At 40.5% G+C, this 68,770-nt stretch overlaps 2 protein-coding genes across 2 annotated transcripts; both read left to right on the top strand.

Moving 5' to 3' along the window:
- Positions 1-13,818: 13,818 nt before the first annotated feature.
- Positions 13,819-36,236, top strand: LOC109412434 (acyl-CoA Delta-9 desaturase). The gene is made up of 5 exons (XM_029867072.2): positions 13,819-14,322; positions 26,202-26,443; positions 26,513-26,849; positions 34,051-34,236; positions 34,307-36,236. The coding sequence occupies exons 1-5, from the start codon at positions 14,294-14,296 to the stop codon at positions 34,623-34,625; spliced, it is 1,113 nt and encodes a 370-aa protein (XP_029722932.1). The 5' UTR covers positions 13,819-14,293; the 3' UTR covers positions 34,626-36,236.
- An 8,047-nt stretch (positions 36,237-44,283) lies between these two features.
- On the top strand, positions 44,284-55,949 carry LOC109412435 (probable enoyl-CoA hydratase). Its single transcript, XM_019686074.3, has 2 exons — positions 44,284-44,553; positions 54,979-55,949. The coding sequence occupies exons 1-2, from the start codon at positions 44,457-44,459 to the stop codon at positions 55,875-55,877; spliced, it is 996 nt and encodes a 331-aa protein (XP_019541619.3). The 5' UTR covers positions 44,284-44,456; the 3' UTR covers positions 55,878-55,949.
- Positions 55,950-68,770: the final 12,821 nt, after the last annotated feature.

The raw sequence follows: 68,770 nt of genomic DNA, 5'->3' as shown, positions 1-68,770 counted from the left end.
AGAATTATCCGATAGCCAACTTTGAGCTGTTATATCTCCGGATTCAATGAACCGAATGCAATGAAATTTTGTCCATTTATGACTCATATAATGAGCTCTGAAAAACGTTTGAAACAACTTGAAGTTATTAACGAGAGAAAAAGTTATAGCGATTTCATTAATTTTATGATTTTTTAGTAAATTGGTCTATTTTTAATATGCATCCCATTACTTTTTCAATGAATTGCCGCCTATGTTGTTATTTTTTTTTTTAAAAACATATCTGTATTCAAGAGAATCAGAGGGAATTTAAATGAACTATAATTAGCATCTTGAATTTTTAAACGATGTTGAAATTTAAGAAAATTTGGTGTTTTATAAGAAAAATATTCAAATTGTTATAATTTTCTTCCGTGTTAAGAATTTTAAGTTATGTCAAAAGTTTTCCGAAGCTCATTATATAAGTCATAAATGGTCAAAATTTCATTACATTCGGTTCATTAAATTCGGAGATATAGCAGCTCAAAGTTGGCTATCGGATAATTTTACCTTTTTTTAGAATCTTTATAACTTCGTCCAGAATCGTTCGACTTTTTCCGAATTTTGTTCACTGATACACAAATAGTTGATCAACTTACAGTGAAAATTTGAGAATATTTGATGCACTTATCGAAAAGTTACAGCTATTTGAAAATTTTTTGAGAAGGGAAAATTTTGCCTGTCCCGATCATTTTGTCTATCCCCTGTATATTATTTAGACCTTCCTTTAGAGGTTATACGCTGCTACAATGCAATGACGAAGTGCATGCAACGTGCCTGTTTGGGTCACAATGTCATCAGCCATTCTGTATTACGTTATGCGTTGAAACATGTAAATTTCCTCAAAGTATCATCACCCCATAAAAGCCACGTACACAGTTTTCCCCTTTCACGACTGCGACGAAGAACACGCGATATCAGCTGACGCAAAGACACGCTACCCCATTCCAGCTCTGCAGGGCTCGTCCCGGCTCGGTGGGGATTATGTGATTATATGGAGATATCTATTCGTCCACTCGTTTGTGGGTGGTTGGGTGGGATGATGGCGCGTCGCTTTTTTCCCATCTTGTTATCGATTTTCCTCTATGGCTACGTACACATTCATGCTGTGTACGTTCGTGGGAAAGCTGCACCAACACCAGTAACGAGAATTTCAATAATCGAAGTGAGATAACCTCTCAAGTGCAGTCTGGTACAGCAGCTGTTAGAGTCTTCCTCTTCTTCGGTCTAATTGTACGCTTTTAGTGGAACTTGGTCTGTCGTTAGTTTGAACTAAGTGCTCCTCTAAGCATTGCTAACTTAAGGAATCACACAAATTTTGATCTCATTGAGTGCACTCTTTATTCGTTCAGTCTGTTTATTGGACACCTACTAGAATTGGGTTTTTAAATTAAGAAAAATGTATCGATTTTTTGATTTTATACGAAAGAGCACCTTTTTCTGAGCCACTATGATTTTTTTTTCAGTTATGAAATTCAAATAACTCAACGTACATATCGTCCCCTTAATGCTAGAACTAGGTAACTCGAAATTTGACGTTTTTGAGTTGAATATACCATTATATCGAGCTTTTTGAGCTCTATAACATATCCGGAGACCAATGAAATACGATTATAAATGACGAAAATATTCACCAGTTTCAAAACTAGGTATCTCAGTGTAGAATACAAGAACTGAGTGCTATAACTAGGTAATTGAGAAAATCATATCTATTTCCAACCGCACAGGTTAAAAGCCTTCGGACGCTTGGACGTGGAAATGTTGCTAGTCATTCTTTTGTTAGTAGGTTGAAAATCTACTACTGTTTTTCATTTTAGGCCTAAAAACTTGTATTGGTTTAGCTAAAAACTGTGATTGTTTGTAGAACATTATTTTATGAACATTTGAAGGTGTCATGAGGTGATATAGCAGGCATCCTAGCAAAATCAGTTATTACACGTTAATTTCAATATGTGAATCCTTTTAAATTTGCATACTACAACAAGAAAACTGAAAAGAATGATATCAATAGTGGTAAAACCTAGGTATCTCAGAACATCTCCTCCATTATTTATGCTGCATTTTGAGTGCTATAACTAGGTAACTCGACCATTTTTAAACCATTTATTGTTTTTATCAAAGATTTAAACCAAAATAGTTCAAAACTTTTTTTTTTGTAGCAGAAAGAGTAGAAGCTGAATAAGCAATCAAAGCCAAAAAATAATTATTTTAAAGGCTCCATGCCTTTGGAACAACTGCATGAAAAATTGTAAAATTTTCACAGTCGTTTTTCTCGAAACTATGATTTTCGAGTTACCTAGTTCTAGCATTAAGGGGACGATATGTACAGATGGGTAAATTATTGGTTAAATTGGGAAAAAATCCACAGCTCAGGTGAGATTTGAACTCACGACCCTTATTCGCTAGACAAGTGCTTTACCAACTAAGCTACCGAGCCAATTAATGACCCGGCAACTTAGTTGTCATAAGGTTCAATTCTAATCTCATCGATCTATATCATCTTCCCCTGAACCGCAAATATAACCATCTCTGTTGTACATAGGTATGTACGAAGAGCGAAAGCGATTTGTTTATTGTTTGAAACTGTTTGCCTATCGTACAGGCAACGCTTCCTCAACCACTTGTAGAGGAAGAACAATGCTACCTGGAAGGCGATCAAACGCGTCGTTCGCATTCTATTTGATACGACGGGTAACTACGTAGAGGTAGATGCTCGAAAACGACTCACTTGAAGTGCAAAGATGAATAGATCGATGATATAGATCGATGAGATTAGAATTGAACCTTATGACAACTAAGTTGCCGGGTCATTAATTGGCTAATTGGCTCGGTAGCTTAGTTGGTAAAGCACTTGTCTTGTAACCTTGTAGCTCAGGGATTGGGGTGGTAAGGGATCTTCAGGGTCGTTGAGCGTGATTTTGGGGCTTATCTTTACCGTCAAGTGGAGGTGCTGAGGTGAACAGGAGCACTGATATAATTACGATGGCGAACAAAGGGAACACACACAAAAAGGAACAAGAAATGGAACAAAATGAAACCGTACCAGACTCAAATACAAAATTCAACAAAATGGAGGAGTACTGGGACGTCGAGGCTTGGCGGTTCCTTTCGAACCCGGAAAGACGAATAAACTACAAAAAGTAGTGGAAATGCTATTAAACAGAAATATACTCTTTAAAAGGACAGGCAATCTATTTACAATTACTATATACAATTTTATTGTGACGTCACATTGCTTTAGGGTTTTGTGGTTTTACTTGCGGTTTTTAGTGGAGGTTGTGGGCATATTGGGAACTGCTGCTGGTGGTTGCTGGTTGAACGGAGCTACGGGGATGGACGAGCGGGTGATCAGGCCGCTCATCTGATGACTGGTGATGGGCTGGTTTGGGAACCGATGTCGGGCTCATTGGCGTCCTCCGACTTGGTTCGCTCGATGAGATGGCGGTTTGAGGTGTCCGCCGGCCTATTGCGTGTATTGGCGGGTGCAATGGCGGGTTTATGCTGCACTTCACTGGGGGAGGGGGGGGGGGGGGTGCGCTGTCGTGGTTTTGACCTTTTTCTGGCGAAGAAAGGTCACAAATAAAAAGAAAAGGCCCAAATGTTTGGACCTCACCATCACGGATTAGAATTTCGCACTGTCCTCAGCACAAACCTCAACATTCTTCTTGTTCACAATTTTAACCACTTAATTACCCTTTCTTGTTGTTTTATATGCGTTGTTCTTTGTACACTGGTTGTTTGCTTGTTTGTTTGTTTCGCATTTTAACGATTAGGAACTACAACAATTTTAACAAATTTTAGAATAAGGTAACAATTAACATATTTTTCAACACACTGACCCATTGTCTTCGTTGCCGTACTAACACCTTTTTAACGTACTAACAATTAACTATTTAACTTGCATGGCTAAACGATTAAACCACTAACAAAAGAGAAAAAAGACTGATTAACAACACTTCCACTAACAATGAGGTTTTAACAATTAACACTAACCTCGACATTTTTCTAACAAAAACTACACACGCGCGCACTACTAAACGTCCCGGTATTCGCAACAAAAAGAGAATGTCTGCTTTGAAGCCTGGGGTTTTTATAGGATACGGTACAATTGTTTAGCATAATTTTTTTATAATAAACATTTATGTTTCTCGTTTTTTCGTCCCACCCTAATGCATAACTGTGGTGTGCTCCATCTGTCGGCGGGTACAAAAAGGGCGAGGTAATCTTTTGCCCCGATTCTCAAACTGCTCGACATCAAGCAACACTCACAAAATGACAGAAAATATATAGCCACTCATTCGCTCACAAATCCAACTGCGAGTATCTGACCCGAAGTATATTGGGGAATTTTTACAAAGGGCGTAGGAAGGGAAATCTGGGAAAGGGAATTGGAAAAATTCTAAAATTGTGGTGGAGCCACAAGCTTAACTTGGAACCAACGGTTACAGTCTAGCGAATAAGGGTCGTGAGTTCAAATCTCACCTGAGCTGTGGTTTTTTTTTTCCAATTTAACCAATAATTTACCCATCTGTACATATGTACGTTGAGTTATTTGAATTTCATAATTTGACCACACGGATTGGTATTACCGAAAATTTGCACTTCAAGTGAGTCGTTTTTTTTCAGATTATTAGAACTTTATTTTGATACCTAAAATCAATTTCAAAGAGATTTTTTGAAATCACCTTTTGACAGCTGGGCAACTGTTTGAGAGCTCCGCCAGTACAAAATGCGACGAGGGGTAATTCGACAAATTGCGCCCATACAAACTTCAAATTGATTTTTAAATAGGTTCCCGGGCACCAAAATTCATGAAAATTTGGATTTCGGCTCAGTTTTGCATGCAAATTCAAAATATCTCAACACCGCTAAAGAAGCCAATTGTTGCGTAAATTAGAATCGGATATCTTTGATTGAATCTTTATAATAATAATGTGCATTGCGAGCACGTTTTATACAAATATTAGTCCTGTTCAACGACGCAAGTTGAACTTGTTCGAAGTTGCTGCATCTTGCTCTTGCCCATTAGTCAACAAAAGAAATCCTGGGACAATTTTTGGCAGATATCCTTTAAAATATCTACCACAATTCTCATAGGAATTTCTTACGTATGCCTTCAGATGAATATCCTCAATCCTCGAGCATTCGCGCTGTGCTGACGGTGGTAGGCAACCGCGCGAGAGCCGGAAGGTTAAAGTGATTTCTGGTAACATAAGGCAATCCATGACGACATATCGCGATGAGGGTGACAGCTGAAATTAAAAACACAGTGTATGTATAGCTTACCGACTTTTCGAACCCTCTAAGCAGAATACCCTCTTCCAATGAGTGTAAACAGTTTCGTACCTTTTAATTCCGCCCTATGTTGCTTATCATTTGACAGATACGCGTATTTCGACTACCACTTGTAATCTTCCTCAGTGTCAGTTATCCACTCTGATAACTGACACTAAGGAAGATTACAAGTGGTAGTCGAAATACGCGTATCTGTCAAAGGATAAGCAACATAGGGCGGAATTAAAAGGTACGAAACTGATTACACTCATTCGAAAAATTCCTTTGTGTTAAACCGTCACCCCGATCGACGAATGTCAAAAATACATGGTAAACAAAGAAAATCAGCTGATCGTATCTGTCTCATGGATTGTCTTATTCCTGATATGTATTTAGAAGTTTTTCAAAGTACCTCCATATATTCTAGATATCATGGGAATGTTTTCTTGCATGCTCACTGGACAGAAAACCCCATGCTCCCTAGCGTCTGTCTAACACAACTCAACGCACGCATTTGTCCGTTGGGCGTGTTGGGATCTCGCTACTACTGATGCTTGAAGGAATGCCAGGTGAAAGGTACATAATGTCAAAATAAAATGTCCTCATACTCAATATGCTTCCTAGAAGTTCCTGCAAGAATTCCTCCTGGAGAGCTTCATCAGAAATTCTTCCAAGATTCATTTTAGGAATTGCTGCAGGAATTATTTTAGAAAATATTTTGAGAGTTTAGCCAAGACTTCCTTCAGCAATTACTCCAGACTTCACTTTAGAAATTCCTCCGTAATTTGTTGCACGAATTGCCCCAAAACGTTTTACAGAGATCCCTTCAAAAGATTTTCTAAAAACTCTCCCAGAATTAGTCCTAGCAATCCCTTTAGTTATTACACAGTTCAAAATTGTTACATCGAGTTTGCTGTAACAAATTGACCTCCATCGTTTTGAACACAATTCTCCATTGAATTGTAAAATTACAGGTTGCTTGCAGTAGTAATCCTACATTATAGAGATCTGCGGAAGCGGCCATTGTGAGCCAATCGTGAAGAGAGAAATGTCAAAGTGTGAGCCAAACGAACATGTTTATTGTTTGTAGGAATGCGTCGTTCGAACGGTATTGGAATCAGAACTAAACAAATTATAATTATTTACTTTTGATATCGATGAATTGATGGCATATTAAATTGTAGTAAAAAAGATAATAATTAATTATTTATGCTTTCAAGTACTCATGTTCATGTAGAATCTTTTGTATCTTCTCTTCTCGTAAAACCTTTCATTGCTGCTGCTTGATTCACTTCTACTGATATGATTTGCGCTGCTCTTTGCAATGCATTTCATATTTTTTCGATTGCGTGCTATTTTTTCCAAAATTTTGTAAAATAAAGCTCGACCATTAATTAGCAATCGTAAACAAAACAACTTGCACCACACAAAAACCCGCACAAAGTTTGAACATCTAGCTTTGTGGCAAGTGTTGGAAGCAATTGTAAACAAAACAAACAGCGTTGCCGATTCGTCATATAAAACTTCCGCTCATCTCTATTGACGGTTTCCCCCTTATCGAACGCGACGATTTGAATCCGTCGCGGCTAACACCGTCGCTAGAGTCGTCGCAGCCAATCAGCAAGCGAGAGTCTGACGTTTCTCCGATCTCACTAACACAAACAGCAGCAGAGGTGGTGCTTGATTCGTTGCGATGATTCAGAAATGCCGATTGGAAGTTGGCAGCGCGTTTTGTTATGAAAGCAAAAAACAATATATAGAGGATTTCTAGTCTGCAGTATTGAGCTTGCTTACAATTTCGCGTGCAAGAGATTCTTTTATGTAAAATCGAATCAAATAAAATGGAAATTTAAGCGTTCTAATATTTACGTGATGTGTAGTTTTCAGAATTTCTTTCTGTGTAATGCATGAAAATCTTTGGGAGTTTCTGCAGCTAAAACCGCTGCTTGAATTCCTTCATGAATTTTGTCAAAAAGTTCCTTTTGGAATTTTTCTAGAAGTCCGTTGGAACAGAGCTTCGTCCAGGAATGAACCGATGCACGGGTTCATTACCCCTTGAAAGTACAAGACGTACTACTTTTTTTTAAACGGCTGATACCCAAAGATCAAGCAAACAAGAGAATTGAATCCAATTTTTCTTCCAATATCTAGGAGTGACATCCCCCTAACCCCTCCCTCCTTTCTGGGTATTGAGAAAAGCGTTGCCACGAGAGTTATTTTTGGCAGTTTTATAGAATCTCACACATATTTCCGTTCTGAAACTTGTATTGTAAAATGCATTTGACCAAAAAATGATCGCTTTGTACTATGAACATGCTGTCGCTACGGAACCGATGCCAGATGTTCAGGATTTCGGTTTTACGTGGCCATTTTAACCCGTGTCGGCCAGAGTCTGCACTAATGAACTCAAAATGTCGCCGTTCAGCGGATACTTGGCGGAAGTAAATTTTTATTTTTACAGTATACTCGAACACATGTCTAGTTTGTAAAAGTGGACAGAGAACATCGGAATGGTACCTGTGGTAGGAGTTACTCCGGTGAGTCACTGGGGGGTCAGATTCATATACAAAGGACAGTCTTCCGTACACAGCTTGTTTTCCATTATGATTCACAATCAAATTCACTCTATTTCCATTTAAACTTACACTACTACCATAGAACATATTTAGAAACAGTTTGAGACCGTTGAACTACAGGATGTGATCACAGGCCAATCTCCGGAAGAACCTGCTACATAATGTATACTGGGGTTCACATGCATAATCCATTTCTTGCGGCCTCAAGTATTCACATTAGAAGTATGGATTCTTAGAAGAATTTGTTCTATATACCGTAATCCGGGGTAACATTGATCAGAATTTTCGATCTTTCTTGAATAATTCTCTTGTTAAAGCAAATGTTACGTGTTTTATATTTTTAAAACAAGTACTGGCCCTCTGAGTATGTGTTAAGCTACTCGAAAAAGTATTGCAAAACTTTAAATCATGTTTAAAAAGGCTTTTTAATCTAATTTTTGATTTTTTTGATTTGGGGTAACATTGATCATGTCAGTGATCAATGTCCGTTTGTGCTGAAATTACCCTTACTTACTAAATTTGGGGTTGCTGATTACGAATATGTTGTCCATATTCTTACAAGTTATGTACTTTTTCAGTTATTTAAAGATTGAAATCCTCAAAACTGCGAATAACGCCTAAAGGTAGGCAAATGCTTAAGAAATTTAATGCCTTCATTTAAAAAATAGTATATTTTATTGAAAAAGAGCACTTTTATAGAAATTTCATTTATTTAATCCAACTTCAGGATATCATATTGAAGTAATACAGTGATTTCGAACCTCACATTGTTTCTAGTATTCATGCCAAGCATGAATGTTTGACAATGTATCGCATTGCGTAACGAAACACAGTTATGGAAAAACAGATTTATTTCAATGTTTATGTAATTCAATTTTCATGAATTACATGTCATTTAATAGCTAAATAATAGCAGATTACGATATACCATTCGATAGCAGAAACTGATTCAATATAAAATGCTTGTTTGAACTTTCCAAGAGGTCGGTCAAGCCGATCAATGTTACCCCGCTGATCAATGATACCCCGTGTTACGGTACTTAACTCTTTACTCTGGAATGTTCACTTCTGTGATTAATAATCCACCTAAAAGTTCTATATGAATTCACTTTTTTCATACATGAAGGTCTTCTGCAAAGTTGCAAAAAATGTTTTGTTGGAATGTTTGCCGTAAAATATATTACCTTATATTTTTTACTTGAGGAGTTATGTGTCATTTTTTTATGGATGGATAGGTTTTTTTGTTATAACTGCTTCTATGGATTTCTGGGAATTTTAGTGTGTATGTCATACTACTTTATTCATACTGGAATAATGCTCCTCTAGGTATTCTTCCAAGAAAGACTTTAGGAATTCTTCCAGCAATTCCTCTTCATGTTCTTACCGGAAGCATTTATCAGATTCCTTTGAGAAATTATTTTAAAATTTTGTCCTGAAATGTTGCTGGGGTTGATCCAGGAATTCGTGGTGGGAATCCTCTAAAAAGTTTTGCTGGGATTCCTCAAGTTCTCCAGCAATTCCAGGAGGACTCCTTAAGACCAATAACTGCTAAGACCAAGAAATACCATCTGGAAATGTTTGTGAAGTCTAAGCCAGAATGCTCAATGAATTCCTGGCACTAGCTCCTGAAAGAATCTCAGCAAAAATTTCTGAAAGTATGTCGAGATGTCCTCTAGGAAGAATCATTAAAAAAAACCGTAAAGGAATTATCGGAACAAATTCTGCAGAAATCCTTGGAGAAATCCATGGAAGAATCTCAGCAGAAATTTATAGCAGAGTCTCATTAGGCATTCCTGGAGGAATTCCAAGAGGATTTCTTAAAAGACTTCTACAGCAATTCCTCTATGCCTGCGGGGGTTCCTCCAAAATTTTCTTCTCCAAATATTGCTCTTGAGAGTCACCTAGAAATGCCCAGAGAATTCTCTGCAGGTATTACATGGGAAACCCAGAAAAATCCTGGAAAGTTCTTACCAGAGATATATAGAAAACAAATCCAGTAGCAGTCATGAAGCAATACCAACAATAGTTCATAAATGAACGTCAAGAGGATTCCTAGTAGGAATCCTAAATTTCTCAAGGAATCCATGAATAAATGACAGCAGGAATAAAAGGAATCCTAACAAGAAATCCCTAGTGGAAATGCAAGAATTTTTGAATGAATCCTTGCAGAAATTTCTGAAAAATCTCATGAGGAATTTCTGGACGATTCCGTGGAGAAATTTCTTCAGATATCTCGAAAAAAATTTCTGAAGGAATCTCAGCAGGCATTCCTAGAAGATTCTGAGAAAAAATTACTGAAAATATCCTTGAAAAAAATCGCTGGAGGTATTATTGCGAATATGTTAGGAAAAGTCCAGAGAGTATTGATGAAATTCTTGATGAAAACCTGAACGAATCGCAAGAGCAATTCCTGGAGGAACTTCAAGTGGATATCCTGAATGAATCCCAGGATAATTTTGCGAAGGAACTCTTGGGAGTATTTCTTCAGCAATCCCAGAAGGAATTCTCAAGAGAATCTCGTCAGGCACTCCTGGAGACCTTCCTAGATGAATCTCTAGAGAAATCCTCTTGGGATTCCTCCACAAACGTCAGATGGAGTAGGACAGATCGATGAAGTACTAGATTTGTAGTAATGAGCTGAATTTTAGTATGGTGAGAAGGTCAATTCTCCTTTTCTGCAATGAAATGGTGCAAAAAGCGTGGGTATTATGATTCCTTGCCTAATTTGATGCTGTTTGAGCAAAACTTTAGACATTAGTGTTATTGTTTCTCCATTTCTTGCAACATAAACAACAAAGTTATATAAAGCTTTACTCAAACATCATCAAATTCATTTGCATTTGCATCAGAGATTTCTTCAAGGATTCCTTCAGAAATTTATTTTATAATATCAGCAGATATTTCTACTAGATTTCATCCAGCAATTCTTGGAGGTATTTCTCGAACATGTTGAGCGGGACTTTCTCCATTAATTGCTCTTGAAAGTTATCCAAGAATTCCTGGAGGATTTCTAGCAAAATTTATCTGAGAAATCCCAGTAAAACTGCCTGAGGGATTCCAACAGAAATTTCTGAATGAAGCAAGATTTTCTAAAGAAATCTTAATTTGATTCCTAAATGGAAAATTTGAAACAAAATTTATTGAATAATCCTCGAAAGAATCACAGCAGGATTTTTTTTTGGAGGAATCTCAGGTGTAATCACTAGCGTTGGCAGGTTTTTCATTTTTCCTACTCACTCTTCTAAACAATTAAGAGACAGAGAAAGATGACAAAGTGGACACTTGCTCCCTCTTTCATCCCACTCTTTCTCATGCTTATAAAGGATGATGGGTTGGGAAAAAGAGGAAGCTGACGAAGCTAGAGGCATCCCTGCAGTTTTGTGTGCTTGTTTACGTTCAGGATTGTTTACACTGCAGTTGTTCAACTTCGTGTAAACACTTTAATTTTACAACTCTCATTTCAACATGTTAACTAACCTTTTCAATTGACGTCTGAAATCTACTGGTTTTTCGGGCCTTTGGCAGTTCTTTTATGGAGATGGCACCAAAGATGGGAACACTCACTTGCAAAAAGTTACACTCACTACACTGAAATAAATTTTGTTTTGGAAACTACCGATTCCATTGAAAATTACTAACCGTACCTATGATTCTCAACCGACAACAAAATCTGTTAAGGTAACTGAAATATGCTTGAAATTACAATGCATTGTAGTAAATTCAACTAAAAGGGTAGTCGCCTCAACAATAAAACATTGTTAATTTTTCTTGGACACGCATTTTACAACATAGTATGGTTAAAAATACAATGCTCAGTTGTTAAATTAAGATTATTTTTGGTAATGTTAACAGCTCTGCCTTTTTAGTGGAATTAACTGGAAATTGCTGTCGGTTGAGAATCATAGGTACGGTTAGTAATTTTACTATGGAATCGGTAGTTTTCACAACAAAATTTATTTCAGTGTAGCTATTTTCTCAGCTCAGAAGTGTGCAATCAAAAATCAATGTATGGACGACTTTTGCCTTGTGGTTTTATCTAAAAGTTTGCCGAATAGAATAGGGGTCGCACACGCATACCAAAGTCGTGACAGAGCTGCGAAGGTGAGTGCTCCCATCCCTGGATGGCACATCCATGTTAGCAGCTGTTGTTCAAGCTTTGTAAGCAAATGCATACACAGACCTGTCACATGAAAAGGCCAATTGTATAGTTTGAAATGCCATCGATTGTGGATACAGTGAATTATGTTAAGATTAAATTAAAAGATTCACTGAAATTAAAATTAAAGAAAATGTCTGAAAGATCTGTTGGCAATCCGCTTGGAATTTCAACCGGAATTTCTCCTAATAATTTTTTTTTAAATTTCTCTTAAGAACTCGTAGGAAATAAACTCAATTTACCCCCAGTGATTCCCCCAAATGTTTCATCACACTTTCATCACTGTTTCGAAGTGATTCAACATATACAGTGACCGACACAAAAAAAAGATCCATCATATAGTTATTACGGTTTTAAATAAAAACTATATGAAAAATGGCAAAATATACCTTTCAATGAATGCCCTTCATCCATTTTACATTATATTAGTAATCTGTGTTGCAAAACGTTTGGTTTTTGAAGAAATCTGCGATTTCTGATAAGATTGGAAAAAATGGGTATGACACAAAAAAGGTAAGTGGACCTTAATTAAATTCACATTAATTCTGAAACTTCAACATTTCGCCAAATGTTTCCAAATTTTGCTTCTTGGTGTATGGTACTGTTATGTTTTTGACATATGAAATTTATTTTGGCATGAGTTTTATCAATTTAAGGGTGATATGAGGCGAATATATTTTACATGATGAGTATCATGGGTCAAATTTTCCCTAAACTACAAAAACTATGTTTAAGCATGAATGAAAGCTATTATTCTACTATATAACAATAATTCAGCTTGCAGACATTCAGGTATTTACTTTTTTCAACCATTTTTATGAGTGTTGGTCGACTAATGCAAAGAAATTCATGTGTCGTGACCAATACTAAGGATTCTTTGATAACTCAAAACACTCTAACGTTTGTTTATCGCATTGATCACATCCATCTGCGTGTGATAAAGCTTGCTGGAGGTGTATTCTATCATGTTCCTTTGTTTTCTACGTCATGAAGTGTTTTCAAAAATCTGTTGTACTCGTCTTGTCCGACAAAAATCCCTCATGACGAAGAAAACAAAGCTTCTGCAAATACCCAGACCAGAGTCACAATATTATCTAGAATAGGGCAAAAAATCTTCGATAAAATCCCCTCATCAAAATAAACAAAATATTGTTTCGTAATTTCTTTCTGAAATCTTTTTAGCTCCCTAAATAATCATGACTATGCATTGCCGTTTATCATGTAACGTCAAAATCTTATGAACAGTATGGGCCATCATATAGTGCAGTACATCTGTCACCCCTACTTGAACAGGTCGAGGGACACGTGGAATTTACTCGGACGAGTGATGTCCACGCGTGGTACCGGAGCCGGATGAAGAACGGTGAAACACTCTCGTTTTCTGTTGAACCTTGTGCTAGTGTTCGTGTTAGATGGAGGTGCTTTTGCTCTTTTTTGCGCCCATATTATAGATTACACCCTACTTGGAAGAGTATTCGACACAAAGAAAGTTTCACTTCATGTAAACCAACCAACTTTATTAATTTCATCACAACGATTTTTTCTTCTATCCTCATGTTTTGGAACACTGGGCCCCCAAAACAGCTGTAGGAATTCCCAGCTGGATCCTATAGGGGCGGGGGTCAATTAAATCGCATTGTTTACAATGGAGCTCCCGTCTGGAAATCGATTCTCCACTCTCCGTGGAATTTATTCATAAATGCGAGATATCCTTCTCTCGAAACGGAAGCGGAGTAGATTCTCATTCAACTCTCGCTCCTCTTTCCTTCGAAAGCAACGAGAAATTGCATTGAATCAAGGCTGGTTAGCAGCAGCACATCGATTCCATTTCGCAATCGTTGTGGTGGCTAGAAGCCAACACTATACCGAGCGCACAGCAGCGAAGTAGTAGGTATCCAAAGCAGCTCATCGTCCCTGACGGACGGAGTATAGAAACCCAAAAAACTCTCGGATTACATAAAGCGGACATCCGTTCGGTATTCGTCTCGGTGTGCTAAAATTGGGATCATCTAGTTCAGCTTCTTGGCCTGCTCTGCTGCCACCCATCACAACCAGTGCCATCAGTGAAGAATGTCGAGTGACGTCTTTCGTTGAAACCTCAGTACATATACTTTCTGGCGAATCGCAGGAATCGTCTAAAACAGTAATCGCTGAAACGAGAGAAAAAAGTACCGAAAGTGAATCGCGCGTTTGTGAACGAAATTTGTGCTTCCCCAGCTTCACAAACCCCACAACACAAACGACTAGACCGGATTTGGTTTAGAAAAAAATGGTGGCTTTCTCGACAATTTTGAACAGGTAAAACATCTTTTTACATAATGGGAAAATTTTGCACCAGAAGAGCCCCCCTCATTTTCGACCGCAGTGCAGTGCAGAGTGCGGGTGCGAAAATTGATTTTCCCATCGAAATGTCAATCCTTTGTGCTGCAAGGCCGAGTTTCCCCACCCACAATTAAATGGTGTCGCATCGGTCGCATCGCACCATTTGCACATTGATTAGGCCCTATCATTTTCATCTTCATGTGACGAGATCAATAACGAATACCGTATTCCGTCACCCCTGAGTATGCACATCCTTTAACATCTGATTATTCGTCCTTCAAATTGTCAGACCTCGTCCATCAAAGAAAATGGCTGATTGCGTTTCATCTTATGGCATATGCCACCTGTTTCACCTTGGCGTCTAACACCCCGTTCCTGACCCGCGTCTTTGTCGCATGATAATAACGACACTGTCCTTGTTTTCCAACGGGACGATTTTCTCTATCCAGCCAGAGGCCTTAACATACGCTCTCCTCCTTAGCCCCCAGCACTTCTCACACCCCTTCCAGTCAGTGGGGAGAAACCCATCTGTTGCTTCTGAATTATGCATGCGTATCATCGTGATGGTAGTCTTCCATTGGTATGTAGAAGTAGATGATGCTTTGATTAACAAAGGAAAACGGGAACAAGGATGAAATTGATATGTACGTATAACTTTTTTTACCACTGACGAGTTTGTATTACATATGATGCCGTTACAGGCTCAATAATTCCATAGTTCAGCGATGAACCAGACTAGGGTTGCTAGTCTCTTCGATAAGTATAGTATTAATAATGATATGTTCTATGGTGAATAGGCAGTACCATATATCATAGGACGATAGGGTCCTTGCGCTGCCTCAATTTTTGTTTAACCTTTTGGAGCCGATTTGTTTCGCCGCTATCGACGCAACCTCGCTGGTGTCGAACACGCTTGTTATGCTCGGTTTCATCGTCGGGGTCATATATGACCCCTCCGGCTCCAAAGGGTTAAACAAAAACAGGGTTCAAGATTACTTTTTTGGGTTTTAAGTATTCTAATTCTCGTTTAGCTAAGCACCTAGTTTATTCTTGTGCCTCGCCGATTGCCTCATGGCTAATTTAGTTTCAACTACTCATTTTTTAATTAGCTTCCGTATAATGTGAAAAAATAATCCTCAAAATAATAATAATAATGAATAATTGTCCCTCGGATTCTGTTTTCGTCTGGTCCACGTCTATTTTGGGCACAACCTGAATTCGATTCCCGGCACACCTCCTACGTGGCGCTATGGTGTATTACGATTTGGCCGTAGGTGTTTCTTCGATAAGTCGGTCCAATTCTTCTCAATCTAAATCAAATCATGGATTCAAAGTACGATTAAGCAGAAAGCTTTTAAATTGAGATCGTTATAGCTTTAAAATAACGACCAAAATGTTTAATAGGACAGATCGGTGAAGTATTAGATTTGTAGTAATGACCTGAATTTGTGTATGGTGAGAAGGTCGATTCTCCGTTTCTGCAATGAAATGGTGCAAAAAGCGTGGGTATTATGATTCCTTGCCTAATTTGATGCTTTGAGCAAAACTTTGGGCAACAATGTTGTTGTTTTCTCCCTTTCTTGCAACATAAACAACATAGTAATCCAAAGTTTTGCTCAAACAGCATCAATTTAGGCAAGGAATCATAATACCCACGCTTTTTGCAGCATTTCATTGCAGAAACGGAGAATTAACCTTCTCATTATACAAAAATTCAGCTCATTACTACAAATCTAGTACTACACCGAACGTGCCCCATTATGATTTTTGCCCACCTGGTCATAATACACCACCACAATGCAACGAAGTAATCTTTCTCTGTGATTGTGAAATACTATGTTTGTCGCATTCACGCACACATTTGCTTTCATCATCCCTTAGACGAAGACAACGTGTCGTTAACATTTTATCGACAGAAAACAAAGATTTATTTATTGCTGCATTCTTCAGCAGTAAAACTTAACTTAGAAGTGCCACAGAGCTTTTGTTGGGTATGAATTGAAAGTCAATTCAATAAGTGAATCTGAACGGTGATGAAGAAAAATTCGGCTAGTTGCTACTTTGGTGCGGTTGCCTTCGTCGTAACATAACGAAGAAAACTTTGAACTCATAAATGATGAGAAATTGAGACATGAAATTTCGCGCAATTATTCGGTTTTCAGTGCTATAGGAGCTACATCTGTTTGCTTCCATCTTATGAGCCATTGGCAAAGGTCGGTTGGAATCAGGGATGCCAGATGATTTTTTGAAAAATCTGTATCCTATTCAAAATTTGGTCGAAAAATCTGTATCCCGTACAAAAATAAAATAGTTCCTGTAGCTTAAAAATCTGTATCTATATAAATAAAAATGGAATGGTGTTTGTATGTCACGAATAGGCTCGGGAACGGGCCAACCAATCTGCACCATTCTTTCAGTGTTTCATTCGTACAGGGCTCCGACGTGTTCGTACGAAAAAATAATTGGAAAAATCGACCGGGAACACACCGAAAACGAGAAAGTTTGAAATTCCATTTTGCGGGCCATTTTCCGGTAGAGCTGCATGTAAAAAAACACAGTAGGCAGGCAGAACAACGTTTGCCGGGACAGCCAGTTTCATATAAAATGAAATCTTTACGGATGCTGAAAAATCTGTATATATGGCATCCCTGGTTGGAATACCTGTTATGACTGACTATTATCCGTCCTGTATGACCACAATTAGCGCAAATGACGTAGTAAACTTCTACTCTAGCTTTTGTAAAGCTTTCATTGGTTCTAGTTCAAACAATCAAATGTTTCGCTTTTTTATGTCGTATCCTGCTCATACCCTTGAACTCTAGTCTTGGGTATGTATTTTTCAAACCTGCATATTAGCAAAAACATAAATTATAGAACACTTAATACAGATTTTTTGCAGTTAAGTGAACTGTTCATAACTGTATGGAGTACAGTTAAGTTAACTGTTCATAACTGTTCGGAGTGTATGGAGTGAGTTTTTTCGCATCCTCCAGATTCGTGAACACGAATCAAAACAAACAAGTGAATTTTCGGGATTTTTGTTTGTTCCAGAAAAGCATAACCGTCATAACAATCTAAAAATGCGTTTTTTATTAAACCGCAAAAAGTTCACAAGTTCACGAATTACAATCGTGCATGCTTTACTTGTTCGTGAATAAAAAGTGCGAGTATTCCCAAGCCAATGTTGTTCACGAGTAGGTTCTGCTTCTGTCCAGCTGAAATGTTCACAAATTTCCATTCCTGCAATGGACTTATCCACCGATGAACCAAATTCATCGCGGTCCGGGAATTTTGACACTAGAGCGGGGCCGTTTCCAATCAGAATTGGACGATTCCGATTGGAACAGACCCCGCTCTAGTGTCAAAATTCTCGGACCGCGATGAATTCGGTTCATCGGTGGATAGGTCCATATGGACTTATCCAGTGATGAACCGAATTCATCGCGGTTCGAGAATTTTGACACTAGAGCGGGGCCGTTTCCAATCAGAATTGGACGATTCTGATTGGAACAGACCCCGCTCTAGTGTCAAAATTCTCGGACCACGATGAATTCGGTTCATCGGTGGATAAGTCCATAAGCCAGGAACATTTTGAGGAATTAGAGTATATTGCAGGAGGGGAAGAAGAAGCGATGGCTTTGTATTAGTAAGGAGAGTAAATGTAAACACAAATAGTAACGTCACTTTTTGACATGCATTCTCATGCGAGCTCGCTTTACTTGTAGCAGTGACATATTTTGCACCAGACACGGATCTCACGCAAACGAAGTATCTTCTTCCACCTGTATTAGACTCTCATAGGCCTTGACGGCGTTGCAGTGCTGCCGCCTGGCAGGAGTCGTGTGCCAAACGTGAGAAAAAAAAACGAGACAAAACACGTTTATACTTCTGTCGCACACGACAGATACAAATGGGATTTCCCATTGGTGTGAGTGCATGTTTGCTCCCGTCCAAGCCAATTGCATTTTACGAATGCTTAGAATAAATTTTATCGAAATCGTGTCTACGCCATGGTTGACCGTGAACCACAGACAATTGAAATTTACGAATGAATAAAATTCGTTGAAAACGTGTTTCAAACTCTTTTCATCTCAGCGCCACCAACGGAAACTGTGCGGCATATACCTAATTTTGATCACAAGATGACGATGTTTATTTTCAAAATACTCAAATTTAGAAAACGACCTTAGCGCCAGAAATGATGTATCTGAAAAGCGTCAGCCGATTTTTTTGTTAACCGTTAATCTAGACTTTAAAAAACCCCTGAACACACTCCCGTTGAACACAAAGGAATTTGTAATTTAACATAAATACTAAGTATTCAGTATGAATTAAAGTAGTAACTACTGAAAGTTTTGAGTAGTTAACCCCTAAGGTTGTTGGTATTCCGATGGAAATCCTATGAAAAATTGGAAAATACGATAAAATATTAACAACTTTCAATAGAAACGGATGATTGTTTAAAAAATTGCTTAAAAATCTATCCAGAATTTGTTACGAAGTTCCTATGAGGATTTCTTCCGGAACTCTATCCAAGATGCCTCCTTGAATTTCTTCCGGGAATCCTCCTTGGGTTTCTACCGCCATACCCACTTTAAATTCTTTGGCAGTTCCTTACAGAGTTCTTCTCGTGATTTCTCTCAGAGTTGTTCCTTAAACTAAGTCAAGATTTTCCGATTTTTTTTTCAGTGATTGCTCCAGGAGTTTCTCCCAAGTTTCCATCGAGCGATTATCTGAAATTGCTCCCAGAGTTTCTTAAGAGATTTTTTCGGTATTTTTTGCGGGATTTCTTGGAGATCTTGGGATTTCTTCTTATCAGGATTTCTACCAGATTTCCTTCCAGGATTTCTGCAAGAGTTTTTCACGGGGTCTCTGCAGGAGCATCTCTCGCGAGATTTCTTCCAAAGGGTTTTCCCAATATGCTTCCACACACACTAAGAATAAATCACCGAATTCTGTGAAATTTCACCGAAATCTCAACAGCAGAATTTTCGGTGAACTGTTCGGTGATTTGTTGATTCACCGAACAATCTGTGAAGATAGAGAATGCTCATCTGTCAAATTCACCGAACGTTTCGGTGATTTGTTTTACAGATTTTCTGTGAATTCATTGTTTATTTTTGTTGGTTTCACAGAACGTTCGGTGATTTTTCAGTTGGATAATTTGCAGTTCACCGAACTTTTCGGTAGATTTTTTCAGTTTTCCTAAATCAAAATTGAAATGAAATTTCGATTTGTTTTAGATTTATTTTAAATTAGTATATTTATTATCTGTAAATATGTAAATTGATGTATCAATTAATCGCCGAAAAGAGAAGGGTATTTTTCACATAATCGTACATGTGAAGATGCAAGGCGGTGACTTCAACACGACAAGAACAATAACTACAAAAAAATACATATTATTAATGTACAATTTGATCTAATGAAAAATACTAACCTACCTCTTATTCTGTTGCTGGTAATGGTCTAAAGCTTGTTATATTTTAGAGTTATTTTCTGATTTAAACATTATATTTTCGATATCTTTTGCCAACTTCACAGAATAACAATTAAAACCAATCATTTTGATGTTAACAACTCGCACGTGGCGTTGGCTGACTACGGCTTTTACAGAAATTCGGTAAAAATGACAGCACGCGGTAAACATTTTTATGTTCACCGAACCGCTACGTAAAAATTTCACAAAATTCGGTAATTTGTTTGCTTTCACAGAAGTTTCCGTGAAACTTTGACAGTTGGATTGGAAAACATTGTATTTCACAGAAAGATCTGTAAAAGCATATTTTACAGTTGACGTTCGGTGAAATCTTTCACAGAATTCTGCGATTCATTCTTAGTGTGCAGTTTCTAGCTGAATTCCTCCCGGAGATCCTTATGCAAAGTTTCTTCATCAGTTTTTCTCATTGGTTTTCCGGGATTGCTTTCCAACATTTGCAGATTTTTTTAGATTTCTGTAAAAGTTTTCCCAGTAACCTTTCCGGGAGTTCTCTTGATTTTTCCGGCATTTCTCTTAGAAATTTTAAGAGTTGCTCCTGGTTTTTTTTTCAATATTTTTCCTCAGATTACCCCCAGATTTTTTTTTCGAGCTGTACCAGTTTTTCTCAGGATTTCTTCCGGAATTTCCCTCCAGATTTTCCCAATAGATCTTCCCCTCCAAGTCATTCGCGTAAAATTCCATCTGGATTCCCTCTGATATTTATCCGGGAATTTCTTACAAAGAATTTTGTATCCCAGAAGTTATTCGAAAAAATAACTTCTGGAAACGTGTAGCGGACCTGGTGTGATGGTTAGAACACTTGACTATCACGCCGAGGACCTGGGATTGCATAAGGAATAAAAGCAAAGCAATCCAAAAAGGATCCTCCGGAAGAAGACCCGTAGTTAATCTTGGGAGAAAGTCCAGAACAGATCCTGAAAAACTGTGAGAGGCATTCCGGTAGCAACTCCGGAAAAAAATCTTCTAGAAGAAGTCCGAGGAGAAACTCCAAAAGAAATCTCTGGTTAAACTTCAAGAAGCATGAAGAAATGTCCCGGGAGAAGTTGCTGTCCGAATTCCGGAAAAACAAATCTAGAAGAGAGTTCACAAAAATTTCTTGAAAAAAAAAATCCTGGAGGTACTCCAAGTGCGAGGTCTCGCACGTTTTGCGGAATGGTGAATGACCGGTAAAGTTGTGTGATATCTTGGTGTGCCCGGTACGAATTCTCGAAAGTACGATCTGTTCCTTCCAGTTGCATCTGTCTTCCCAAACTTCCGTTTTTCCTTTGATTTTCCTCGGGCCAGGCATTGTGGATGACCTGGTTGGTCCATAATTTGACGTCCACTCCAGGAACCTTCCGGAATAGGCGACCGCTTGTCTTGTTCGACCTGTTTAGCAAGTTTGTCAGCTTGTTCGTTGCCGGTTATTCTCGTGTGACCAGGAATCCATGTCAATGTGATGTTTCGGTTTCTATCGTTCAAAAAGTTTTGTATATATATAGCTATAGCTTGGATCCAGGGGTGCCTTGCATTTGGAGATTCCAGAGCCTGCAGGACACTAGCTGAAGCCGTAGCAACTAATATGGGTTTGTCACTTGGTCTCATTATTGCCTCAAAAAAGGCAGCGGTCTCAGCACAAAACACGGAACATTGTTTAGGTAGACTGTAGTGGGCTTCCCAGGTAGATTCAAAGACACCTACTCCTTCTTCGTATTGGAACTTGGCCTATCTCTCTTCAGCTTAGTGTTCTTAGAGCACTTCCACAGTTATTCATTGAAGGACTTTTCTTTGCTTGCTATTGCATGAATTTGTACATTGTGTGGCAAGTACAATGATACACTATGTCCAGAGAGTCGAGAAAATTTCCCTGATCGGAACGGGAATTGAACCCGCCGTCTCCGGATTGGCGATCCATAGCCTTAACTATTGTTCAACATCACATTTAAGACAAGACATAATCAACAATAGTACGCCACAGTACTCGGTTTGTGGCTGCCGCTCTCCATCCTCGGTTGCGCCCAATGCTCGCCAGGTCACGCTCCACCTGTTCCGCCCATCGTGCTCTCTGCGTTCCACGCCTTCTTGTGCCAACCGGATCAGTTTCAAACACCAGCTTTGCCGGGTTGTTGTCCGGCATTCTTGCAACATGCCCTGCCCACCGTATCCTTCCGGCTTTGGCCACCTTCTGGATGCTGGGTTCGCCGTAAAGTGCAGCGAGCTCGTGGTTCATCCTTCTCCGCCACACACCGTTCTCCTGCACACCGCCGAAGATCGTTCTTAGCACGCGTCGCTCGAAAGCTCCGAGTGCTTGTAGGTCCTCCTCGAGCATGGTCCATGCCTCGTGCCCGTAGAGGACCACCGGTCTTATTAGCGTTTTGTACATGGTGCATTTGGTGCGTGGGTGAATCTTTTTCGACCGCAGTTTCTTCTGGAGCCCGTAGTAGGGCCGACTTCCGCTGATGATGCGCCTCCGAATTTCACGGCTCACGTTGTTGTCAGCCGTCAGTAAGGATCCGAGGTAGACGAATTCCTCCACCACCTCGAAGGTATCCCCGTCTATCGTAACATTACTACCCAGACGGATCCGGTTGTGTTAGGTTCCGCCTATCAGCATGTACTTTGTTTTTGAGGCATTCACCACCAGTACGACCTTTGCTGCTTCGCGTTTCAGCCGGGTGTACAGCTCTGCTAATCCATGTCCATGTCGTCCGCAAAGCACACAAATTGACCGGAGTTTGTGAAAATCGTTTCCCGGCTGTTTAGCCCGGCTCGTTGCATCGCACCTTCCAGAGCGATGTTGAAGAGTCCATCACCTTGTCGCAGTCCCCGGCAAGATTCGAATGCACTGGATAGTTCACCCGAAACTCTTACGCATAGATTATTCGTAGGAGAGCATTTGTGCGGAACTGTTGTGGTGCTAATCTGTAATCGAATCTTCAGCATTCTCTGCATTCCGAGACTCTGTGTCTGAGAAGATAGTCTAACATCAGACTTTCGATTTACCAAATCACTATTGAAATAGTGTAGTAAGTGTGACAATAAACCTTTGTTGGAAAAACAATCGCAGTGAAAAGAAACATTTTGCAAAATGGTTCGTGCAATCCAATTGTGCAGTATGGCCCTGTTTGCTCTGGTGCTGCTGAGCAACAGCCAGATTTCCGAACAGGCAGCGACGTTCGTACAGCCAGCAGTTCGGTTTCCGCGCTCGGTTGATCCCGAACTGGACGAAAAATGTAAGGACACCGCTTGTGGATGGGCAGTTTACAAACCATTCACCCGATCGATTGAAAACTACATGCGCAACACATGTTCCTGTCCAGAGTCAACCAAGTGCATCCGCACCGATGATGTCCTTTCCATCAGGGCCTTCGTGTACCGGTGCCGAAAGGTGGACGACACCACACGCTAATTCGGAACGACTGACGATTCCTTTCTGATTTTTTTTCCGTCTGAATTCTAGTTTTATTTTGACACATTTAACATCTGGTTCTTAGAAACCAGATCTTTATTTAAATCTTCCTCTCCTATTATTTAATTTATGTCTTGTCGACGTTTTGATTTCTCTATTTCCATCATCCTGCAATTATTTAATATCAATTGACTTTAATCTCATACACATTAGTTGTATCAACCTATAGAAGTATGGTTCCAAGAGAGACATTTTTTGTTAACATGCCGCGACAGAGGACGGCCGTAATGTTTTTGATGGTTAGTAAAATCATCAACATGAATAAAGATGAATAAAGATCAATAGATCAGTTTTGCACACCGTCCATCGTTGCTTTAATCAGTCTAGTCAGCTTCCTAGGAAAGCCGTTTTTGTCCTTGTTTCTCCATAGCTCTGCGCGGTTGATACTGTCGTATGCCGCTTTGAAGTCGATGAACAGGTGATGCATTGGGACCTGGTATTCACGGCATTTCTGGAGAATTTGCCGTACGGTGAAGATCTGATCGGTTATCGGCCGGCCGTCGATGAACGTTTGCATAATAGTTTCTGATTGTTTCATTAAAATGTGTTCTCCCTTGAATCGGGATTGCACCCTTCCGAAATGACGAACTCCTGTAACTCCTGTCTATAGACATCCTAGGAGAAATCTTGGGAAGAAATCGTGGGAAAATTATTGAAGAGGAATCTCGAGAAAAATTCTTAGTGAACTCTCTCCTGAAGAAATACCCCGTGATAGCTCATGGGCGAAACTCTGCAAGCCTTCGTAAAGAGCTTCAGGATAAATCGGTTGGCATTCAGTAATCTTTGGAGATTCTTAAAGCGGAGTCCGGAAGGAATTGTTTGAATCTTGGAGAAATGCCGATTGTAATCCGGAAGAACCGCCGGGAGAAATTCAAGAAGAAAATTCCATAAAAAAAACTTCGGAAGGAATCTTGTGAGAAATACTAGAACGCATTCCAAGAGGTATTTCTAGATAAGTTCCTGATAGAAAATCTGATCGCATTTCTTCAGAAATGCATGTTGAGGATTTTATGGGTGCGCGCAAACTTTACCCAAAAATCTGCGCATAGAGCCAAGAAATTGCAGAGGAGGTTCAGTAAATAACAGTACGCACTGGAAGACTCGACTGAACCTATAAACTTTGACTTCCTTGTGGCAGAACTTTCCGTCACCGAAATGAGCAAAAGAATACCCAAATTTTCGTTTGTGAGAAGGTGATCAAACTTTTAAGTTTGAATTTCATTAATTCAATAATGCGGGTTCAGGTTAATGAATTCAATAGTTTGCATCGATTAAACATAGGTAGTTGCTACTTTTTTACTGTTCATGCCTGAACTGATTATGAAAACGTGTTTATGTTGTGGGTAGAAGGGTTCCCTTGAACCTCATGCATAAATGACTTATGATATGATAATTTCAAAGTAAACAATGTACCACAGACAAACAGACGTAACACTCTGATAATTCCCATCGTACACCGATTTAACGACATTTTTCAAAATTTGATAGTTGGCCAACTCTCCAACCGTGGCGCTCGCATAGTTTTTGTTTGAGTTTGACGTTTGCTCACTACCGCCACCTAGTTGGTGGTCGGCCAAACATAGTGCTTTAAGCATTGGGCGAATATGTTTCCGTGACTATAATTTGAATCGAAAAATGTTCGAAGTGTTACGTCTGTTTGTCTGTGAATGTACCCTACTTTAATGAATCCATAAAGTACACTTGGATGGGGATGGAGGGAGGATTCTCTCAAAGGCGTGACAAGTAATGTGATAACCCTAGTATGATGTACATATGATGTACTACGCCAGCAACATTTAGGAACATTTTAGGAAGGTTAAGTATATGAAAACCCAGAACAAGAAGGAGTTTTTCTTTTGTATTGCTATTGTAAAGAACCTTAAGATGCTAATACAAAGTTGCGTTTATAATGTTCCTTGGATATTCACCGGGATTATCGTTAGGGTTTGAATTTTGAATTGAATTCTAACTCCTGCCCTCAGTCCTTAGAAAGACACTTAACAATCATGCTGAAAGTGCCCTGCTCCTTGCAACGCGGGATGTCCCATAAGCTTATATTAACAAAATAATAATTCAGTTCAAAATCAATCTACGTGTCTAAATCGGTACGTAATAGCGTGCAATAGTAACGCAAAACCCCCATCAACAGATTAATCTTTTGCCCAGAATCAGACGTCATCGCACGGACATAATTGGTAAACACATGCCACCCTTGCCACGCCACCGTCAATCACAAAAATGCAAAACAGGCGCACACGATCAATCCCATCGCTCCTGCGCGCGCGCACAGAACTTTAATCCCGCTCTCACTCAGTTCGGCAAATATTGCCTTTCTTTTTGGATTTGTTTACCACCGCGCGCGTTTGCGCGCGAAATCCATAATCACCCATTCAGTAATCAACAACATCGATCACCCCATCATCCTATCCCAATCCCATTCGCCTACGACGACGCACGCGGCTGATCAGACTCAGCTCAGCTGGATGATAGCGTGAGCGAGCAGAGCACTTACTAATCAGCAATTCCAATCACGCGGTAGGCCCATCTTTTCGCTTCGACGCGCCACGCTTGATGATGCGCTCTTCTTGTAGGCAAGAATAAACAAAATTGTTCGGCGCAATTTGGCTCAGTGTGCTGCTCGGCTCGGTTCGCAAGCGTCCACGTCGCATCGCATCGCATTGGCGTCGCATCAGTTGTGTTCTCGATTTTGTTCTGATAACACGGAGTTCTGAAATCGTGGCGCATATTTTTGCATTCGTTATTAGAACTATACAGCTTATTCAGGTACTTAATCCGATCGACCTGGGACCCTTGTGCTACTTTATTTCAATAGGTCTATTTTACATGAATAGTTCAATGTCAACCCAATTCTAAACGCTTTCTATCCGTTTCCATTTGCACTTCCAGCACTTTATCGAAGAAGATGGCACCGAATGCGTCGGTTGAAGTGACCGGTGTTCTGAACGAGAACGACGCCGACACCATCGATGGAGGCCTGGCGAAAGACATTGCCCCCCTGAAGCGAGCCGAGAAACGCAAAATCAAAGTCGTGTGGCGAAATGTCATCGCCTTTGGATACCTACATCTGGCTGCCGTGTACGGCCTCTGGCTCCTGTTGACCTCGGCCAAGCTGTACACCGTCGCTTTCGGTTAGTAACCCCATCGAACCACCCCTCGAAACAAGGCTAATCTCTGTCTTTAATTTTGCCCCCCTGCAGCATTCCTGCTATACGTCGTGTCCGGACTGGGAATCACGGCCGGTGCCCATCGGCTGTGGGCCCATCGCTCGTACAAAGCCAAACTGCCGCTGAGGATCATTCTGTGCGTATTTAACACCATCGCATTCCAGGACTGTGCCCTGCACTGGGCCCGGGACCATCGGGTGCACCACAAGTACTCGGAAACGGACGCCGACCCGCACAATGCCACCCGTGGGTTCTTCTTCTCGCACATCGGCTGGCTGCTGTGCCGGAAGCACCCGGAAGTCGTCGCCAAGGGCCGCCAGCTGGACATTTCCGACCTGTTCAGCGACCCGGTGCTGCGGTTCCAGAGGAAGTGAGTATTTTTGAGGGGGGTTTGTCTCTTTCCATTCGGCGGTTGGGATGTTGTGTAGGAAGTGTTAGATTGGCCGTTTAGCAAACATTGTTCGCAAAGTAATGACGCGCGCAAATTTAGCGTGAAGCATGAAATTATCTCTTTAATGTTGCTGTGGCACTACTGGTGGAAAAAGTTAATTGGGTTGGTACGAATAGCATAGCAAAACGCCACCAGCAATTGATACTCTACAGTCAACGCTGATCTATTAAAGTTCACAGATAGGTACGAAAGGCCGTATTTTTGCCTCATGATGATGGGTCATTAAGTTCTAAAACATTCATACCTATCTAGCACAATGTTGTACTGCCATTCTACGCATATTTGACACATTGTACATTGGAATTTCCATACAACATGGGATAATTATGCGTAGAATGGCAGTATATTCGGCGCAAACATCGCCCACCTTTTTATTCTTATGGAATTACGGGTACAACCGGCTTTCTAGCTTGGTACCTCTGTACAGACTTGCAAAGCTTCACTGATTCTTGGAGTACCTAACTCCTGCAAAAAGCCTGCCCCTCAGGCTAACACTTGTTCAGGACTACGGCCACTTCCAAGTGTTCGATCGCTTGTTTCCATGGCGCTAGTATCCTTTCTGGAACGACTGTGGTAAGATACCTATATCGAGAAATTAAGGCCAGATAGGGTGGTACCAAGGTACTTTGAGTACTTCCAGATGATGGATTGCTTGGTTCCGAATTTAAACATCACGCTTGTGTGCGTAGTTACTTTCAGTTCGATTTTGGTGAGATGTAGCACGAAATTCAAGCAAAATATGAATGTACGATGTTCTGGACTATGAGCACTTTCAGATGCTCAATCGCATTGTTTCGAATTTCACCATTATGTGGCATTAGTGGACATAGTTACTTCCGGTACGACTTAAGGTAATATATATTGCGAAATTGAAGCCAGATAAGAAGGCACGAGCTATGGCAAAGTTGTTCAGGACTTTCATAGTTCCGAACTTCATCACCAAGTAGTGCTAGTGAACAAAGTAATTTCCAGCACGAGTTTGGTAAGGGTTCCTCTGAGACTCCCTCCAGTCGTTTTTTCGGGAAATGCTTTAGAAATTCCTTCTCTACTTCTTCCAGTGAGTGCTTCTGGAATCTCTTAAGGGTTGTTTCAGTTACTCCTCCAGGCATTCCTTCGGAAGTTACAGCGGGGATTGCTTCGGAAATTCTTCCAGTGATCTCTTCGGGAATTTCTCCAGTAATTGTTTTAGCATCTCTTCAGGGATTCCTCTAGTGATGCCGTTAGAGATTCATTAAGAGATTTTTGTTTGCAAATTCTTCCGTGGATTCAAGACTTTTTCAGAGATTCTTTCGGGAGTTTTTGCTGAGTCTCTAGTACCAAGATCACAGTGTTTTCTCAAACCTGTGCCGAGATCCGCACAGCCGAGTGCTCGGCAAACAACAAATTACCGAGATGCCAGCAACTTCAAGAGTTTATAACTGAGAATCGGCAACTGTTTTGCTGAGAATCAGCTAACAAACGTAATATTTTTACTGAGATATCAGTTTTTAAGTTTACTGAACAGTTGGCTGTGCGAAAAAGCCGTCTGGGATTCCTCCAGAGTTTATGTCGAGATTTTCCGCCATTTACATAAAGTCGAGGATTTCCAATTTCCATTTATCTCAACCAAAGTGGGTTTCAGAGGTCCCTTGACGACTTAATTCTACACACTCAGTTGAGCTCGGCTAATTTTCATTCATTTGCCGAGATTCGCACAGCCGAGCACTCGGCAATCGCAATTTAACTGAGATATCAGCCAAAAGACAAGTTTATTCATAGCAGCACCCATGGGTACCGCTAGCATCAAACATTAAACGTCAAGCGTTTAGCAGAGATTTCAGCAAATAAACTTTAACCGAGATTCGCACAGCCGATCTCGGCATTCTGTTTTAAGTGTATACCTTAAGGGTCAGACTAAGGCCTGGGTGGCCTCTGCTGTACGTAGAAGCCGTCTTTATTCTACCCATGTAACCAACAGATCAGCTTTAAAGCTGCTTAAGAGGCTAACAATTAGCCTTGCCGGAACTTATTGTGACCGAAGCTCCCGCAAAGCGAATCGTTAGCCTCCTAAGCAGCCAGAAAGTTCCATTCGGAACTTTAACTGAACTTCGCGGCACTTGAAAATGCATTTTGGCATGGGAAGCGGAACTTTTGGTTACTCGATCCATGGCTGTGTGTCTCCAGTTCCGCACTGTGCAGCTGATGCAGCTTGTGGTTCATTCGCCTTCTCCAAGTCCCGTCTTCTATCTGCCTTCCGCCGTAGATGATACGCAGCACCTATCGTTCGAAAAGTCCAAGGGTGCGTTGGTCTTTTGTACGTAGAGTCCATGCTTCGTGCCCATAGAGGACTACCGGTCTAATCACCGTTTTGTAGATAGTTAACTTCGTGTGACGGCGAACTTCATTCGATCATAGAGTTCTGCGGAGTCTAAAGTAAGCTCGATTTCCTGCCACAATGCGTCTCTGAATTTTTCTGCTGGTGTCGTTGTCGGCGGTCACCAGAGAGCCCATGTACACGAATTTTTCAACCGCCTCGATTTCATCACCATCGATAGAAATTCGGGGTGGCAGGCGCGGTGATTCCTCTCTGGAGCACTTTGCCATCATGTACCGTGGAGGGCCCATATTCTGCGCACCTAAGACTTTTTCAATTTCAATCAGCTGTAACAAATTCCAAATCAAACCGATTTGGCTGAATTTTTGACTGCACATAGTTATTAGTTTTGTAAATAAGGGAAAAATATAATTCTTTTACAAAACACTCAATTTATATGTAAAATAATGAAAATTCTAAAGTGTGTATTTGTTCCTAATTCTGCGCACCCTTTTTTGGAATGTTCCTTATTCTGCGCACTAATGTTCCTAATTCTGCGCACATGGGAAAAACTCTGAAAAGATAACATATTGTAATGAGAACATGATTCATAGATGAAATTCAATTGAATTCTTCATTTTCAACTTTTATACGACATTACGACCATATCGGAACTTTGCATGTCCCCAACATTGATACTACCTACTTTGATTACTAAGCAAAGGGAATTTCAATCATAATACACAAAAGGATTTTGTAGCATTAGCATTATCGAATACTACTACGTAAAGCTTTTTAGTTATCCGCATATGCACATATTAGTAAAATTTACTTTAATTTCTAAAGGTAATATAAACTTTTCCGGCATAAGGTGGCACAATCTTTGTTTGCAAACTGAGACTTCTTTCTTGTCTAACTCCAGGGTTTCCACTGTTTAAGAAAATTCCATGTAAACTTACATCAAATATCGCATTTGACGAATGCTTACATGAATACATAAAATTTCCCCCGAGGTTGATAGCAAATGTTTAAAACAAGTGGTTAGTCCGGTCGAACTATCAGAACAAAAATGGAAGAATCGTAAATTAGCCTTCGAAGTTTATAAACTAACTTGTTGAGACGTAATTACATTCACCGGATTGCTAGAAACATAGAATATCCTAGTTATAACTATGGTGGCATTTATATGATATTTGTTTATTAATTATATGTTCAAAACTTAGTGTTGAAATGTCTGCGCAGAATTAGGACCACTATTTAATACCGGTTCCTAATTCTGCGCACCTAAGAAGAACAAGAAGATTAAGAAAAAAAGAAGAAAACTCAATTGTTTTTTTGCCGATTCTGATTCCTCGAAGACAGCTGTACAGGATGCGCATGGAAAAGCAGACATTCTCTTCATTATTTATGTCGCAAAATGCTTCAGCTCATGAGGCAACTTTTTAGCAGCTTCGCTAACGGACACAGATTTCAGGCAATTTCCAGCATAATTAAATTAATTAATTATCGATTTTTGCGGCTTAACCAGCCGAATGGAAGTTTTACTTTATTCCAAAAGCTAGACTTTACATATACTGGCGTGAGTGAGAAATGGACAAATTGAGGTGAAATTTGCGAAAAAGTTACTCGTCCTCTCGGTGAGACTCGAACTCACGACTCCTACTCACTAGACAGGCGCGTTGCCGCTACGCCACGAGAAGACTCGAAGACGTAGCTGCTAACCTGAATTCAAGTTCAACACAAAATTCCGAGGTTATCTTTTCCACAGATTGCACCCCTTTCGGATGCAATTGCACGCGATCTCTTCGACACAGTCGTCGATGAGAGGTGTGTGGACTTCCAACACACAAAAAACAATGCGCTCTCGCCTAGGCTTTACATATACAATATATGCGTAGTGTGGATGTACATCTCATTCCATCCGAAAGGGGTGCAATCTGTGGAAAAGATAACCTCGGAATTTTGTGTTGAACTTGAATTAAGGTTAGCAGCTACGTCTTCGAGTCTTCTCGTGGCGTAGCGGCAACGCGCCTGTCTAGTGAGTAGGAGTCGTGAGTTCGAGTCTCACCGAGAGGACGAGTAACTTTTTCGCAAATTTCACCTCAATTTGTCCATTTCTCACTCACGCCAGTATATGTAAAGTCTAGCTTTTGGAATTTCCAGCACTTGCAACATCATTTTATTTTTTTTACAAAATAATGGTCGTTGATTTGAAAAATTTTTCTTCACAAACCTTTTCATTACTATTGAAACAATATTCGAAATAGTAGTTTACGCAACAAGGTGCAGAATGACGATTTTTACAGCACGAGTCGTACATTTATCCAACGAGGCTTGCCGAGTTGGATAATTACGACGAGTGCTGGAAAAATCGAGTTCTGCACCGAGTTGCGTACAACGTTTTTTGCAATTTCATAAATTACCCTTGAGGATAGTTTTCAACAAAACTTTTTCATCAAACTGCACACTCATGTTCATAGCCAATGTTTAAGAAAATCTGATCATAATAGGTTATACTGTGCAGTGTGCAGTTGTCACAATTTTTCATAACTGCGTCCAGAAAGCATCAAGAAGATGACCAAAACTGAAAACAGTGCTGTAATGGTTCATTACGCAACGCAAATCAGTGCTGTAATGAATCATTACAGCACTGTTAATTAGGTGTGGGAAAGTAGGCCTTTTCCTGACAGATTTGCGTGAGGTAAAACAGCCTATTACGATGAGAAATTGCAAAAAATATATTTGCAGCTAATATTGAACTAGCGTCCCTGATTTTGTGGTATATTCGAGAAAGTGCGCCGAATTAGGGACTGCGCAGAATTAGGGCCGGTCACGGTACTTTGTCTTCGACACATTAATGACTAATCCGATTCGCCTGGCTCAAATTTGCGAGCTAATGTCAATATCATCAGCCAAACCAAGCAGTTGAACGGACTTTGTGAAAATCATTCAACTCGTGTTTATCACCGCTCTTCCTTATTACATCCTCTAAAGCAATTTTGAACAGCAAGCACGAAAGATCATCACCTTGCCGTAACCCTCTGCAAGATTCGAAGGGACTCGAGAGTGTCGCTGATACTCGAACTACGCACATCACTCGATCCATCGTCGTCTTGATCAATCGTATCAGTTTATCCGGGAATCCGTACTCGTGCATAATCTATCATAGATGGTCTCGATCGATTGTATCATGCGCCGAATTAAAATTGTGGGCACGATGTATTCGCGGCATTTCTGCAACACTTGGATGCGGATGGCGAACATCTGGTCCGTTGTAGCGCGTTCACCCATGAATCGAACCTGATATTGCCCCATGAGCTCTCTTGCAATCGGTGATAGACGGCGGCATAAAATTTGAGAGAGTATTTTGTAGGCAGCGCTCAGTAGTGTGATCACGCGATAGTTCCCGCAATCCAACTTGTCGCCCTTTTTGTAGATGGGACACACGATACCTTCCATGCATTCCTCCGGTAATACTTCCTCCTCCCAAATCTTTGTAATGACCCAGTGTAGTGCTCACACCAGTGCTTCCCTACCGTATTTTAGTAACTCGCTAGGTGGTTGATCTGCTTTGTGGTTTTTAACCGGCTAACCTCCTCCTCAATCTCTTGGAGGTCAGGGGCTAGAAATTTTTCGTCTTGCGCACCTACTCCTAGATCTGTTACCACACCACCTTTGGTGCTTGCAACGTCGCCATTGAGGTGCTCATCGTAATGCTGCAGCCACCTCTCGACCATCTCACGCTCGCTCATAATAATATTCCCGGCACATGTCGCCTTGTGGCACAAAGCCTTTGTTCGAGCGGTTCTTCTCGTAGAAACTTCCGTGTGTCCTTAGCAAGGTACTGCTCTTCCATCGCTTCGCGATGTCGTTCTTCCTGCGGGCGCTTCTTCCTCCGGAAGACTGAGATCTGCCTGTTCCACGCCTATCTATAACGTGCCTCATTCGCTCTCGTACGGTGTTGCAGCCAGAGTTTAAAGTTTTCATTTTCAATGGGTGAAATTCAACGTGAATTTTGAAGATTCTCAGCTGAGGGATCAAAATAAAATTCATTTTGGTGAATGAATTTTTCACCTATTCATTCATTTTTCTGTCACTGACAATTTTCACTGAGAAATAAAACTGGACCGTAACTCCCGATTATACTTCCAATTACCTCAAAACTGTTGTATAGTAGTTAATTAGAATATTAATTATGCTCTCTAATTGTCCATTAAGTCGGATTGTGCGTCTGTTAACAGAAATTGTACATTATACGACGTGCGAAAAAATATTCGTGACAGAGAATTGAATGAAAAAAGAGAAGCATTCAGCTGACAATGAATGTGGCCAAACACGAATGAAAAAATGAGAATGTCAATCTTCACTTTCAATCTTCGAATTTTTTACTCTCTGGTTGCAGCATTCTCGCCCATGCTGCATTCTTCTCGTTTTTCAACTGTTCACATTCACCGTCGTATCAATCAAAAAACAAGCTGCTGGTAGTCAATAGTATCATCCGACCAATGATCAACTAGGCATCGACGGTTTGAGGAACCTTCGCTTAATACCACAGCAACAAGCTGCAAATCATACAAATCAAGTTGCTCAAAATGATTCACAGTTTGAACCGCCGGAAACTGAATAACCATTTCCACAAGCTGGCTAGTGTCGACACTCTCGAACGAGATCCTTCTAGACTTGATGTCTGCAAATCCACTCATCGGAACACTCTTATCTCAAAATCTGAAATATTAGCCAATCTAAGATCTAGGATTTATGCATGTCCGCCTTTGAAAATCTATTGACTAACATGCCTAACTCTTCTTTCTTCATCTCTATTTCCAGATACTACATGATCCTTATGCCCCTACTGTGCTTCATCCTGCCAACTATGGCTCCGGTCTACTTCTGGGGAGAAACCTGGACCAACGCATGGTTCGTTGCCACGCTGTTCCGCTGGACGTTCATCCTGAATGCCACCTGGTTGGTGAACAGCGCTGCTCACAAGTGGGGACACCGCCCCTATGACCGGTAAGACCTTTCGGTAACGATTCATTCCGACTAGTTGTACTAATACTCCAATCCCCCTTCCTCTTTTTAGCACCATCAACCCCTCGGAGAACAAGACGGTGGCCACATTCGCTTTCGGCGAGGGCTGGCACAACTACCATCACGTGTTCCCCTGGGACTACAAGACGGCCGAACTGGGCAACTACCGGCTGAACTTCACGACCGCTTTCATCGATTTCTTCGCCAAGATCGGCTGGGCGTACGATCTGAAGACGGTTTCGAACGAGATCATCGAGAGGCGAGTGAAGCGAACGGGAGACGGATCGCACGCGACCTGGGGCTGGGGCGACAAGGATCAGGACAAGGTCGAGATCGAGCACGCCAACATCCTCAACCGGAAAGACGAGTAAGACGGAGGGAGGACCACGTTGGAGGAAGAGATGGAGCGCTAACGACGCCTAGGACCAACGAGGACAACCTTAGTACTATGGGGCGTGACCGGCGGCGATTGAGGGAGCGAGCGAGGAAGAAAGCAAGAGAAAGAGAGAACGCGCGTATTTTATTATCCTCTTAAATGGGAACTCACGTGATTTTTTTATTGAATAAGTCAATGTCTCCCGTTCGAAAATGGATCCCATTTTTTCGAAGGACGCCGGAGACCTCATGGAAGAACCAGAACAAAAAGGAGTTGAGCAGCAGTTTATTCGAATGAATTGATTTTTTTATGTTAAAGGCTACAAAGAAGCCCTTATTGAATATTCATGAGCAAAAATGAACTTTAATCAATGTCAAAATCGAAGTATAAATCAAATCGTATATGTGTATATGTATTGAACACATACAAAAAAACAAACCAACTGATTCAGGTGTGTTAGGATCTAATGCATAGAATGAAACTATACTGTTATCTGTTAAGAACTAACAATAAAAGAAAAACGAAAATTGCACTTAAAATTTTTAATGACACTTTCCGGATCTAATTCGGCGATCATATTTGGAATAATCGTTAAAATTCGAAATGATTTGTTCGCGATCAAATACCCTGCAATCACGTCACAAACAGTGCACTTTTGATTGATTTGGCCCTTCAGGAACAGAAGCGGAAATGGTCGATGCTTCAACTATATAGTTTTTAGTACCCAAGACTTACTCCCCCGACCATATAATTTAGCTTTAGCTTGTGTGTAATTTATTGTTTTAGAGCCAAGATGATTCAAGATGCTGTGAAAATAGTAACAAATAGACGACGCTCAGGCAGTGTCAAACAACTGGAAACGTGGAAAACGAGAGTCTCTTTATTTCTTCGGGGTAGCATTGCACAGTTGCAGCAGCGGTGGGTGAACTGAGATATCTGGATGAATACTATGCGTTATCTCATTCATATGAATAGAAAGAAAAGTTTAATATCAATGATTCAGTCCAAGGGATAGATTCTTAAATGTACTGGAATTTATTGTTTACTCTGATTCTGATTCTATTTTGCTATGAAAAACCAAAGGTTTCAGAATCAATCAACTCACAAAGAACTCGAAAGGAAACGCCTATCTTGAAAGCTTATTATTCTATCAATTTTTATGGGATTAATTTCCGTTCTTCGCCAGTTTCTCAAAGGAGCATTAAAAATTTGCCCCACATCATCACTGTTAATTACCTATCACAAATAAGTTTCTGAGAAGTTATAAAGTTATTTGTCATACGGTACCATTAATCTTCCAAAATTACAGTGAGCATCAAATCTCAATAGGAGCATTACTTGTGCAGTGATTCCTCTAATCAACTAGAAGTTGGGAATTTTCAAGACTGTAAACAGCTACGGATGTTTTATTATGCTTTTTCGACCGAACTTTGAGCCACGATAGCTTTTACCCAATAGCTCTCTCTGCTGTGCAATGTTCAAAGAATGTCCATTGATTTTTTGCTGATTTTTTATCGCAAGCATGGTAGAAAAGAAAGAAATGATTGGCAATGGAGTGAGACTGATGAGAATAGGATTTAAATTTCGATAATAGGTAGGGACTTTTGGACGAGTGTTTTAAACGAAATGTCAAAATTTTTAGAAGGCTTCTTAGGCAAAATTTGAATTGTTTGTAATAAATCTCCCACCTTTCGTAGCCAAGCGAGTACTTCATAACTGAAACGAAAGCAGTTTATCGTTATACTAGGTAATTCGTTTCCAAAACGATTCTTCAATACTGGGAGTAATGAGACAAACATTAAATAGACCACATGTTCCTTACAGTATGGCACAAGCATAAGAAAGAAAAATTGTTCAAAATGCAATGACCTTCGCCTACGAGCAAACCTTTCCATATGAAAGAATTGCGTATGAAGAGGAACTTCGTTCAAAGAACGAGCCAAAATCAGTCATCCACCAATTCAATACCTATCTTATAAACTGAGCAATAACTTAACAAGTATAATGAATTAAATTGTTTCCACTTCCATATACTTTCCTAGCACATGGGTTTGTTATGCGAGGCGAATCGAGCTAGCAATACTCACGTTTCACGTGTATTCTCAATTGGTCTCGCATTACAGACCGCATAGTTTTGTTAAATCTTGCAATTTTGTTTCACTAAAAAATTCAACCTAGACTTTGTAGAAAATTTTCAATACTTTTCTCACACTTCTCCTCAAACAAAGAACAAAAGTGGTTTAATCTAAACGAGTGACAAATGATAGGAAACAGACAAAAAGAAACAAAAATCCTAATGATTCTTACTGTAGTAGTACCCCAAATGGAAAGGGAATTCAATGTGTAATCTTAGTATGGGAACCGATGTTGATGTCGCTAGCAAAAAGAAAATGTAACAGCGAAGCAAAAAAAACTTAATGATTACAAAAACACAAAAGAATGGCAAAATCTACTGACAATGGGATGGAGATGGTCAGAAGAAAATGTTCAGCAAACGAAATCGTGCTAAACTACAAAACTGTATTTATTGTTTGAGAAAAATCCTAAAATCTGTATAACTTGATATCACAGGGTCATGACCGGTCACCATGTTTTATAATATAATTGATTTCGTTGTGTATCGCAATTTCCATTGATTTAGGAAAGTTATGGGACGATGAAAAATTCCTCACCAGCTGGTTGGATGGCCTTATATGTTCACTAAGTCTACAATATAGACCTCAGACTAAAAGGTATTTATTAACGTGGTTCAAAAATTCGTTGTTACTCCACACCGCCTGTTCGATTTGCAACCAGATTCTATGCCTGCTGCCAAAATTTGAGCTGATTTGGTTGAACATTGAGAATACACAAGCCCTTCAAAGTTTGTATGGAAATTACCAAGGATGGAAATCTAGTGATCATGATAAGATATCGAATGTGTCGCGGTTGAAAGGCATCGCGCGATCATAGCAACAACGATAACATTTTGTCGTCAAGCATCGTAACAAACTACGGTCCGAGAAGAATGATTCGCTCGGCATGTGAGGGCGCGAAGCGATCGCTATCATGAAGTCGAAATGATAAATTCGCGATTTCATTCACTTTTTGAGCATTCTTACTTTATTAACTTCCGAATATGCTTATGAATGCATTATTTCTAATAATGAATGCGGTTTACGGTTGTATATGTGGCTTAAATTGTGATGAATCAAATTTATCGCAACTTGTAACATGATCCGATAACGGGTCATCACGCGATAAAGCGTGCATCAGATGCTTTGATTATGCTTTGATACGAGCACGGTGTGAGGCGTCGGCATAGATCGGCATCATACTGCTGCAAGAACAAGGCTATGTTGGATTATTTGTATCCTGTATCATTTATCGCTTGAAGTGATTTTCTTCCATCCTTGGAAATTACTATGGGAAAACGATGTTTTTTATTCGATCGACCTCGACCGTAGCATTTCCTCAAGTGCCCAGGATGGTTAGTTGACCCCTGGTACTCTCAGGCTACTCTATCAGCTACACTACAATTTTATTGGTCCATTAACCCAGTACAAGTAGAGGAATCGAACAACGAGGCTTGTTCGTTATGTTGCTAAAATAGTGAAGCCCGCAGAACTTTGAGATCTCACAGAAATCATCATTGTTAGGATCCTCGACACCCATGTACAGCGGATGAGTGCTCTTGAGTCTTGCGAAACGATTGCGGCGTTATGGAGAATGTTCGAAGCGGAAAGAACAAAACCGGATGCTCAACGTTAACGAAAGAGAGTTCTACAACAGTAGGAAATCAAAGCTTGTTTTTCTCATAGAAGGCGCCCCCACATTAAAAGTAAAATCATTTTTCTTGTATGGACAAATCCTGGCTTGTACTTGTTCCGCATCGCAGCGATTTGTGCCTTGGGGCAAAAAGTTGCAAATTAGAAACAAAATCGTTATACAGTAGACGTTCGATAACTGCAACATGTTTACGTTTCACTTAGCGAACGAAAATTCGATAACTGCAACGCCTGACAGTGTCAACAAGCCATCAATTGACGTAAAATGAACGAAAAGTTCATTCGACTGTTCATTAGGGCTAACATGGCGCACGGTTTTGACGTTTGGCGGTGCGATAACTGCAAATTTGTTGCACTTACCGGACTTGCAGTTAAAAAGCATTGCAGTTAAACCGTTTGCACTGACCGAACGTCTACTGTACCTATGCGTTTCTTCCAAATTCATTACAGTAACAGAGAATTTATTACGCCACCATACAATAGAGGTAATAAACTATAGAGGAAGAATGTCGCTGGCGTCGCTGCCGAAACATCTCTTGCTGGCGGAGATAGGCCGGGCTATAAGTGTCAAAGCGAAAAAGTATGCAGTTTGACAGATAGATACCCGACATGTTTGCGAGCGAGAACAAAGGGAACAGCAGCGACATTCGTCCTCTATAGTTTATTAACTCTATTCACCATACTAATTTCAAGCTGTTTACTTCTTTTTTACTGACTGGTATTTTCCACCCGTGCTGTGCATGATGTTTCCGAGTGGATAAGTGCAGGCGGCGCCGCTGTATATGTGAAAAACACGTGGAACACGAGCGCCGTCTACGATCGCATAGCGTAACCTTCGCCGTTACTTTACACTGTTATCACGTTAACCGCATTTATCCGAAAAGCGCCTCTACTGGCACTCTAGCAAAAACGCAGCTGATTGCTTCCCACTGCATCCGAAACAAGACTCATTATGGACAAGGCCTTCTGGAGGTTGGTGACGTCACACAGTTCTGGACAAGTTCCGAACCCATGGTTGGCAGACGAAGAGCGACAGTGTAATGGAGTTGGAGACATGACCGCGGTCGTAGAAACCTGATATACCAGAAATTGGGCTGCACCAGGACTCGATTTTTGGTACAAATAACTCACGACGATTCACTGGCGGATGGCGGAATGTTTCAACATGATGCTAGAATACCCCACGCAGCTACCAGAGTTCATTACCAGGGATATCACTTCTGCCAGGGGTTACCATTTAACGGTCGACCAGCGAAGCGAGCGAACGCTTCTGTCAAATCAGCGCAGACACGAACCTCTTCCTAACTGAATACACGGGGGTTTAGAATCATACTACCAAAACAACGCGAACCGTTATAGAGGAGGCGGTAGTGTTCGGCTATTTTTCATCATGGCGTCGGGGACAACAAATTTGAATTTATTTGTTTTAGCTGTCACGTCGGTTCGTCGGTGGTCACGTGCCTTTCGAATATGCACCAAATGCTGTCGTCGGTAGCGAGGAGGATACAAGCCCACTGCGATGCCAACAACGTGATGACCGAGGAACAAAAAGCGTACCGCAAGAACACGCAAGGCTGCAAACTAGGTGCAAGACAGATCTAACGAGAGAAAATCTGTGTTCGAAATGTTGTTCAGAATTCCTCACAATTCCTTAGATTTTCTCCCATTTATACCAAAGTGTGATCTGCCACCAAGGTCAAATTGCAAAGTGTTGCGTGTGATGAATGAAAATTGCAGTTTTGGGGATGTTTTTAACCCTTTATAAGGCCGAGAAAACTAGAAGAGTTGTCAAGGCATACTATTATGGAAATGATTATATACATGATTACATGTACTAAACAATTTTTGTTTGAAAGAAACTCTCAAAAATCTAGGTGGCAATATAGTTGCCACTGCCCGTTTAGGCCAAAAACGCTGGTGGCAATATAGTTGCCACTGCCCGTTTACCCCAAAAACGAGCTTTTGAGGTGGCAATATAGTTGCCACTGCCCGTTTAGGCCACCAACGCTGGTGGCAATATTCTTGCCACTGCCCGTTTAGGGTACTTTTCTTCTTTTGACTTCGTCAAAAATGCCGGAAAAGAGATTTTAAAGTGGATTAGAGCTTAACCCATAATATAAACTGGTAGTTCACCTCATGTCAACCCAGAAATTAATCATTTCTTAAAATATTTACCAAATCTATAATTTTACAATAAGTTTGAGCTAATTTTCTTCACGCGGTCAAATTGAGCCATTTTTGAGACTACAAATGGCTCCTAAATTGTTTTCAAAGCTCTGTTTAGTACCAAAAAAATACCTGGCGTTGTTAGTAATCCCAATTTTGCGTAAACCAAAAAAAAAATATCGAAATAAATTGTTATAAAACAGAAAAAAAAATACAAACAGTTGGTGGCAATATAGTTGCCACTGCCTTATAAAGGGTTAAACAAATTTCGTCAATCATTGATAAAAAGAGTAACTCCGTATTTCTCAGAGTTGCTCTCGTTTGCACAGTGTCTTGCCCCTAGGCTGCAAAGATCAGGTCATCAAAGATGCAGTCAGTCATTGTGGGTCAAGCCACCGAAAATCAGAGGAATCAGAGCAGGGCGTACATCGATTACACGAAGGCGTACGAATCAGTACCGCACTCGTACCACCGACGAACCGACGTGACAGTGGTGATTCAAAACTGTCCCCCCTAAATTTAACGGTCGACCAGCGAAGCGAGCGAACGCTTCTGTCAAATCAGCGCAGACACGAACCTCATCCTATATGAATATACGGGGGTTTGGAATCATGCTATCAAAACAACGCGAATCGTTATAGAGGAGGCGGTAGTGTTCGGCTATTTTTCATCATGGCGTCGGGGACAACAAATTTGAATTTATTTGTTCTAGCTGTCACGTCGGTTCGTCGGTGCTCGTACCTTCTTAAGATACTGCAGTTGTACAAGGTAGACCTCGGGTAGACGGTAGAGACTGATGCAACACGCGATGGAGATGTGGAACACGTTCCTACAAATTACCGACGGAACAGCTGTGTTGCGGTCTAGAATTCTCAGCACCATAAGGGGGATATTGTCTATCCGGTTGGAATCAAGACCGACATTCAATCAAAAATTGCCATTTTCTTGGTCCACAAGTGTCGCAACTGATTCGCATCTAGTGCGCTGTGTTGCTGACAACAACGGGAAGGATGCGCACTACTTTTGACATGATTAAAAAACGTCGCGAGTTGGGTCGCGTCGCGACCTGATTGTGCGAAGTCCGGTTTGGTGGCGGCCCGACAATATTTCAAGGCGATACCTTTAGTCCGCTATGCTTCTGCCTTGCGATGAACCCCCTCAGCAGAGCACTCAACCAATGCAACTATAGCCCTATGGCTACCAACTGAAAAGTGGGGGAAGGAGTACAACAATAATCCACACCTTCTTTATGGACGACCTGAAGCTGTTTCCGGATTCAGTACAAAGGCTACATCAACTGTTGCAGCTTGTGACGGTGTTCAGCAACGACATCCGGATGGAGTTTGGAATTGACAAATGTCGGTCAGTCCATCTTCGCCGAAGTCAAGTAGTGGACGCCAGCTGTTTCCGCGTCAATGAACAGGAGGAGATTCGGAATATGGTTGAAGGAGAAGCGTACAAATAGCTCAATTTCCTGCAACTCATAATTATTTGCCACGCAGCGATCAAGAAGGAACTGTAGGGCAAGTTCTTCTATCGAGTTAACTGTGTACTGAGAAGCTTTCTGTCATCCGGCAACAGGGTGAACAAGGTGATCAGCACGTTTGCTGTGCCTCTGTTGGCCTACAACAGCTTTAGGGTGGGAAAGTGGACTAAGACTGTCCTCGAGGCGTTAGAATGAGCAGTACGAATGGCGTTCACCAAGCCCCGCATGCACCATCCAAAGTTGTCAATCGATAGAGTCATCCTGCCACGCGCAGTAGCATAAAGAGGCGTCACCAATATCCAGGCGTTATGTGTCTCCCAGATCCAGCAGTTGCGCGCATATTTCGTAGAAAGCCAGAACCGTCACGAAATGTACCGCACTGCAAGGATGAGAATTTTGGAAAGAGTTACATTCACTTGCAGATTTCTCAGCTCAGAAGCGTGCAATCAAGAAACGATGTATGGACGACTTTTGCCTTTTGCCTTGTCCAAAAGTTTGCCGAATAGAGCAACGCATATCGAAGTCGTGAGGGGACTGCGAAGGCAACTCTCCACGAAGTGAATGTAAATTACACTCACCTCGTGGAGAGTCACATTCACAGCTCTTTCACGACTTTGGGATTTGTGTGCGACCCCTACTCCATTCGGCAAAGTTTTAGACAAAACCACAAGGCAAAAGTCGTTCATCGTTTATTGATAACACGCTTTTGAGATGAGAAAATAGCAAGTGAGTGTAACTATTTAAAAGTAAGTGTTCCCATCCCTGCCATACAGTGCGAAGCTGACCACGGTTACAGCGCTCTGCATTCAGCGCAGGAGAATTACCAGCTGAACTGCGACATCGAGACCGTAGACGAGATGATCGTAACGTGGAAGCAGAAAGAGTTGCATGGTACGCACCCCCATCAACTGAAGCTCGAGTACATCTATAAGGCAGCGTCGAACGAGTGGCTGGTGCGGGGTGACATCTTCTCGAAAACAGAAGGCTACATGGTAGCCATCCAGGATCGGGTAATTGCGTGCGACGAAGAACTATCGGCGGTACATATTGCACGACGACGTAGAGGACCGCAGTAGAAAATGCAATTCAGTAAGGGAAACGGTCGAGCATGTCGTTGCAGGCTGTTCAGTATAAGCTGGATCAGCTTACCTCGATCGCCACAACGAAGTTGCCAAGATTGTGCACCAAAAGCTTGCTGCTTTAAAGCTAGCTTTAAAGCGCAACTTGGTCGACAGATTTGTACCAGCCTGACCCGGTTCTGGGAAATTGTTGCATAAAGCAGAACTAACCCTCATCGACATCGTTGTACCGCTACCATAATGTCCAATCAACGTTCTCCGGCATAATATCTTGTCAAGTACCACGACCAAGCGGAGGAGTTGAAGCAGATGTGGCACCTGGAGGATGTCCGTACTGGTTGTCCTCTCGGCAATCTCTCCTAAGGTCCCTAGACCAGCTAGAGTTGTAGAAGGAAAACTGAACAGTATCCTGAAAGCGGTGATTCTTGAACCTGGTAACCGGTAATCGATAACGGAAATTGAAAACCATGTCAGTAGCATGTAGTTTACAGTGCCCAAATGCATGTTTCTTTTCTGATGCAGTGTTAACAGACAAACAGACAAAAGGAAGACTTTGCATATATATTTTTTAAATAATAATTTGATCAATGCGAACCCAAAAGCAAGATTGCATTGGTTATTTGGGCTATTGTAGCAATTTTGGCGTTCGCTTTTAATAGGTCGTATGTTTGCTGTGATTCCTATGTAGATTCGACCTATTCAAATCGAACGCCAGAATTGAGGATAAAGGTTAGTGTAACCAGGTCCCACCTTATTTATTTTTTAAGAACAAACTTGAAAATAACGTTTGAATTTAATGATTCGGATGATTCTATTTACATATAATTATTTGAATACATATTCGTCACGGTATATTTCGTATTATATTTACAATATTTTGCTTATCTATGACATTGCATGAAATTCTCTCCTTCTCTTTGGGCTGAAAGTCTCGATAATAAAGATAAATAAATCAATCAATCCTTCTCTTTTACGCTTTTACTCTACAGAAACTTTGTGAACAACAAGGCCAAGAAGCGCCAAAATCCCTTACAAAATCAAAACAGTGCAGTGCCTTATCACCCTTATCACGTACTCTTCAATATGAAACATTATTTTTTGACGATTTGCCAACACTGGTTTGCTACGCTGGGATGGGTGGTTGCCCGTTTTGTTTTGACAGCGCTTTGTTTATTTTGTTTGCAACTGCATCGCAAATACTTTCGTTCGGATTGATTTATTATTATTGAGTGTTAATTTTGTTGTTATCGTCTGTAGAAAGAACTTTGAACCAATCACGAGTTATCACTCCACTTCGTAACTGTACCGGACCGAGTAGCACTTCGATAATGTGGCCCTTGACGCGCATTCCACTCAGGATGACCGTGTTTCGCCATCGAGCCGGGTTTATTAGGCAGCTGTGTTCCAGCATGGAACCATCCCAAGGTAAGCAAACTTGTGATTCATTAGATACAGCCTAGGATACAGCATAAGATGCACCTTTTATTTTAGGAGTTATTGTTTCCTATAGGATAATGCGGTGGCAACATCCACTCAGTAAAGCTATTGAATTCCATAAGTGCCGGTGGACACATAGGGTAAAACATATAATTTGGACATTATGGTGCTGTATGTCTTATTTCGAAGAGTTTTTAAGAGCAGAGTCTTCTAAATGTCGATTATAGTGGTTTCGCAGCGCGGCGTCACGAACACTAATGCAAATCTACTGGTTGAAAATATGCCTATTTGATTTTGCCGGGAACAGCTGTTTTTTGTTTACTATTTTCAACCAGTAACTCAGGTAGTGTTCGCACCGACAAACTGACGTGGTGGCTAGAACAAGTAGCTCCGCAGAAAACATCCAAAAATTCAAAATAAAATACGTTGGTACACTAGCTCCATCTATTGAATTTGGTAAAGAAGCTCTTTGGCATTTAAATATCAAATACTCAAATCGAAAACTATGCAAAATCGTTAAAAAAAAAGTGATATTTGTTTTACTCATCATTAGCATGTATCGTATAAAAATGTGGACTATTTTTGTAAAAATCTGCTGAACTAAAATTTTTTTTCGCTTTTCCAATGCATTATACATAGCTATTTGAGTTTCTATAAATCAGAAACGTTTTTTAAAAATCAACGAATTTAAAAAAATACTTTAGGTATTTTACCCACATTTGATTAGTTTGCGATCTGCGTGTATTGTTTTCATTTGTAAATCAGGTTTCATTTTCGCGTCAATTTCGCCGACCAATCCATTACTCCAGAAAACGTAGTGCAATCTGACCGGTAAGTTTATGGAATTTTGTAGATTTTGTTTGTCAAATTAACAATTTTACTTTCCCAATAGAAGATCGAGAGCGCCCTGGGTAAGAGCCGCATAAATATGGTGCTGCAGCAACTGATATTATCGTGCTAACTTGAACAAGCCAGCGAAGGCGGAAAGCCGAGAAAGGAGCAGATTGCAGATTGTTGATGCTCAGGTTGACGGGACTTCGTGGTGGTCGACAGGACAACAACCAGATTTAGGACATTAACAAGTAGCAAATAGAACGGCCAAGTCGTGGCAAGGTCGCGGCCTATTAACCGCCAGATGGGAATGCCCATTAGGCCACCTTCAATGATGCCCCTCCTTTCCCAGTAGCTATCAGTGTTCCACCAATACCATATCGTGTCCGACAAATACTACCGGCCCCTAACATGCCTGAAGGCGAACCGGGAGCTTCCGGCCAGGATGGAGGAGAACCTGCTCCCAAAGGGTGGACCGCCGACAAGAAGTCCTGCGCCGAGGAGTGCGCGTTCCTGTAGTCCCCCAAGGGTACTTCACCATCCAGGTGCAGTGCCTAAATCTGACCGAGAAAAGCAAGTGGACACTCAGTGGATCATTTCGATACAGCGGCAGCTGAGCGACGCCGTTAGCGTACGGAAGAGTTAACTTCAGGCGAAAAGCGGAATGCCACCCGGCTAGCAGAAGATTTGCTGCGAGGGAGTTTTATTCAAAGTGCATAACATCGTTGTGTACTGTTGTCTGCTGAGCGGTGTGGCAGTCAAACTGCAGTTCAAGGAACGTGGCGGACGTAGAAAGTAAACCAACAGATAAGACCATTTGATACCATGTTTCTTGAAAAGCTTGAGAATCAAAATATTATTAAACTGGTATGTATTTTCTCATTTCATTTTGCGTTTGTTTTACAATCTGATGTTATCCGAAAATCATTCTTACTCTGATACAGTTTTCAACGGTAAGCACATGCGACGTGCTTTTCCTTTTCTTTTGAAAGTTTTATTTTTACATTTGGTAGTTGTTGATTTCAATTGCTTTAGAAAACCCTGAATAAGCGTGTTAAAAATCTTATCAATCAATAATTCGAAACATCTTTTACACACGTCAGCTTCAAATAGACGGTGGCTGATATGTTTCTTCAAACGTTGTTTTACATTGCGATGGTTTTGATATAAGTATACTTTAAACTTTTGCTTAAAAGCTGCGTGGCATATAATGCCAATCCGGTACAGTTGGTTGCTTGGCAATACAAAAGACCTACCATATACGGACTGCTTAACTTTACAGAAATTGTAAGCATCGTTATCAGGAAGATTTTCGTTTTGATCAGCTTTTAGTTTTTTATACATTTTTCATGATAAAGTTTCCGGGTGGCTGCTCCTGCTACATACATGAGTGCATTCAGTTCTTTTACGGGAACTTCCATTGGGGTCGTTAAATCCAAAGGGATAAATTTGTATGCATGAGACAGTCTAGCTCCGCCACATTTCTTCGTCTTTGCATTTATGTCCGGTTCGGCTGATGACAATAATGGCACTGAACTATCCCTTTCGCAGTTTGATCCTTCTTGAGGGCAGCCACCAGCTTCAATACAAGCGTATTTGAATGCTGCGCCGAACTGCAAACAATCTGGCGTGTCGTTACTTCCACAGCGCCGCCGGATTTCCGAAAAGAGATTTTCTAAACAATCCTGGCATATGTTGTTTGTACACAGAAACTTACAGCCGAACCTTTTCACGAGTTCATCCCATAACATTTTCAATGCATTTATATTATGAATGAAACCTCGGACATAGTTAGGACATCTTTGTCGTGCCGTTAGACCTCGGGACTCTTCTGGTGCCTAAAAATCAAATATTCGTTGCACTACAGTATGCACATTTTAAGAAACTCATTCATTTGATTACCTTACATAAGTTGAAGCACATTTTATTCGTGAAGTACAGTTTCTCCAATGACACTTTCGTATTGTCTAAGAACTCCCAATGGCATGAATGCTCTTTGAGTGCACTTTTGAATGGCTGTATTTAGTACAAAAATATATATTAAATATGTTAAATCAGTAGGCATTATTTATGTATTTTGTTACATTACCTTTTCAGTGCAAGTTTCTTGGCGGCTGTTAAAGGTGTCGAAAAGATGGTCATGAGTACTGATAAATTTAACAGATTCTTGAACGCGCTCTTCCAGTTCACCGGAAGCTGCATAATAACTCAGTGCACCAGCGACCGTTTGACTCAATGTCCTGGTGGCCAGCGCGACATTCATTGGAGAAAACGGAGGCACCTTGATATGCCTTTCGGATAGCTTGGGAACTAATCGTGGATTAGCTGTTGAATCGACTTCGTACAGTTTAACAATGTCCTCGAAGCTGGCAATTTCGTTTTCATAAACGGCGTTGTGCTTTTTGAGCATGTTACGTGCATTCTTTATAAGGTGTGGTGTGTCCCACATCACAAACACTTTACGACCATCAACGGAGAAGTATGGTTTGTTCTTTGTAACTCCGATTTCTTTAACCATTTTTTGATTAGTTCCAAACTGGTCCATCACCAATGCAACCGGATCCAATCCAACTTCTCTTACAGCTCGAATCGTTTGTTCAATGATGTCCATTTGCTCTTCACTTCCCAGAGAATTGTGGGCTAAGAAATGTCCTAAAGCCTGGAAGTTCAAAATTAAGTATTATAAAATTATGCCTACAATCTGTAGTTTTTTTTCTCTATTTTTGGCAAGTTTTTGTTTAATGCTGGTTCTTTACTTCCAGTTGGTTGCAGATAAGCATTAATAGTAAAATTTAAAGGAATTTGCTCGTCCTTACTAGTTTTTTGTTTTGTTTTAAGTGTTTCCTCTTTTATCATTTACAAAAGTTGATTGAAGTTTTTAATAATAATCGAATGTAATTCTTTGCAAGTGAATGATCTCATCAATATAGCCCACTGTTGTAGGCATGATTGTCCCATGTTGTATAAGAACCTCTTTGTACATGGGACAAATATGCGTAGAACTCACAAAATCTTAAATTTTATTTAAAGTTAATGTATGTTTTCTAAAGTTACCTGCTTGAAATTACTGAAAACTCCTTTCACCATTACTGTAACCGCTTCTGTTGCCAAATATCGAGTGTCGTTTTTTTCAATTTTCCTATCAAGGCCATCGTCCGGAAAACCAAAAAACTCGTCACTTTTCGCGATGTAACTCAGCGATGGCTTTACCTTCATGCCGTCTATAGCCAAAATTACTGCACGTTCTTGCTCGGTAAATCCTTTAACGTTTGCTTTGACTTGTTCAAGGATGGCTTTATTCAATCCAGGGCCGATATGGACATCTTTCGTCCAACGTTTTATTGTCCTTTTGACTGGCAAGCAAATCACCTTCGATTTCTTCATCATGCGGTACACACGAGGCCCGCATAGATAGGAGGACAAGGCGAACTTCCTGAGCTCTGCATTGTACCGCCTTGCTTTTGGTTTTTTCGTTGCATTACTCAGGCTATTCCAGATAGCCGGGTTTTGCTCAAGGTTTGCCAAAAGCATTTGCTCACGTCGGGTTTTTTTTCGGACTTGTTTGAGATTTTTGTCCAGGCTCGCAATCTTTTTCCGCAGAGATTTTATCATCATGAGCCGCCTATCGCATTTTCTCTCACTGGCGCGAAGTTTTTCTTTCAATTCCTTCACTTCTTCTTTATGTTTCAGTTTCTTCTCTCTTTCTATTTTTAACAAGGTTTTCAATGAAACAATTGTTGCTTCTTTTGAGGCCGTTTTTTGATGCACGTCGACGGACTCGGAAATGCCATCTGCTGCAGTGTTCCAGTTTTCCTCGGAATGTGGATGCTCCAGCAATAGTTTGTTGCTTCCGTCCATTCGAATGGTCTGTCCATCGAATAGTTCTCCGAAACCAGTGATATTGTTGGTTTCGCATGAATTTGTAAATGTACCCGTCGCTAGGGATTCCCACAGCACTATGTCATCTGCGTCTACATCTCTCGGGCTGTTCATGGTGTTCATCGGGAAGTTCATCGATTGAATATGCGACATCGATAGCCCAATATCTGGATGCACGAGCGACAGTTGATCCTCTCCATCATCACAGCGGTCCAGATCCAGGTATTCAACATTACAGTAATGCGGAGTACCTTCTGGCACCAAATTTTGGGCTAAGCGATCTTGGCACTGGCAGTCGATTTCCGTTGTGCCATTTACGAGTAAAGATGGAATCGCCCCAACTTTGAGGCTGTAATAAAAGAAAAGTTTGCAATTTGAGATATCAATCTGAAGCAGTGTTTATCTTACCCTCTATCTCGTCGTGTTGGATCACGTAAGGATTCGGAAGAAAAATGATCCGAGCTGATGATTTTTCTCTGAAGAGCATTATATCCAGATTCCCGAAGTAATCTGTGGAGATCCGGCGAACGGCAAAATTTCACCCACAACCTGCATCTGTAAAATGAAGTAGCAAGAAAATGAGCAAATATTTCTATATATTCACGAACGCATACATGCCTTTCAATGTCGTTAACTGGAAACTTATAAAAGGATTTATCTAAGTTTCGCACAGTATTGCTTAAACAAGAAATAACTTCACAAAATCGACCCATCGCGATATCGAAAGCACCGAATCGCTGCAATGTTTGTTTACAAATGCACTGATGAAAGTGGTCGCTGGATTGAATGTCACTGTTGCGTCAAACTTACCAGTTTGACATTTGCGGCCACTCGCATTTTGAAACGACCGTTACATATTTTCGGTTATCGTCCGGATTCAAGAGTCACGTCAGTTCGTCGGTGGTGTTCGTGTAATGCAACGTGTACGTACACGCAACACCACTAAAAGCAGAAACCACTATTGAATCAGTCAGACCTTTTTTTATTGACTTACGTTGAAAACCTTGAAAATACGCTTAACAATTAAGAATTGACTTCAAAATTATCGAAAATGTAAATTGGGTCACTGAAACACCGCAAATGCCAAGGGGTTGGTCATTCAGCACCAATGAGAGTATATTACAGGTGGGGAAGAAGAAGAGATGGCTATGTATTAGTAAGCAAAGAAAAATGTAAACACAAATAGTGACGTCACTATTTGACACGCGTTCTTATGGGAGCTCGCTTTGCTTGTAGTAGTGACATGTTTTGCACCAGACACGGATCTCACGCACACGAAGTATCGTCCCCCACCTGTAATATACTCTCATTGATTCAGCACACTTCATTTGTGCCGTGATTTTTGAGCGTGTGCCAATATGTACTTAAACTGTGCCGGTTGTTTTTCAGTGTGTGCCGGAGGTGTGCCGAAGTGTGCCGGAGGTGTGCCGAATGTGCCCAGTGGAATATTTTCTTTAAATGTTTTTGCGCTAATTATAATCCTGTCTATTTTTGGCGAATGTTATTAGTCTAGTCGGTGTTTACCGACAAAATTCCACCCAAAACACTTGTCTAGAATCTGTATGAAGGGATTTTAGCAATCGCAAGTATGTTGACAGTTTGATTCCAAACCGAAAAGTTGGATTTCTATGTTGTGCCCATGTGTGCCGGATTGTGCCGGCATGTATGCCGAGATGTGCCGGCATGTGTGCCGGGCACAATGTGCCGAATGTCCAGCCCCTTGACAAATGCAATGGTATGCAAGAGGACATAAATTTCACAGTGGAATGCAACATGCATCTCATAATCGTTGAAGTAATTGTAAGAAATTTGAAAGCCTTATTTCAATGAGTAATGTTTATTAAAGAGCCATTAGACAGCCAATCTTTTGAAATTCATTTAGAACGCTTAAAATAGGTGGTGTCCAAAATATATTACAGGTTTTCTACTGGTAATATGTTTTGGTCATTTGATAAACTACATGGGGATGCTGTTCAAACGTTGGTGTATTCTGTGCAGTGCTGAAAATTTCATTTCGTCATATCTAAATTCAATCACCTACAGCTCATTTAAGAAGCTGAACCTGAGAATATGGTATATGAAAAACTTGTGCGGCTAGACCAGTTCTGCAAGAAAGTCACGGAAAACCCGCTATTTTTCGAATATTTAAGGTAAATGTTTTTTAAGAAAAATGCCAATTGATATCCACGGTGAATATCATTGGCATTTTTCGAAGGTAGTGCGTGACATTTACCTTAAATATTCGAAAAAATAGCGGTTTTCCGTGACTTTATAGCAGAACTGGTCTAGCCGCACAAGTTTTTCATATACCATATTCTCAGGTTCTGCTTCTAAAATGAGCTGTAGGTGGTTGAATTTAGATTTGACGAAATGAAATTTTCAGCACTGATTCTGTGGGTCTGGCGATATTTTTTCGATTTTATTGTACGTGCAGTTGAAACCCGGAATTTTCGACTAGCGAAGTTGGATTTTTCTCCAAATTCGTGCATTGGACCTAACTTCGGAAGTGGTGGGCTGTATAGCGGACCAGGTTTGCTATACAGCGCACCACTTCCGAAGTTAGGTCCGACGCACGGATTTGGAGAAACGTCCAACTTCGCTAGTCGAAAACTCCGATTTTCAACTAAATTGAGAATAGCAAAAACTGTAATAACACTGCTCGACAAAATTTGGTGTTATGGGATGAGAAAAAAAAAAGAACAGGGGTTTGGGACCCTAGAAGCACCAAGAAGTGTCATAGTGAAAGAATTTTTGAAAAATATTCACAGTTTAAAACCGAAGTTTGTATGAAGAACTTGAGATGTTCAATTGATATGCGCATCAGATCGTGCCGTGCATATTTTTAGGCGTTTTCGGTATTTGGGTTAGTTTCGTTATTGATTAACGCCTAAATATATTTATTTATTTATTTATTTATTTATTATAATTCATCTGACAAGTAGTCTACATGAATGTGGTTAAATTGTAAAAACAAAACAAAACAAAAATACATTAAAACTAAACAGCTATACATTGAAATTATAAAATAGAACAGCAAACTTTAGACATTTCTTCTTATTCTATTACGAAACGTATTGGAAGATTCGCCGAACTCAAAAAGAGATTCCATTGATGAAAATACTCGGATTACCGCTGTCAAGGGTTCATTGTAGCCATACGCCGTGCGATGATAACTTAGCTGCAAGAGGCTGTTATTCCGAAGTGACCGGTGCGGGACACGAAGGTTTAGCTGCGATAGCAATACCGGGCAATCCACCTCACCATTGACTAGCTTTGCGACAAATGTTGCTTGTTGAATTTTTCTTCTTTGCTCCAATGTCTCCAAGTCGAGCAACAAACACCTGTTTGGATATGGAGGCAAATTCACTGGGTCGCGCCATGGTAGATTCCGCAATGCCAGCCTGACAAATCTCTTCTGTACACGTTCGAGGCGAAGGATCCAGGTCATCTCATATGGACACCAGACGATAGGTAGAAGCGTTTTCTAAAATCGGCCGAACTAGCGAGCAATACAGTTCTTTTAAACAGTGAGGATCCTTGAAGTCACGAGCAATCTTGGAGATAAATCCGAGCTGTCGGTTCGCTTTGGATATAACCGATGAATAGTGGAGACGGAAATCCAGCTTCGGGTCCAGAAGCACACCAAGATCATTCACTTGATCAACTCTACGGAGCAGAGTGCCATCTATGTGGTAGTTGAAAACTATTGGGTCCTTATTGTCGTGAATCCAAAAGGCTGCCAAACTGTCGCTGGTCGCAGCACCAGAGCGCCGCACGAACACGTCCGTTCGTTTCAAAATCCGTCGAAAGAAGAAGCTACGCCAGGATGGCGTAGTCGGCAAGGCATGCGACGGGTGATTGGGAGATCACGAGTTCAAATCCCAAGTTGAGAAATTTTTAAACACAGTTTCATTGACTACGCTATATACACTACATTATTCCCCTCCTCTACTCTTCCTGTGAAATGAAGTGCTAGAAAAATTACAAACACAGTTTCATTGACTACGCTATATACACTACACTTATTACGATGAAATGTCATCACAACACATTTCGGAATACTGACGATCAGGTTATTCCGACGGCACCAACTAACGAATAAATCCAGTAGATTTTGGAGTTGATGACAATCCTCCACCGTGCGTACAACGAGGTAAAGTTTCAAATCGTCCGCATATACGAGTTTGACTTGAACAGTGCACAGTGCATTCTAATGGACATATCAATTGAACACCTCAAGTTCTCCGTACAAACTTCGGTTTTAAACTGTGAAGGCCCGGTCCAAAATTTTTCAAAATTTTTTTCACTATGACACTTCTAGGGTCCCAAACTCCTGTTCTTTTTTTTCTCATCCCATAACAAAATTTAGTGTTGAACGGTGTAATTAAATAAATAACTATCTGTTAATCAAAGAAATTTGATTATTTGCAACAAAACATTTGCTAATTTACTTTATTTACAATTGGTTTTAGTCAATTTTAACTTACTTGATATTTGATTGGCTGCAACTCGTAGCGGTGAGTCTACGGCGAAATAAGCAATAAGCGCCTCCACTTGTCTCGGTCCTAAGCCAACCGCTTCCAGTCGCCCTGAACGTTTAAAGTCATTTCAACTGCAAAAAGTCAACGTGTGCGCGGCCAATCACGAAACCCACGACCCCTTCCTGGTTCTCTGCTGAAAACAAATTAACTTTGTCGTTGCTCCGGAATACAAGCTACGTGCCTAGCCCACCGTAGCCTGCCGTGTTTTATTCGCATCACATCTTTTTTTATACTTGTTAGTACAATTCGTAGTTCATGCGACGCCGCCCGATGCCGTTATCCAGTTTATCATCGCTGTATATTGTTTACAGCGCTTTACGTTCGAAGACTCCAAAAACTCTCCGATCAACTTCTCTCAACGTCCACGATTCATGGCCGTTTAAAGCGACCTGAAGAAGGGACTTCAGTTGGTTTAGCAGACCGAAAAATGCCCAATTCGCAGCCGCAATCCGCCTTCTCACCTCGCGGGCAGCTTTCACACATTTATAAAACAAGTTCGAGGACCTTCGAATCCCCTTCCTCATGGCCTTTTATTTATAGATGGGAAAAATTCACCGGTAGAGTAATCATTTTAGGGGTTTTAGCAAAAATGAATATTTTTTTTTTTTTGGGGTGTCAATGTTAAACATGATATGTAGTTTAGATCGATTGATCAACATCTCCGTTAACAAGAAAATACTCCATTTGACATAATCTGCCGTGAATCGCAAGTCAGTTCCATCTGCCTTTTGGACAAAATTGAGTTAATGGAAGTTTTGATCTTTCTTTGGATGATCTTTCAGCTGCGTGAATAAAAAGATCTAGTTTGTGCAGTAGAATCAAAAAGCAACACCAAATTAGATTGTCCCATAATGAAAAGTAACCGCAAGTCAATCCCATTACGAACTTGTGAACCCTGCTATACAAAACCGAACACTATTATACCCAGTTTTATATTTTTCACAGTTATGTTTTCACGTTTGTGAAAATTTCACGATTATCGTAGAAATCAAATTTGAAAAGTTTCGAGTTCATTTTCTCAATGCCTACTTTTTACAGATGGGACTGACTTGCGATTCACGGCAGTAATGCAGACTTGGCTGACTATTGTGCCAAACAACGTTTTGCCAAATGGGGTAATTCATTAACAACACTAAAATAAATTTCCATCCTTTCCTCACAGCTGCAACAGATCAATCAAACACAACAAAGACAGATGAACCGTCCATCCTGGTGGAGAAGGAGGGTAACATTACCATGATCGGGCTGAACAAACCACACATACGGAATGCGATCGATTCTGAAATGGGTCGGCAGCTGACGGCAGCCATTGAAGCCTTCGAGCAGGACTCGACGGCCTCAGTGGGAATTCTCCATGGACTCGGTGGTTCATTCTGTTCCGGATACGATCTTTCGGAGCTGGCCAACCCAGATGTGAAACCACAATCCGTCATTCTGCAGAGAGGTGGCGTTATGGGACCCACTCGGCGCAACTTCAAGAAGCCTATGATTTGTGCAATAACCGGATACTGTGTAGCTGGTGGCATGGAACTGGCTTTGATGTGCGATTTGCGAGTCATGGAAGAGCTGGCCGTGATGGGTTTCTACAATCGACGGTTCGGTGTTCCGCTCGTCGACGGAGGAAGCGTTCGGCTACCGGCACTGATTGGTATTTCTCGTGCCATGGATTTGGTTCTGACGGGTCGAGGGGTTCGCGCCAAAGAAGCGTTGGATATTGGGCTGGTTAATCGGGTTGTCGCAGTGGGAACTGGTTTGGGTCAAGCGTATAACCTGGCGATGAGCATAGCAAAGTATCCTCAGATGTGCTTGAACCACGACAGGAATTCGATGTACTACGCCACCTACCAAGCCAAATCGCTAGAGGACGCAATGGAGTTCGAACTGCTGACGGCAAGCGAGGAGCTTTTGAAGGAGGCTGTCTATGGAGCTGAGCAGTTCAAGCAAGGTGTTGGAAAAGGTGGCAAGTTCCATGATATCAAAAAGAAGTCCCTTCCAGATTGGGAATTGCAGGAAATAGCCCATGAGATAAATGAGATGCCGAAGCCGAAGTCCAAAATGTGAAGGGATGAAGAGTGGTGAGTCTTGTTTTGTATGTGAATGTAAATATACATTTTAATTGTTTCAACTGAATAATTTCTCAGATAATCTTAGATAACATATCACCATGAACTCCCTGATCCCACAACTAGAAATTCCCTCTTTCTATTGCATGGTAACTGTATAGTCAGCAGGGAAAATTCGGCCATTGAACAATGTAGGGTCTAGCTCGAATCCAAAGTAAGATTCAATAAACCACGATCAGATTATTTACAGAAAATAACTATTTCTTCAATTACTTGCGCTCTGAAACAGCGTCTTTATGTCACCACGTCTTAGCCAATTCTCCCTTTCTAGATGGTTCCCGATTACTACGACCGTTTCTTCTCGTTGTCCCTAACAACGAGCACATGTCTCGGAACACCGAAGCAAATCATCTACTCATTATGTTATAATAACATTATCAATTTCCTACAATCCTTCTTTTGCTTTTTTATTCCATAAGTGTAAAATAAATAGGAGATTCACTCAACAGCGTAAACTGATTAAACTGATTAAACGTCGCAATCGCCAAGGCATTATTATTTCAAGAGAATTTTCATGAAACATTTCAATAATCAGATAATCATGGCTTACGCAGTTATTTAATCTGTTTAGTGAATACCCCTGAAGTATTTATTGTAAAACGCTTCGTAACAAAATCTCGTTCTGATTATTGGTATTTTATTTCCAGTACGATCTATCTACAGTATTGTAGGGCTGGTCATTTTCTCCGCGAATTGCAAACAAGTCTACCCCCTACCCGTATTTCACAAACTTCTTTATACTGTTGCCCTGATTTGCCCATGTAGCTAGTTTGAGGTAACTTATATTGTTTCTATACTGCTTCCCTGATTCATCCGATACTTCTTTCTATTCGCGTTACAATGCATTTCTCATTGGAAAAATCTGTATTTATATTTAATGTGTAATCTGGTTTTCTTCCTTCATTCATTCCATTTCCGCTTTCGTTTGAATCATAGTGCTCCCCGAATTTCTTTTCTTTTTTTCTCATGTAGCAGTTTTTTTTTCGAATTAAATTGTCATACTTCAGTCCAACCTCTGATGTTTAAGCTATTGTGAGTGGAACGTTCATCTCTGTCTACCTTACCACTTTTCTGTAAGCTGGCTGATATGGATGATTGTTTCAGTTCTTAGAACATTCTAAAATCCATATATTGCGAAGATCGCATACAGCCCTTGAATGCTATAATAAGTAAAATTAAAATTCATATCTTTCACATTTACGCGAATCGCGAGCAACAACCCACGAATGCTGACTGACTGAGCATTACCAATCAATAACAGTCTGCATATTCCAGATCACTCATAAATAGCTACAGTGCATTAGATCACATTTGAATTTGAGCTTTAAATTCCATCATAGTAGGCACGTAGTACAATGGTGTCCTAGGCAACATACTGCACCACTTCAAACCACTGCAAACAAAAGACGCTTTCGTAAACAAACGTTTCCTTCCATTTTCATTGTTTTTTTGAATTCTCCCAGTTCTTGACAATTATGCTTCAAATTCAACATAATTCAATACGATTTTAACCTTCCCTAAACTCGCGCGATTGGCAACCACCGTCAACACCACGCTAATGCCGAGTACAAAAAACGAGATTTTTTTTCATCGTGTTGTACAAAATACAACAGCGCGATCGCTCGAGGGTTAAGTGAACTCTCCCAGTTTAGGCTCTACCAACATGCAGCAAATCAGTGGATCCTCCCGGTCCGTTTTCTTTGAGCCTTCAAGTAAGTGGACTCTCCCAGCCCAGGCGCTGCCAACATGCATTTTTTTTTCAACTTGATTGGACCCTCCCGGTCCGGGTTGTACTGCCTCTTTTAGTTATTACATCGCATTTAAGCATTTTATTTCACATAGTGGACCCTCCCGGTCCGGGATTTACTGAATTCCTTCAGTAATTACCGCATTTAAGCGAATCACCACAGTGGACTCTCCCAGCCCGGGACTTTTACACTGCATTTAAGCAACTTCTCATAGTGGACCCTCCCGGTCCGGGATTTACTGAATTCTTTCAGTTCTGTAACCGCATTTAAGCATTTCCTCAAAGTGGACCCTCCCGGTCCGGGGTTTACTGAACATTTTCAGTTATTACAACGCATTTAAGCAACTTCTTTCAGTGGACTCTCCCAGCCCAGGCACATTTTTTTTTCGCTTTTCGTTCCAACTTTGTTTTTTTAGCTTACCTAAGTTTATCCTCGTCGCCAGGTTGTAGGGTCTAGCTCGAATCCAAAGTAAGATTCAATAAACCACGATCAGATTATTTACAGAAAATAACTATTTCTTCAATTACTTGCGCTCTGAAACAGCGTCTTTATGTCACCACGTCTTAGCCAATTCTCCCTTTCTAGATGGTTCCCGATTACTACGACCGTTTCTTCTCGTTGTCCCTAACAACGAGCACATATCTCGGAAAACCGAAGCAAATCATCTACTCATTATGTTATAATAACATTATCAATTTCCTACAAACAATTAGCATTGATTTAAAATCGGCGACGAATCACATAAAATAGATCACAACCACGATCTTTTTTATTCGTATCTAGCATTTGTATTGTAGACATTATCTAACTACTGATCTCTTGTCGTTCAAGATCAGGACGTAAGACAAGAATATCTTCGTTGTGATTGTGTTGTTGTTAGCTCTCTGTTCTCTCGTGGATCGCTTGCGATTCTATCCAGATATGTAATTCTTTCGTTACTTTCCTTACTCTCTCCTAGTTTGAGTAGAATTAGATTCACCGAAAGTCAGAGCTATAGTTGTAGTAAACTCATGAGCTGATCAACCTTAGTAAGAAAACGGTTTGCGGCGGGATAACATTTGATTATTAGACTCTTCATACCACCACGATTCATATAGTAGGTATTTAACAATAATGGTGTTAATTAGTAACAGTGGGACTTAATGTTTTAACGTCTTTATTCAGTGTGTAATAGTAACAGAATGACAGTGTAATGAAGTCTTCTTATTCGCTAAATCTTTGACTACTATGATCGGTTTCCGTCTTGAACACTCCCCCTAGATGGTAGCGGTCAGTCCGGCCCTTGGTCCGGCCATTTCTGCTAACTTCCTCATTCTCATCCTTGCCAATAGAGGTAATCACGTTCAAATGTATGCGTGCCTTTTTTGTAGATGTAGTTGTGAAACTGCGAGGAAAATATTTGCACTCTTGCCCCGGACGTTGGTTTTATCATTATTTACCCGTTTTACCCAATTCGATTGGGTAATATTTGTATTGTGGATTTACCGGCTACTTGTATTCTACCGGTCGCTTCAGTATGGCCTCCAAAGTAGCCGTTTTATAAAAAGAGTAACTTAAAAATGTTTTTAAACATTTTTATTGTATGCGCTATTCCTCGTTGCCACTAGCTATTCAGCGACATTCATTTTTTGACAATCAAGTTGATTTTTATATGAAAACGGCTACTTTGTAACGGCTACTCAAGTAACCGGTAGAATACAAGTAGCCGGTAAATCCACAATATATGCAATCTGAATAGCCTTTCAATCGGCGTGCACTTTTGTGTGAGGAAAAATTTGCGCTAGTGTACGTGTGTTGAAATGTCACTTATCTCTATGGTTTCGTCCTTGGTTTCGTCAATAGATCTGCAACCATATTCTCAGTCGGACAATAGATGCAGTTTATCTCACCTTTCTGGATTTGGTCTCGCGTGAAATGTAACCTTGTAGCCACATGTTTTGTTCTATTGCTGAATTTCTCGTTGATCAACATCTTTAAGCAACTTTGATTATCTTCATGTATGCTAACTTCCTGCTTTTCATTCTGATCCTTCAAAAGTGATTTCAGCCAGATTGCTTCTTGTACAGCTTCTGAAAGTGCGATGAACTCAGCCTCAGCAGTCGATAATGATACACAAGATTGCTTCCGGCATGCCCAGCTGACTGTACCACCATTAATCTTGAATATGAAGCCGCTATTTGACTTGCGATCCTGCCTGTTTTCCGCCCAATCCGCATCTGAATATCCTACAATAGCATTCGGTCCACCATTTCTGCTCAATCGTAGTTTGAAGTCCTTAGTTCCTTTGAGGTAGCGCACAACTCGTTTCAGCTCGGTCCAATCAGCCTGCGATGGATTGCTTGTTTTCCTACTCAGTAACGAAACCGCAGTGGATATATCAGGCCTTGTATTGACTGCAACGTAGAGTAGTTTTCCAATTAGTTTTTGGTATTCGATATTGTTCGGTAGTTTGATTCCATCATCTTCTTTTTTCACGTATCCTGGATCCAATGGAATGCTGGAGGGCTTCGCGTCTTGCAAACCAGTAGTCTTCAAAATCTCGCCAATGTATTTCCGTTGATTCAGAAGAAAATCTCCAGCTTTGTCTTTCTCCACCTCCATTCCCAAGTAAAAGTGAATATCTCCTAGGCTGCTAAGCTCAAAACATCTGCCTAATGATTCCGCAAGTTGTTCAATCATCCGAGGATCTTCACTTGCCACGATCAGGTCGTCTACGTAAACCAAAACGTAACACCAACGTCCATTGAACTGTTTCCTGTATAAGCATGGATCCGATCGATAGCATTCAAATCCGTTCTGAACCAGCTCATCGTTTAGTTTCCGATTCCATGACCTGGCCGCTTGCTTCAAGCCATACAGACTCTTCTTTAGCTTGCACACCTTCCGTTCGTTGCCCTTCGACTCATACCCAGGCGGTTGACGCATATATATTAGTGTGGGTCATCGGAACCGTTTCCTCAGATCAAAGCTTTTGTGGTTCCGTTTCGGGTCCTGAGTATCTGTGCAAAATTTGAGCACGATCGGTTGCGTCTACACTTTGCGCATTGCAATTGAAATTTGTATGGGATTTTGTATGGGAAAACACATATTTTTGCATTTTAGTCATAAGTTGAAAAAGTTTGTCTGAAACTTTTTAACCGATACTATAAAATGATAACCGAGGATGTTCTGAAAGACTTTGTTGAAGACCGCAAAGCGATCCGATGCTTGTGAAAATAGTTATAACCAACAAACCGCATGCATGTGTTTATGTTTTAACATGTAAAGGAATAACAATAGCAACAAAATCATGCTGTTTCGCCAAGCATTGCTAACGCAATAACTTTTTTCATAAGCATCAGATCACTTCGCGGTCCTCGATAAAGTTTTTCAGGACACCCTAGGCTATGTTTTCACTTTATCGGTTACATGGTTTTAGAAAAATTCGAGCTTGTTATAAGAGAAATGTAAAAAAGTGTGTTTTCCCATGTAAAACCCCATACAAACTTCAAACGCGATGCGCAAAACGTAGACATAACCGATCGTGCCCAAATTTCGCACACTTATTTGGGCCCTGAAATGGGATCAAAAAAGCTTTGATCTGATGGGAAACCATTGAATTTTTCATTTATCCATATAAACGATGACCCACTCTAATATATATCTCCTCCTGAAGGTCACCGTTGAGGAAGGCAGTTTTAACATCATATTGCTTAACGATCATCCGCTGTTTTGCTGCTACTGCCATCAAGGTTCGGAATGTTGTCTGCCGCACAACCGGCGCAAAAACTTCATCGTAGTCGCTTTCATATTGTTGACTATATCCTTGAGCGACCAGTCGCGCTTTAAAACGAGCAATTTGACCATCAGCTCCGTGCTTGAGTTTAAACACCCACTTACAGCCAACTGCCTTTCGACCGGGGGTAGATCCACAAGCGTCCATGTTTCATTTGCTTGAATCGAATTGAACTCGTCCTCCATGGCTTTTCTCCATTCGTCTGCATTTGAAGATGATATAGCTTCTCCAAACGTTTTCGGTTCCATTGCCAGACATCTGCGATCGTCATCAGTAGCAACACCACTGAATCCGGAATCCAGGCCGCGTTCTGGAACATCATCATCATCGAATCCCTCAAAATCGCTCGAACACCTTTCCGATGCCTGTGGAGAATTTGATACGGGAAGACCTTTGCAATTGACAGAAAAATCCTTATACTTTCCCGGTAAGGCGTGCTCCCGTCCGCTGCGCCTCAACACCTGTGACCAAGGTGGATTTGAAGTTTGTCGCGAAGGGAGCACGGTCACATTTGTGTCAGTCGGAATGTTGAACAAGCTATCTTCAAACTCATCTTCATCTGTGTCGGAATCATCTCTTTCTCCTGAAACGGGTTGAATTCCTAATGCTTCGGGCTGCTCATCAAACTTCAGTTGCACAGTTGACCGTTTCTTGACTGGAACCAAACACGAGTCCGTCATCTCGTCCAAGAATTGTACTTCCCTGCTCTTCAGGAAAATCTTCGAAGTTGGATCATATAGTCGATAACCTTTCGTCTCCTCCTCAAATCCGGTAAGTATACATTCCTTTGCCTTTGGGTCCCATTTTCTCCGCTTTTGTTTTGGTACTTGCACCATCGCCTTCGTCCCGAAAATACGTACGTATGACAGGTTCGGTTTACGTCCACTCCAAACTTCGTCCGGTGTCAAATCGTGACCTCGAGTCGGAGAGCGGTTTATCAAATATACCGCCGTAGCCACCGCTTCTGCCCAAAATGATTTCGACAGCTTCGCTTCAAACAGCATACACCGAGCTCTTTCAACGATTGTCCTGTTCGCTCTTTCCGCCAGTCCATTCTGTTCCGGTGTGTAATCATTCGTCGTTTGATGCTTGATACCCGTTCTCTTCAAATACTCTTGGAAACAGCTGTTCATATATTCTTTTCCGTTGTCCGTGCGTAAGGTTTTCAACTTCAGGCCAGTTTGACGTTCTGCCTGCGCATGAAATTCCTTGAAGCAGTTCAACACTTCCTCGCCAGATTTGGTTTTCAAGAAATGCACGAATATTCTTCGAGATTTGTCATCAATAAACGACACGTAGTAACGACTTCCGCCAAAAGATGCTTGTTTGTTGATAGCCCTGTTATATACTGGACATCACGTACCGGAATCTGCTTCTCCTCTTTACAGCACGCAGGATAGAGGTTAACCGTTCCGCAAGCTTCAATTTGCATTGATCCCTTGTAGGCAGCTACAACCGTCCCTCGCGCATCCTTCACATCTTCCAGCAATTCCAAACTTTTTGTCATGTGCCGCGTTGCTCCGGAATCCAAATACCAGTCGTCTTGATCCATCGAATTGAACGTAGATAAAACAGTACAAAATGCATCTGCCTTCCGATTCGCTTGATTCTCCGGACAGAACTTGGCAATGTGTCCGAACTTGCTGCACTTACGACATTTCGGTCCTTTCGCTTGAAAATGTTTCTTCGGCTTTGCTTGATTGTTACCCTGGTTACCGGAAAATTTTTCGTTGTTCCTGCCCTTGGCAACCAGCGCAATCTTTTCACCTGGTCCCGGTACCGTCTCTTCTTGCAACAGGATTGTTTTGATCGAGTCTCCAGTTATCGGTGTACCTGAATTTTTCAATGCCATCACCATCGGTTGATATCTCTCTGGCAACCCGGCCAACAGCAGAACTCCAACAAAACGATCAGGAATAGGGAATCCAATTTCGTTAAGCTGATGACAGGTCGACAACATCCGGTTTGCGTAATTCTCCATGGTTCCGCAGCTGTCCAGATCGGTCCTGATGAGTTTGTACAGCAATCCGACTTCCCGTGTAAGGCCAGTTTCCTCAAACGCGTCGCAAAGCTTCTTCCAAACTTCCCGTGCTGTAGCCGCTTCCCGGACATGGTAGTAATTTTCAGGTTCCAGAAATAGGAGATTTCTTCCTCTTGCTTTTCTGTCCTTGACCGGATCGATTGCCTCCAGCGTTCCGTCAGCCTTTTTCTTCGGTTCGACAGCCTCCCACAGATCTTCCACCTCTAGATAGGTTTGGACGGCAAATTTCCATGTCGTCCAATTCTCTCTTCCGACGAGACGCTCAATTCCAGGATTCGACGTATTTGCCATTAGTCCTTCGCGATACTCTGGGCCCATAACCTAATGGTGTTAATTAGTAACAGTGGGACTTAGGGCCGATTTCTTCACCTCGGCTTAACGCGTAAGCCAGGCTTACCCATACAGTTAAACCTGGCTTAACGCCTAAGCCAGGGTGAAGAAATCGGCCCTTAATGTTTTAACGCCTTTATTCAGTGTGTAATAGTAACAGAATGACAGTGTAATGAAGTCTTCTTATTCGCTAAATCTTTGACTACTATGATCGGTTTCCGTCTTGAACTCCAACAAACAATTGTTAAATATTCAGCTTGACCGCATTTATGTGTTAACTGCTGACTGCTGGTTCAGCACAAAACACAAGAGTGCATGTTTATGGTTGACTCTTTTCTAGTTTGCGCAACGTAGATAAATAGTTCGAAAGCACTAACACTACTTGGTAGATTCAGTTTAAAATGAAATTATGAAAACAATTCTAGAATCAACTTTGACTCAAAGTGGTTATCATTGGAAAGAATACCACATGGCGACCGTGACAGGACACGAATCTGCCATCTTCAGATACGAAATCCGAACTATACACATAACTTTATCTAGATTGCGTCAAGCTCAGCAAATCATTGGAACGACCATCAAAATCTTTCGGAAGTTACGACTCCACTTTTAGAAAAAGAAAAAATACAGCGTTATCCGTGTCATTCTGTCACCTTAGTGTAGAAACCAAATAGAAACATTGTTCAGTAAGATCAATCTTCTGAATTCCGCCGTAATTTCATAGGTATGGTAGTACATACCTTGATACCTTGTTGACTACAGAGCAACTTTACTCCAACTTCGAGCGTATGGTCAAGCACCATCTTCGTCAGTCATGAGCGGTTCTTATTCAAAAGCGAACAGATAGCGCATTCGTGGCCGAAATGAACAATGAATATTGTTTTCACTACTCTTTCTTCCGACATGCGCACTACGTGTCCGTTCAGTCTACTGAAGTCTGTCGTATTTTATTCGTTGCACAGTATTCGCTTCTTTGTAAACTTGAAACAACTCGTGATTCATGCTTCTACACCACATCCCATTTTCTTGTTACGCACCAAAAATTGTCCGCAGATCTTTGCGCTCGAAAACTCCGAAAGCTTTTCGGAATACCTCCTTTAACGTCCACGCCACGTATCAGAGGGCCACCGGAAGAATCAGCGTATTTACAGAGCAAATTTCGTTTGCTAATCTGTAAGTTACGGACCCTAAGCTGGTAATCCGTAACAGACCCAATTCTAGTTGCACTACGCCCTTTCACTTCACGGAAAAATTAATCGTCACATGTCACAAGTATGCCAAAACATATCCCCATCAATCAATACCTCAGCGCTTACACCACTAGACCTGCCTCTGGCTCTACCCGCAATCATGTACTTCGCCTTGGTCAAATTAATCGTCAAGCCTTTCCTCGCTGCCTCCCTCTTCAGAGGAGCATAAGCTTCCTCCAATAGTCTACGTTTGACGCCGGTGAGATAATTGTCGTCCGCGATCGCATGTGCAACTATGTAATGAAAGTGTTATTCCTCTGCAGACTAGCTTAGATAATTAATACATAGATGTCCAACTAATGCATCGCAGTAGTAGCTTCACTGCGTGTTACGCCATCTGTTAGTCGACGGGTGAAGTAACCTCCCGGATAAAAACTAACCATAGCGTATTTGGTGAAAACCATTCCTGTACCATACAGTGTACCAGCTACAATATAGTGTATTGTAATGGAATGGTTCGTAAAAGCTGTACACATTGGTAGCTACTAAACATTTGCATCCGATCTTTATGTAACAATATATTATACTGTTTTTCTTACGTTTGAACCATTCACTAATCCGAAACAATCTTTTTCCGTGCATTTTTTATTATTTATTCAGTTTATGATTTTTTCCGTGCTTTGTTTTGTTGATGTTCGTGACATTTTTGTTGCAAAGGAAATGAAAGAGAAAAAAGTGAATAAGTTGAAACATCTTTTTAAAGTCAATAAAATGTTTAAATAGTGGTAAACCAAGTGTCCTAAGGACTATGCATATCCAAGAGATATGACGGGCTAGGTATGTAGAGTGCGATGAGAGGAATACGAATGTAGGTCAACCCGGAAAGACACAAGCCAGATTACCGTAAATCAGTGGATGAGTTCAACACTATTCTTTCTCTTCTCTGATGTGAACTTGCCTTGTACAACAACCGAATTAAATGCGATTTATTTTTGACGTAGAGCCATTTTTAACATAGGACTGGACTGGACACTGAAACGACTTCTGATATAAGTTCGTCTTCGCTTTTTAACCCAACTTATAGTTGAATCGAACTTAACAGTTTTCTCATGAGTCGTTATGTACATATTTCATAGGGCAGACAAACTGGAGCCTCAATTTTGCAATAACGGTTAAGCACGCTGTAATGATACTTATGTACCTCGTCACCCACTTCATGCAACTACATTAGTGACCTAATAACACTTAGCGCGCTAGGCATAGTTCCATCATGCCGCTCAAAGTGTTGCCACAAATAATGCTAATGTTTGCAGAACCCAGTTATCTGCCTGGTGGGACATGGGAGCCTAAGCTTCAACTGTTAATGCAATCAGAGGCTACTCAGACTTAGACGAGTTTAGGTTAGGTTGGCTAGACCTGCCATTAACGAAGGAACATGACGAGATAATATAACATTATATGGTTTATCTAATGTAAAACAATACAACATAACAAAAGAGAACCATTCCAAAACCATGATTAAATTTATAAACAGTAGTGAAATTCAATTAAAAACAATATATTTACGGTACATTTTATTGTATGAAACCATACATGTACCATACAATGTACGGTATATTAAAGCCCACGTATCAGTATTTCTAACAATTCATTTACAATAAAATGTATGGTTTTGTAAAAAAATATATATGGAGAAAAATATTTTTTTATATTGTTACGATACTTAACAACCCATATAGTATATTGTAAAAATATTATTTACAATTCACTGTATGGTGTTTACATTACATCTTATTGTTTTTGTATTTTTTATTTTTACAGTGGTGTTTATTGTAACAATATAGTTCTAAATAGTACTGTTACAATACAACATTCGCTTTTTCTACTGTATTTTTTATTCGGGCTCCTAAATGGGGTGCGCATTTTTATTAACCTGCCCTGCACACTTGATTGATTTTCTGGAGCATTATCAGCTGACAGCTATCATAAACAAATCTGTTGTTCGTCAAATTAATTTGGGATGTCGGATGATGCGTTGCAAAATCTTCTGACCCCGACTGATTGGGTAGTTCGAAAAGGAAACTAGTGTAGACTTCAACCTGGTAGTCCAGTTCTGATGCTTCATGTCCCAAGACAGTGTTGGTAATAAGGACTGTATCGGAAATTAACTATAAACATTCAGGATGCTCTATCTCGAAGCATGTTCGGTCTTATCATTTCGATTCTTCTATCAAATCTTCACAATACAGTCAAGTTTAGAACAGCCTGAAAAAAATTGAAAAATGTTTAGCATTATTGAAAATATTGTAGAATGAATACATCTCACAAATTAACCCTTTCTTTCCCATGGTAGCACAGGTGATCCACTACTTTGCACTGTTCATACAAATACAGGATAAGTTAGATCATTCCCATTTTTTCGTCAGATGTTTGTATATGTTTAATGAACTATTATGCCAAGTTTGGTCAAAATTTCACTGCTCGTTTTTGTTCTGGAGCTAAATGATTAGGCGAAAGTCGGTATTTTTTATATTTTAATTCAAACAATATTTGAATATTCAATATTCCGAAACATGAGCATTATTTTCAACGGAAAAAAATACTAGCATGCCCTACAGTATGTATATTAGCACAATTAAATACCGTTTCACAAACAAGTTGACGATAAAACACTAATTTTATGAACAAACATGTGGATCATCAGTGATCCATTGGGAACATAACGACATTTTTATCCTTCCTGATCTAACCTGTTCGTTGTTAGCATGTTTGTTTACATTCAAGATATTTTCCATTTTTAATAGGGTTTCATGTAAAAATGTCATTATTTCATATAATGTAATCTATTTAGCGCCGGCAATAAGTCGTAGATGAATCCAGGAGGGTTTATATGGTACGAGGAGAGAATCCATAGATTTGAAGCGAATCATTTCCGAATAACTATTGTGGATTTACCGGCTACTTGTATTCTACCGGTTACTTGAGTAGCCGTTACAAAGTAGCCGTTTTCATATAAAAATCAACTTGATTGTCAAAAAATGAATGTCGCTGAATAGCTAGTGGCAACGAGGAATAGCGCATACAATAAAAATGTTTAAAAACATTTTTAAGTTACTCTTTTTATAAAACGGCTACTTTGGAGGCCATACTGAAGCGACCGGTAGAATACAAGTAGCCGGTAAATCCACAATACTTATGATAACTGCAAGAAGTCCGACAAGTTTCATTAAGTTTTACAGAAGGGCTAGATAAGAATCTCGAGATGAATTAAAGATGTAATAGACGATTTATAAATATATAGTTTAAAAAAATACAATATACAAATAAAAAACATAATTTATATATGTGAATTCAGTGCATCCATCTTCCCAATGGATCACAGGTGATCCACCCAAAAAAATCAAATTTTTCATTTCTAACGATATTTTGGAGTAAAACTATACATCTTTTGTTCTGGTGATTTTTTCAGAAACCATTTTATCTATTTTTAAATGTCAAAGAAACTTGTGGGAAGGAAAGGGTTAAAGTTTTGGACAAATTGTTGTTTCTTAAAGATTTCTCAGCGTTTCAATAACCTGTAGCGAATAAAACTTGTACGGCGAAAAATCCAAAAAATATTAATTATTGTTAGCAGTTATGTACACATGACATATCACCGAACACCAACTTAAAAAAAAATATTTATGATCGAAAAACCCTCAACATTTAAAAAATGACCTATCCTAAAAAAACACTAATTTTTTGTCG

Source organism: Aedes albopictus, chromosome 1 (genome assembly GCF_035046485.1).
Source record: "Aedes albopictus strain Foshan chromosome 1, AalbF5, whole genome shotgun sequence".
Classification (NCBI taxonomy): domain Eukaryota; kingdom Metazoa; phylum Arthropoda; class Insecta; order Diptera; family Culicidae; genus Aedes; species Aedes albopictus.
The sequence above is the reverse complement of the archived record's forward strand: the minus strand, read 5'-3'. Positions and strand labels throughout refer to the sequence as shown.

Coding starts and splice junctions, on each gene's coding strand:
- LOC109412434 (XM_029867072.2), top strand. CDS start 14,294: ATGGTGGCTTTCTCGACAATTTTGAACAG. Junction 26,850..34,050: donor GTGCTGCGGTTCCAGAGGAA/GTGAGTATTTTT, acceptor CTCTATTTCCAG/ATACTACATGATCCTTATGC. Junction 34,237..34,306: donor GGACACCGCCCCTATGACCG/GTAAGACCTTTC, acceptor TCCTCTTTTTAG/CACCATCAACCCCTCGGAGA.
- LOC109412435 (XM_019686074.3), top strand. CDS start 44,457: ATGTGGCCCTTGACGCGCATTCCACTCAGGATGACCGTGTTTCGCCAT. Junction 44,554..54,978: donor CAGCATGGAACCATCCCAAG/GTAAGCAAACTT, acceptor CTTTCCTCACAG/CTGCAACAGATCAATCAAAC.